General features: G+C 38.4%; 2 protein-coding genes and 1 pseudogene across 3 annotated transcripts in view; 2 read left to right on the top strand and 1 right to left on the bottom strand.

Annotated features, from left to right (window-relative positions):
• Window positions 1-6291: 6291 nt before the first annotated feature.
• LOC112648188 (GATA-type zinc finger protein 1-like) lies at window positions 6292-7930 on the bottom strand (annotated as a pseudogene).
• A 4809-nt stretch (window positions 7931-12739) lies between these two features.
• IMPACT (impact RWD domain protein) lies at window positions 12740-42215 on the top strand. 2 transcript variants are annotated; one of them, XM_025429280.3, is made up of 11 exons: window positions 12740-12898; window positions 13994-14122; window positions 15117-15169; window positions 16300-16362; window positions 26075-26160; window positions 29332-29454; window positions 32034-32086; window positions 34462-34535; window positions 37001-37091; window positions 38524-38658; window positions 39582-42215. In XM_025429280.3, the coding sequence occupies exons 1-11, from the start codon at window positions 12863-12865 to the stop codon at window positions 39648-39650; spliced, it is 912 nt and encodes a 303-aa protein (XP_025285065.1). In that variant the 5' UTR covers window positions 12740-12862; the 3' UTR covers window positions 39651-42215. The 2 variants fall into 2 exon arrangements, with proteins under 2 accessions (XP_025285065.1, XP_025285064.1); XM_025429279.3 differs by having other exon boundaries at window positions 31989-32086.
• Window positions 42216-57050: 14835 nt separating this feature from the next.
• Window positions 57051-72005, top strand: part of HRH4 (histamine receptor H4) — a 15569-nt gene continuing 614 nt past the window's right edge. Inside the window, exons 1-3 of the mRNA XM_025429691.3 lie at window positions 57051-57335; window positions 63886-64049; window positions 69706-72005. The exon at window positions 69706-72005 is cut by the window's right edge and continues 614 nt beyond it. Coding sequence (XP_025285476.1) covers window positions 57143-57335; window positions 63886-64049; window positions 69706-70536 — 1188 coding nt within the window. The 5' untranslated portion in view covers window positions 57051-57142 and the 3' untranslated portion in view covers window positions 70537-72005. The remainder of the gene's footprint in view (window positions 57336-63885; window positions 64050-69705) is intronic.

Genomic DNA, 72005 nt, shown 5'->3' with positions numbered 1-72005 from the left:
AACTAGCCTGAACTGCCTCGATTTTCTTTTTCAGGTTTATATTTCCAGATGCTCCAGCCTGTCCTCATGTTCCAACTGGTCATGGTATTGTGATATGCAGTTTGTGATTTTATCTTTTAAAATTTAGAGCCTAGAATTAAGCAAATCACGTCTGCTTCTATGAAGCTAGAGAATAGAGAAATCTTGTTAAGTTCTATTATATGGCCTTTTTCCCCCATCCTTAGTCCTTCTGATCTCTCTACTGCCCTCTGCTGGTAGTTTTTTTCTCAACTACTAGAGAACCGGAGAGAAAAGAGACATTGCAGAAAGGGGCCAGGGCAAAGAAATACAGCAAAAATGTGATGCATTTATACACAAACTCTTGGGCTCTTAAAGTTGGAGGCAATAATTTTGGAGGCAAAGTATACAACGAAAACTAACAAAGAAGATAAACCACAGTACCACTCCCAGGGATTTGGGAAGAGTAGATCAGTAAGGATTAGAATATTCGGAAAAAAAAAAAAAAGAATATTCGAGAAGACATTTGGAAGTGATGGGATGGACACTCCGCCTCCGCTTTAGATAGGAAACACCAGGAAGTGGCAATGAACACATTCTGCATAGTAACTTTGAAAGAGGCAGCAAGAAACTTAACATTTGAGAGTTTCTTTTGGGTAAGATCTTCGGGCTGGCAGTGGATTTATGAATCACCCACACATACCCATGACACAGCATAGGATTACCAATAGAAAGAAGATTGGGATAATGACACATAAAGACTTACCGAAGCAGAGAATATGTCATTCATCATGGATTAACTCATTTATTCATTAGGCAGTAAATACACATTACTTTAGTAAGTGACATGATTTTGTGAGTGAATACATGCTCTAGGCTAAGAAAGAAAAGAAACCCTGACAACACGCCTTGCTTTCAGGAATTTAATCATCTAGTCATGCAGATAAGACACTATAAAACTGGGAATCCCTGGGTGGCTCAGCAGTTTAGCACCTGCCTTTGGCCCAGGGTGTGATCCTGGAGTCTAGGGATTGAGTCCCACATTGGGCTCCCTCTGCCTGTGTCTCTGCCTCTCTGTGTGTCTTTTGTGAATAAATAAATTAAAAAAAAAATACACTATAATACTAATGAATCAGCAGGTATGCCATGAGACAGATTAAGAAGAATAAGTTAAAGTTTCGATAGAGGAGGAAAGTTCTGTTTTCCTGCCAGGGCTATCAGTGAATGCAAAGAGATGGCTTTGAAGTTAAGTCATTAAGATGGCTAGGATTTGAACCTGTGGAAACAGGTGAGGAAATGGCATGTTAAGCAAATAACATCGTCTGAGCAAAACCAAGGGGTGGCATACAAGCTAGCATAGGGCCTAGCACGTAGTAAGCCACGCTACAAGTGGGTGAGGCTAAACTAACTTGGATAAACACCTTAGCTCTGCCTAACAGTCTCCTGTTGTCCACTAGCAGCTCTGAGCTGAAGCTGGAGGGGCAGGGCAGGGAAGGACAGGTAGGTGACAAGTGGATGGTTGAAAGCTTGGAGGTGAGGCCTGGGCTAAAGATATCAACTTGTGCTCATATGTGCAGAGGCGACATAAAGCCTTGAGGCTTGCAGGATAAGGCCTAAGGAACAAAAAGAACAGAGTGAGAATAAAAGGGGCCAGGGCTGAGCTTTGTATCCTGCCCTTCCTCATATCCCTTACCCCACTGGCACCCCTGCACTCTCAACAGACGACTTCACCTCCTATGCTACCAAGGAAACCAAAGCTATTGGATGAGAATCCCTAGACCTCTTACCACTGAGGCACCAAGCTTGCTGGCACCCAACCCCCTTTCTCACATTTCCTTTTCTGTTGACATGTCTAAGGCCAGAGCCTGCACCTGTGTTCGTGGCCCCTCCTTCTCCCGCTTCAGTACCTGTGTTCCATCAACTCCCTTTCTCCTGGATCTTCACATACTCTCACATGGGGCTGCTCTAGGGCAGCATGGGGCTTCTCTAGCCTGTGCCATCTTTTGCAAACCCACCTGCCAGAGAGTAGTACCATTTCTCTTTCTTCCTTCACAGAATTAAACTATTTGACAGAGTGCTCTACACTCTCTCCATTTCCTCTTCCTCTCTACCACTTTCTGCACTCTAGCTTCTGCTTCCGCTACTCCACTGAACAGGCTCCCACTGACAACACCAAAGGTCTCCTGAGTGCAAAACCCAATGGACCCTTACTATTCCTAACATTGACCTTTGGCAGCATTTGACACCAGTGACCCTTTCCCTCCTCCTGAGAATGCTCTCTTCCCTTAGCTTCTCCAAGCTCCTCATCCTTGACCTTTCCCTTAAAAGGTCAGAAGTTCTGCCCTACACTCTCCCTCTCCTCATACCCTTCTTGGGTGAGGTCATGTGTTCCCATGGCTTGATAACCTTCTGCATGCTCACATCTCAAACCTGTAATTGGTTTCCCAACATCACTCCTGAGCTTCTGACTCATATACCAATTCATCAGACTTAGTATAGCTAAAAGAGCAATTTCTCCTTCCCTACCATCCCTGCCCTAAAGCCTGCTCCCCTCCTTAATGTTTTTTTTCCCCTCCTTAATGTTTATTCTCTTTCTCACTTCTCCCTCCATTCTCCCTTTCCCACCCTTTTCTCTCCCTACCCCCCACCACAGCCAACCCCAATCTATACTATGTAGTCCAAGGATATTTCCAAATTTTAAATCCAATCAAATAATTCTCTTGCTTGGAATTCCACCCTGCCTTTTAATGGCTTTGGGAATGTAGTCTAAGCTCCTTAGCATCATAAAGCCTTGCAATGTCCTGATTCATGTCTCAATATCACTGTGTTATTTTACACTTCAGCAATTATGAACAACTTTCAGTTCCCTGTATTGACACAACCTCTGACACTTTCAGATCTTTGCTCTTGTTCTTTTGTGCCTTCAACTCTCTTCCCCAGCTTCCTCATCCTGCTGAGGCTTATGCTTCATGCAGTATGAGCCTAGGAATCACTTCTTTCTAGTAGCCTTTCCTGACTCTTCATAACTGGATAATGTGCCCCTTCTATAGGCTTTCTGATTTACTGTGTATTCACACCCTGATATTTATCACATTGTACTACAAAGGCCTCTTTAGTTATCTCTTTCATCAGACTAGAAGTATGTTGAAGGCAGAAAATGCCTTGCTTACCAGTTTACTTCCTTTATCTAACACAGTGGCTAGCGCAAATTAGGAAATTGACAAATATTTGTTGGATCAATGAATGAACTAGACTTTAAAGATGTCTAAGATGTTTTATCCAAGGTGGAAGGCAGTACAATGACATGGAATATACATCAAATTTAGAAACAGAAAACCAGATTGATTCCTAGCCCTCTGTCATTTAATCCTGTGTCTGACCATTATCAATTTATGTCACTTTTCTCAATAGAGAGCCCACCAGATGCCAGGCACTATACTAGCTGCTGACAATGCAAGGACGAAGAAAAGCATAGTAACTGCCATCAAGAAAGCCAATTCCAAAACAGTGGGGGGGGGGGGGTAATGAGAGCATTCCAAGTAGAGGGAGTAACACGTGATGGGACTGCAGTAAGCAGTCATGTGCTTCACTGTGGGAAGGGATGGTGGCTTAGTAAGTCTGGGTGTAAGGGGCTGACCACACAGCTGGAAAGAGTCAGGATGAGGACCTGAGACTGGGGAGATAAATGGAAGTCACATCATGAAGGTCCTTTACAGTGTGTCATCGAGTTTGAGATTCATCTCAAAACCATGAAGTTAAAGCCTAAAAGGAGAGTCTCAATATTAGACGACTATTACAGAGAGAAGTCTGGTGGTGGTGAGGTGGAAAAAGGGTTGAAAGACAGTAACGTTTGAGGTGAGAATACCAGTTAGGAGCCTGTTGCTATCAAGAGATCATAGTGGCCTGAACTTTGGGAAGAATTTCGAGGATGGAGAAAAGAAGCAATTAACTGATTGAAGGGAAATTTAGGTGTCTAAATTGCATGAGACAGATGAGAGTATGAGGAATAGTAAAGATGACATGTGTTTCATATGGGCAGTTGGCATACAGAGGCGCCCTGAAACAGGCAATGCAGAAAATGGGAAGGCTTTAGAAAGAGGACTGACATGATCCAAGTGATGCTATAAGGGCAGAGTTCTGTCGGCAGCAAGGAGGACAGGTGGAGGAAGCATCTGGAGTCAGGAAGACAAGCTGAGAAGTTTCCGCTGTAGTCTGGGGTGAGATAAGAGGGTCTGAACTAAGGTGAGCAGTGGGGGTACATGGGAAGGGGGCATCACAACAGGCAGGGCTTGGCAGTTACGATGCAAACCTCTGCAGCGCCTTACACCGAGCAGAGTAGAGAAGGGCGCAGAAGGGACTGAGTGCACAAATGGACAGTCCAGAGCAATTAATCTGGGACTTGGAGCCAAGGAAAGAGCAAAACCAGGTGGGTAGAGTGATATGAACTGCGTGAAGGGCATTGTACAAAGATCATGGTTAATCAAGTTACACAGTGGTAAGAATCACTTTAGACAATCTATGTATGTTGCAGGAGATGGGAGAGAGGAAAAATTGGTTTCCCATATACATTTAGAAAAAGGAGTTAAGAGGTCTAGACTTTTGCTCCAAACACACTGTAGTTTTTTTGTTTTTGTTTGTTTTCACAAAGTAGCTTTGATGAGTTTTTAGATGGGAGTATCTCAATGGCAAGAACTGAGTCTTACTAATACTCGTATCTCCAGGTACCATAATGAACCTTCCACACAGCAGGCAGCAAAAAATACTAAGCTGGAGAACAAAACTTCATACTGTTCTCTGTATGAAACACTGCAGAGATGTTTACTATAAATTTTTATTAATTATACAGCTCTTTAAACTGTATAAGAATATAATAATAGGATATGATAGCAACATATTATAATGTAACCTATAATAAAAATAATATTTTTAATGTTTACTATGTGCCAGGCAATATCCTAAGCTCTTTACATAGATTAGATCCTTTAATTTTCATAATACTCCTATGAAATAGATACTATCATCATCATCCCCATTTATGGACAAGGAAACTGAGGCCAAGAGCAGTTAAAACACAGAGCTAAAAAAACAAAAACAAAACAAAACAAATCCCCACACAGCTAAGTCGGATCACCTGGGTGGCTCAGCGGTTGAGCATCTTCCTTTGGCTCAGGGTGTGATCCCGGGGTCCTGGGATCAAGTCCCACGTCAGGCTCCCTGCATGGAGCCTGCTTCTCCCTCTTCCTGTGTCTCTGCCTCTCTCTCTCTCTCTCTCTCTCTGTGTGTGTGTGTGTGTGTGTGTCTCATGAATAAATAAATAAAATCTTTAAAAAAAAGATTTTGGGATAAAGCAAGCAGCAAAAGATCACCTACCTGTTCACTGGGAGCTGCTCTGGCACTCAGAGCTAGATGGTGGTGCTCTATCATGGAATGTAACAACTTCATGGCACATTAACATAAGATAAGGTCACTCTGGGGGGATCCCTGGGTGGCTCAGCGGTTTCACGCCTGCCTTTGGCCCAGGGCGCGATCCTGGAGACCCGGGATCGAGTCCCGCATCGGGCTCCCGGCATGGAGCCTGCTTCTCCCTCTCCTCTGCCTGTGTCTCTGCCTCTCTCTCTCTCTCTATCATAAATAAATAAAAATAAATAAAAAAAAAAGATAAGGTCACTCTGCCATCGTGATGAGACAACAACAAAAAGACTACTTACTCTATGATCATGTCTAAGCATAGACAAAACCAAATACTCTGGGCAAACCACTACAATGACAAACAGCCCCTCTCCCAGCTACCATGAGTGAATGCTCCTTCTTTACTAACTGCAGCTTTAGCCGTACTCTGCTTCTTCTGCTTCCAAGAGAAAATTCATGAAGATACCCGATCATAGAATGACTCTCCTTTCCTTATAGCCTCCAATCCAGAGTAAATCCTACTTCCTTGAATGCAAGCCAAGGCCCTTAATAAGCCCCACTGTAGACTTTCTTACTGAGATGTCTCATGTTTTGCCAAGGTGTGCAATCTCCTGCTTGCTGGCAGGAACACCTCAAAGCCCAACTTTCTTGGATTGCAGTGTGTTCCCAGTAGTCTTTGGTTAATGGACATCAAGAGGGAGAGGGAACAATTCTTTAGTTAGGATGGTCAGGGAAGTCCTTGATGAAGAGGTGTCATTGTATCGAGAACTGAGAGATAAGGGAATAGAGTCATTTGAAAATTGGGGGAATAACATTCCCATCAGAGGAAAAAACAGATAACTTGCATTTTTAAACATTTTTAAATTTCAAGTACATCATCTTTTTTGAACACTGATTTTGGGGTAGGGGGAGCTAATTCTCATTTTCTACTTCTAATCAAGAAAAGCTTTTAGAGGAAAAGAAATCGGAGGTGTCCTGTAAAGAGGTAAGGAAGTTAAACATGGATATGGCATGCGCTAAGGCAGTGTCAACGTGCACAATGCTGAGGAAAGTTTCGCCTTGGGCTTACTCCTATTCCCACTAGGGATCTCGTTCTCTGTGAAGGGCCCAGGGACACCCCACATCTGCCACGTAACTTCTTGGGCTGGACACTTTTCCTGGACACCAGCCAGCAGCTGGAGCAGCGGGTGCCATACTTCTTGTATCTGTACCACAGGCATTGCAGAGAGGGGTCCCATCTTCGGCATCTCTCCAGAGTTGGGGTCCTCTGGGTTCTACAGGAAGCACAGCACTATGGCCCCAGGGCCTCCATGCTTCCTCAGTTGACCTCAGGGCCCCCAGCAGGGCCTGTAGAGGGAGCCTGAGCACGGCTACTGCAGGCCAAGCTATAGCTGGGTATGATCTGTAGGCTGGAATCCAGCTTTATCTGGAACTTTGAACTGGGGGTCCACGTTCTCAGCGCCCCAGTGGGGCTTTGACTGTTTCCAGGGCCTCCTCCGGGATAGGGCTGCAGGGGCTGGGGGAGCCTCCGGGGGGCCCCAAGCTGCAGCTCGGCTGGCTGATTGGGGTCAGCATGTTCTTGGCATTCCTTGCCAGAGGCAAGGGTCCCAGAGTCTCCAAGGCCTTCAGCTCTGAGCAGGGCCCCAGGGTGTGGGTGTCCCGGGCAGGGGGCTGTACCAGCCCCTCTGCTGTTTCCTGGAGGAAACGCAGGTAAGTGACCAAGTCCTGGCATGCAGGCCAGAAGGACCTGCCATTGGTTCTGGGGCATCCTGGGGTCCTTGGTGCCTGCTGAGCAGGGGAAGGCCCCCCGGGGGGCTTAGGGTCCAGACATGGCGGCGCCAGTCTATAACTCAATCCTTCCTAAGGTTTTAACAGATAATTAACAATAGAACTGGTAGCCATCCCTCCTAGAAATCTATTCATTACAAAGAGGCTTCTTGGAAAGAAAATACTCAAAAAGTCAGAGCTAGTATTTTTTAGGCCCTTCTTAATACTGGAAGAGAAATTGGTATAATCATAACCTTGAACTGCTATTACCAGGACATGGGGTTATGATGCTAAATGAAGGTAGTGCTTATTAAAGAGTGGTCTAGTAATGCTACTGCTCCAAGATTTTAGGTAGTTGGGAGTAGTAAGGAGGGATTCCTTAGTCAAATTCTTTGTGAAAAGCTGAATACTGTTGTCCTCTCTTGGAGATTTATATTGCACATTAGAATATAAAGGGCTCTGAAAAATCTAACATAAAATTATCAGATGACGTGTGTTTAGCACAGTGATGATAAACTTGATTATACACCTTCTCCCCTTGACCACGTGATACTGAAGGATTAATTTCTGTGGCATACACACTTGTACACACTGTTACTGGGAAATCAACCACCGTCCTAGGTCGTTGAAGTGGTGGCACACCTCATGAGACAGGGCTTCCTATTTCAGAAATGGGAGTGCTGACTGAATTGGTGCTGTCAGGATCCTTATGGCACAGTTCCATGGTGGATGAACTCCGGCACTGCACATTACACATTACCCTTCCATTCCCTTCAAGTCTCCTGAAGTCAGGAAATGCCTGGAACCACTATTTTTTGGTGACTGCACCACTGCCAGCTAATCTTGCCAGGTTGCAGTGTTACTTACGGTGACATCATAATATTCAAGGATTTTTCTCCCTTTCCCAATTGCTTGCTAATCTTGACTCTGTTTCCTTATTTTTTTAAAAGATTTTATTTTTTTATTCGTGAGACACACACACACACACACACACACACAGAGGTAGAGACACAGGCAGAGGGAGAAGCAGGCCCCATGCAGGGAGCCCGACATGGGACTCGATTCCAGGTCTCCAGAATCATACCCGGGGCTGAATGAAGGCAGGTGCTAAACCGCTGAGCCACCCAGGGACCCCCTCCTTGACTATTTCTTTGGCAGAACTTCTCCATATGACTTGTATTTTAACATCCAGCATGCTCATCTTCCTTTGTACCTTTATCACTTTTCTGGGCCATATTTGGTCAAACTCCGTGGCAGAACACAAATTAATGGGACACAGGACCTATAACTTAGGCATTCACTGGCCTGTAGTCTGCCACATTGGCTTTCAATAGCTGGGAGCAGAAGATAAGCAGAGAATAAGGGAGAGATTCTTATTAGTGTGCCAACATGGTTTGTGTTTTGTTTCTTAAATATTTTAAGGACATATTTCCCTAAGAAAAAATGTTCAGAAACAGAAATTACTATATGAGTCAGTTGCTATGGGCAGAATTCCGCTGTATTACAATGTATCCTAAGGCACTTTGTGTTCCTCTGGATCCTGGAGAGGCAGACCCCCCCAAAAAAGAGGTTGAATGTGCAGAGAATTTATTGGGAGAAATGCCTGTGAGAGAAAATAGGAAGGGAGCCTGAAGAGGCTCAGAGAAACATCAAACTGATACAAACCTGACCTTAAGTGAATGGGGAAATGGAAGGATGAGGAAAGTCATGTGGCACTAAGGAAAATTCAGCACGGCTTTGGGGGGAACCATGGAGCCTAAGTTCCCCATCAGAAGATTCTTGTCTCCTAAGAATGGGCCAGTTTGAGTAGCTCCACCTCATGCTTTGCTGAAAGCAGCCCATGAAAAGCACAGCCTCAGTGCAAGTGTAGTAATGGAACTTAGAGCACAGTAGCTGGGGCCTTCAGTCAAATGACTCCCCCTGCTCTCCAAGGTAGAAGAGGCCCTTTCTCATGGTTGTCACACAAGATTTTCAAAATGTACATACAAATCACCCAGGAATCTTATTAAAATATAGATTCAGTAGGTCTGGGTAGGACCTAAATTTCTGTACTTCCAGCAGGTTCTCATGCTGTTGGTCTGCAGACTTCACTGTGAGTATAAAGGTCCTAGAGAATGTTTGGAAGAGCCCTATACGAACCGTCTAAGTAAGTTTATAGAGAACCCTTTAAAGGTTAATTCCTCACCTGAAGTGGCAGCCATCTCTTATAATCAGATATATGCACTTCCAGCTTAGGGTTGTTGTTTTTTTTCCCACATTCACATAGCTCATTCTCCTCTAGTGTCAGTTTTTTTTTTAAATTTTTTCTTTTTATTTATTTATGATAGTCACAGAGAGAGGGAGAGAAAGAGAGACAGGCAGAGGGAGAAGCAGGCTCCATGCACCGGGAGCCCGACGTGGGATTCGATCCCGGGTCTCCAGGATCGCGCCCTGGGCCAAAGGCAGGCGCCAAACCGCTGTGCCACCCAGGGATCCCTCTAGTGTCAGTTTTTAATCTCATTCTGTCACACTGCTTGCAAAACCTAATGATCATTGCTATATGATCTCTATATCTATATACAAAACCTAATGAGCATTGCTATATCATCTCTATATCTATATGCATTCATGTTTGGTACCAAGGGAGGGCTTTGACCGTTTATGCCTCAATAACATCTCTTCTCCTCTCCATTTTATTCAGTTTATGTTTCTTAACCTTAAGCAAAAAAATTTCAAGCAAATTTCTCCTACCAACCAATATGGTTGAGTGCAACCATATTGCACTCAAGTCCACCCTACATAGAAGCTCTGGTACAGCCAGTCATCCCATCTCTTCTAGGTCAGAATCTTGTGGGATCTGGCCACATGCCTCTCCTCTAGGTCACTAAAGCCTTCAGCAATTATCACTCTAATACCAGGTACCTGCCCACTATTGCTAGACACATCTGTTCTCTTCCTTTACTCTAGTCACTGATGTCTTTGTATATCTTAGCTCAGTTCTATACAGTGTTTATTGTATAAAATAGCTGTTTTCACACTTTTTTTTTAAGTTATGAGATCTTTCATCAAAGAAAATGCAAATTAGCTTGGTCTCACTGGAGAAGTGGAATATAGAGAGGTTACCAGGAACATACCTTGTGTATTAAGGTGCTGAAGCATTATCATGAAAGCTTTGGGGAGCAAGTGAAGGATTTCAAGAAAAAAACAAAACAAAACAAAACATGATCACTCTCACACTGTGAATGGTTACTCTGGCAGATGTGAGGAGGATAACTTGAAGGGAGTCCAGATTCCATCTGGACTATCAGAAAGACAGGGAAGTAAGATATGAAGAACATTAAGGGATATAGGAATCAGAATCGCCAGAATTTGCTGTTTGGATACGGAAGAGTTTCTGTGATATTTGGTGAGAAAAGAGGTACTATGGAAAATAAACTGGATTTAGAGTACTTTGTTTAGAAGTTTAAGTTGTGCTGTGCCTTGTTTTCAGTTATATTTTTGTAGTTTTCAAATTTGGGCTTAAAGTCTTTGAGGGGCCACTGGGACAGAGGGTTGCTGGGTAATTGGGACTTCAGACTCATCACTGCTCTTTTCCGCCACGACCTAACTTGTTTTACATAAGCTTTCATTGAAGAAAGGATTCTATGACTTTTTAAAAAAACTATTTTATGCAACAAAAGCTGTAAGAAATATGAAGAAGTCAATAAAGGAAGAGTTAGAGCAAAGGAAGAAAGCCATTTAACAACACATGGATGTCTAGGTAGTACAGGATGCTAATTGCAGAGTTTCAGGCAATCTGGAGATGCGTGGTGGCCAAACCCCTCAGCACTTCCAGGCAAATTCCTCACCTAGTAGAGAAATATCATGATAGCCTGGCTGCACCATGGACTTTGGGGCCCAACTTGGTTGGAAGGAGGGGCTTGAAACTGCCTTACCTCCAGATGAAGAAAAACACATTGCCCAAATCAATTGGAGGAAATGTGATTAACCTCACAGAGGGCTAAAGCCCTCCAAGTCTCTTGGAACCAAAATAAATGCACATGTGCAGATTTATGGAGGCAATCAGAAAGGTACTATGTAAGGCATGTGACAAGAGTAGGTTAACAGCTATGATGTCAGAGATACGGAGTTCCTTAAATAGGCCATAATTTTTCTGCCAATATTTTCTCACCATCTGGAACAACTACTCTCCTCTTCTTCAATTAGCTAACCTTTACCTATTCTTTTGTAACCCAGTTCAAGCATTCTCCAGAACAAGAATCCCAGTAAAATTTGGATGGATAGTCTTTCTTTGTGCTAACACAACAGGACACAATTCTAGTCTATTATAATCTTGACTTACTTTTGTTGCTTTGCATCTTCACTCCTTTAAGGCAATGCATGATGTCTGAAAACACATCTCCAAAACTTGGTAGAAGTACCTAATAAATGTCTGTTGAATTAATCAATCCACAAGGCTCACTAAGATCCCCTCAAAGTAATTTGGGCGGAATTCTTTATAGGTGTTTAAACACTGCACCCTTAAATGAAATCTACGATTCCTCGGGGAATTAAAACATGCCCATGGTTAAGGAAGATAAAAGAGAGATGTAATATTCTGAGTCTTTGTGAAAAAAGTGAGGTACCAGGAGACAAAATACCTGTTGAATGAGAGATTAAGTGGCTTGATTAAGGCATCCGTACAATTCACAACGAGTGCACTGGGATGTGTGCTTTGGGGTTCGGGTGAAGAACAACTGCCGCAAACTGATTCAAATTTTCTGGATAATGGATTAACGACCCTTGTCATCGTTTTGTTTTGTACACAAGTTGGTTTCAGGCAAATGTTTGAGAAAGCTTAAAAAAAAAAAAAAAAAACAAAAACCAACCCGGGCAGCCCAGGTGGCTCAGCGGTTTAGCACCTCCTTCAGTCCAGGGCGTGATCCTGGAGACCTGGAATCGAGCCTCGCGTCGGGCTCCCTGCACGGAGCCTGCTTCTCCCTCTGCCTGAGTCTCTGCCTCTCTATCTCTCTCTCTCATGAATAAATAAAATCTTAAAAAAAAAAACAAAAAAAAAAAAAACACCAACTCAACAAACCTCAAAAGCTATCACAATAAAACAGCGAGTAGGTAAGTTTTCCCACAAGCTTTCAAAATGCAGCCTGCTCTCTTGTTCTCTTGGTTTTGGTAAATCAAACCCGTCCTTGCCCAGATTAGACAAAATCCCTTAACATACTTTTTTTTTTTTTTTTAACCCAAAACAAAGAAACCCCTGCCTTGAAATGCAAAGACGAGTCTGGGCTGCGGGCTGCGGGCTGCGGCGGAGCTCCCCCGTGGGACGTGGCGCTAAGTCCGCCTCGCCATTGCCTCCCGGGGCGACGGGGTCCCGCGGCCGCAGCGCGCGAGCTGAGGCCCCCAGCCCCGGGATTTCCGGGACACGGAGCCCAGAAGGCCCCCTGCCTCCTCCGTCGCTGGACGGCTTCCCCGGGCGGCCGCCAAGGGGCGGGAGAGCGGCGGCCGACTCGCGGGCGGGGAGCCCCGGGCGCTAGAGCCCCTCGGGCCACCTGGCCCGCACCCGGAAGCAGATGCGGAGCGCGCGGCGCGGCCCGGGGTGCGGTTCCGGGTCGCACCGCGCCGCAGCCCGCGCTTCGCTCGCCGCCGCAGCGCCCCGCCCCGCCCCCACGCTCCGGACCTGGGCTGGCGGCGGCCGCTCGGCCGCTCCCGGGGCCACATGGCTGAGGGGGACGCAGGGAGCGACCAGAGGCAGGTGAGGGCCCGGCGGGGCGCCGACCTCCAGGCTGGGCTCGGCCTCGCCTCGCCGCCCCGGGCCTCCTCCGCTGAGGGGCCCTCTGCCCGGGGCCGCCGCGGGTCTCGCCGGCAGCGTCCGGGCCGCCAGGCGCGCCGTTTGCTGCCCCGCGTTCCCTTTTCCCTGCGCCTGTTCTCCGCCCTTAGCCCCCTCGGCAGGCCTTTCCCGGGGCTTCGGCGGCTCGGCCTGCCTCCTCGGACGGTGTCCTCGTCAACCATCAGCACGCGACTGAGCAGCTCTGGGCCGGAGACCAGAAGTCCGGGTTCTGCTTTTTGCCCTGTCGCCGTCGGGTCACCTTGGACCAGCTACTTATCCCCGGATTCAGCCTTTGCAAAATGGGCAATAATAACACAGCCCCTGGAATTCCTTGAGGGCCCCCTAGATCTTACTCTTCTTGATATTGAGCCCCCCCCCCCCCCACGTGCGTGGCTCACGTGGATGCTCTTAAAGCTTTTCCTGCTGGGCTGCGAGGACAAAATGAGATGGTACCAAGTTGCATACTTTGCTTCCCATTTCTCACTGTAATTTTTCTTTTTTAACCCCGAACGAAAAGAATGATTTCTGAAATGTTTTTAGGGTTTGATTACCGAACAAAACCCCAACGAAACAACCACCCGGCCCTGTGCCCCAATCCAAAACAAACAAAAAACCGAGATAACAGTAGGAATATAGGGCTAGTATGTAGCGACGCTACTGGGGAGTGGGAGTGAGGATTACCTGCTAAGAAAAGGTGAAGCAGAGAATATGTATTTTTCTTTCTACTTGTAAATCTTGCTATAGGATATGGGAATGCATATATATTTTGGCTCAGTGGCAGCCAAAAGCACAGTGATGTGCACAGCGAGGCTGGTCACGCTCCTTGCAATGGTATCTGGCAACCACCCCTTGAGTGGAACATGGTGACCCGGTGCTAAGACCCTTTGGCGCTATTCTTTTCAGGGATCCTTCATCCAGGCTAGTAATATGGAATGCAAATACTTTATAAAGGAGGAAAGGAAAACTCAGGCTTTTAGGGCATGCACAATCATTGACTTGTCCTTCCATCAATTCTTTCAGAATGAGGAAATTGAAGCAATGGCAGCTATCTATGGCGAGGAATGGTGTGTTATTGATGACTGTGCCAAAATATTTTGTATTAGAATTAGCGACGATATAGATGACCCCAAGTGGACCCTTTGCTTGCAGGTATTTTTTTCCCCTTCTCTATAGCCGTTTTCCAGTTACAACATTGACGCTGTTTGATTGACTAATACTGTATTCCTCTTAAGTGACCAACCTGTGATTTCTAAATTTTTTTTTTTTTTTTTTTTTTTTTTTGCTGTTGGCTTTTGTTAACGATTGATTGTCTAAACATATGGGTAATTAAATCTCTGATCATTCCCAAGACACGCTTCAAATGATAGTCTTTTCAATCCCAGTTATTTTAATTAAGTATTCTTAACATACCAGTGACAGGCTTGAGTTTCACTTCCTTTCGTTGTTCTGTCCACTTAATAGGAGAGGGTCTAAACCTGAAAAGATGACGAACATTTAAGAGGAAGAATAGGTTACTAATTTAAAAGACTTCATAAAGCAGATACTTCCTTATTAACTGAGAATCAGTTGTGGTTAAGACAGATAAATGACAAGATCAGTGTGGTTTTCTGTATTAATGCTTATTCTTTGATGACTACATATACTTTCAACATAAAAGTTTCTGTCGGTCTTTGTTTTTATAATAATACTGATTTGAGAACAAATGTATATGGGTTTCTATAAAACATGAGCTATTTAATGTGTTTAACAGTACTTAATAGGATTTTGGGGAGTACTTCAGAAAAATACGAGGAACGCGCTCTAATGCCACTCTATTCATTTGGGGTTAGGGTATAATGCCCCAATTTCCAGGCCTTTTTTTCCTTCTGTCTTTCTCCTCCCCACCCTCATTTCCTAATTTTCATTGCTTGTATGCTTTCTCTGCAAATAATGTGCTCTTCCTTAAAATATAGACATCATTAACAACATATTTAATATGTAGGTATAAATATGAGGAGGGAATTCTCTCCTGAGATTGAACAAAATAGTGGTTTTGTTTTAAGTTTGGCAAGTAAGAAATTTGTCCAGTGACTAGCTTTATAAGTATTGTTATTTTGGGGCCATGATGAAGTATAAACAGATTTGTTTTTAAACTGATTTATAGGTGATGCTACCAAATGAATACCCAGGAACGGCTCCACCTATTTATCAACTGAAGTAAGCTCTACATTTATAATTTTATAAAAAGATTATACTTCAAAAAATTATTTCTCTATACTATACATTGTGTTTATATAACATACTTTCTTATCAAAATATATATAGAAATTAAGAACATCTTTTGTACTTGGTGGAGAACATTTAAATAAAAAATTAAATTATATAAAAACATTGCAGAATGTACTTAGTATAAAAGAGAATCACAGGGTTCACAGGGGTAAAATAGCTACTGAATTGTCTTTAGAGATAGGGAGGGAAATCTTTACAACCTGGTAATCTAGATTTTGTCCTAACCTAGTTCTACTGACCTAGCCATAGTTCTTGGACATGCCTCTGCCTAAAACTGCTTGCCTTCCAGAATTACCTATGGTGCTTCTGGTACTTCTCCCTGCCCATTGCTGTAAAAGACTATATTCTTAGCAGCCCAACCTTAATCTTAATGAGTCCTGACCTGTTGATCCCAAGTAATGTTTGATCCGCTTTGCCCACTTGGCTTGTTAAGCTGTATAAACTTGTGTGAACACAATTCCATTAAATCTCAGTTATTGAAATCTTTACCTACCAGTGGGATAATTTTTTGTGTTTTAAAACAGCAATAAAATTTGCTATTAATAATGGTTCTGTAATTTTTAATTATTTATTGAATAAAAAATTCAATAATTTATTGAAAATGGTATATATAATTTTAGAATGCTTGTAAACATAAATGCCCTTTTCAGGGCATTCTGTTTGTTAAAGTTGTTTTTGAGACACCATTTAGAAAAAATTAGGAACTCCTGATAGTGTAGCAAATACTAAGAATCTGGAAATTTGTATTCTGTAACTTGTTCTGCCACTTATGTAAACCTGGACAGGTTTATAATACCCTGTGAACTCACCTCTGTCTTTTAAACCATATTATAATTGAATAATATTGGGGTTGCCATCATCATGTTTTCTGGTAAGGAAAAATGAGTTACTGCCAATGAAAGCATTTTGGAACTGTATAGATTTGTAGAGTATAACTAATAATTATTTTAATGAAAGTAGACAACTTTTTAAAAGTTAAATAATTTATAATGCAATCAGTAATTTGAGATATAAGCACAATCCTTGAATAGTCTTCATTGTGTTTTATTTAATCTTAGTGCTCCTTGGCTTAAAGGGCAAGAACGTGCAGATTTATCGAATAGCCTTGAGGAAATATATATGTAAGTAACAGGTGATTTTAAAAAATCCTATTTGTGATTTTTATTGTGGGCTTTTGTTGGAACTGTGATATGTTAAGGCCTTTTCTAAACTTTTTGTTAAACTGCATTTCCATTAACAAAAAGAATGCATTTGAAGAGTCCTTGAAAGTTTGGTTATATAATTTTATGTAGACATTTGATAGGACTGCTACTTAGATATGAAAATACAATAATAATAATTCAGAACTAATAGCTATAAAAACACCAAATTGTGAAAGTAAATTCAGAGATAGTGCTCACGTTTTGATATTTTCACAGGCTATGTTGAATGAGACTGGTTATAGGAGAATCTTGTACTAGGTCATAAGAATGAGAGTCTATTGATACGCTGTATTTTTCACTCTTTCATTCAATCAACAAATACTACGTGGCAGGTACTGTACTAGGTCCTGGGTACACATAGCTAGCAGAAAAACAGAAATGGTCCCTGTTTCATGGCATTTAGAACTTACTTGTAGGAGAGAGATTACTCACTCATAACATTTTTGTAGCTCTAATTACTTCTGTAAAAAAAGATATTAATATGCAGTGCTAATTGAGTTTGAAACCGGACCTGACCTAGTGTAGGAAGTCAGGGATGGCTTGTTTGATTTGAGCTGAGTTACTAAGATGAAGATAACTCTGGTGAAAGACACAACATGTGCAGAAAGCTCTATGTCAAGGAGCTTGGCACATTTCAGGACTTAAAGCCTGGTGGTGTGAAGTGGGAAGAGAGAGAGGAGGGGAGAGAAGGGAGCATAGCAGGAAAATGATCTGGTGAGGTAAGATCATGCAGTCTGGTAGGTCATATTAAGGATTGTTGTCTTTGTCTGAGGACCCACAAGAAGCAGAGGTTTTTGTTGTGTGTGTGTGTGTGTGTTTTAAAGATTTTATTTATTTATGTGAGAGAGAGAGCAGAGCAGGGGGCAGGGAGAGAGAAGTAGGCTCCACACTGAGCTGGGAGCCCGATGTGGGACTTGATCCCAGGACCGCAGGATCATGACCTGAGCTGAGGACAGACGCTTAACTGACTGAGCCACCCAGGTGCCCCAGAACCAGAGATTTTTTTTTTTTTTTTTTTTTTTTTTTTTATGATAGGCACACAGTGAGAGAGAGAGAGAGGCAGAGACACAGGCAGAGGGAGAAGCAGGCTCCATGCACCGGGAGCCCAATGTGGGATTCGATCCCGGGTCTCCAGGATCGCGCCCTGGGCCAAAGGCAGGCGCCAAACCGCTGCGCCACCCAGGGATCCCGAACCAGAGATTTTTTAAGTGGAGTGATGCCATGATAAAATTCTTATTTTGAAAACACCTTTCTATTTCTGTGCAGAGAACCGATCAAGGGGGAGCAAAAATAGATGTGTATGGCATTGGTTAGGAAGCTAATGCAATAGTCAAGAGCAGGTGTCTGTGAGTTGGATTAATTATAGTGAGAGATTCTATTTTAGTAAAATAAATAATGTTCTATAATGTCAGTTTCACTGTAATGCAGAGACTGGTAAAGATTGTTGTATATGTCCTAAGTGGCCACCCTCTTTGGTACAGTGAGAGTACCCCTTTCCCTTTTCCAGTACATCCAGGTTTCTTTTCCTCCCAAAATATTTAATTAAAATAGGGTAAGTCTTTATGGAATTGATTCTGTTCATTCCCACCTAGGTGAAGTATGGTCTTCCTTGAGTCCCCAGTTGTACATTTGACTCTGAAAGTAATCAAGAACATATCAATAAAGGATGACCTCAGCATATAAGTATTATTTATTTCCTCAGTTAAATGTTTTCTGATAACTTTCTGTAACTTTAGTAGTCACTCAGACTTTTATGCCCACAACACATTTCTTTCTGTAATCCTTTATTTATGCTTATTTACCAATTTATCTTCCCATTTAAAGTAGAATAGGATAAATATACTGCAACTTTGTTCACCAATGTTGTTTTAATTATACATTTTATGGTCATTTTTTAGTTCTTATCTTACTTGATCTCTGGAGTTTTTACTGGTGTTGAAGTTCCTCTTTCTTGAAAATCTTCCCTTATTTGGGTTTTATCATGTTGATCATACTCATCAGTTAGATTTTTTTCCTACCTATGCACAATGTCATATACTCAGAAATGGATTCCCATTTTCCTCTTTTCTATTCAGAAACCCCGCTTTTACCAAGAGATACCCTCCCATAGAACACAGTTTACTGTTCTCCCTAACTTGTTCAGTTGAGCTATTTTAAAATTAGGAAAGATCAGAAATTGCAGTTTGTTTTATAGATACAATATGATTTATACTGTCTTGCTTATTATTATTATTTTTTAAGATTTTATTTATTTATTCATGAGAGACAGAGAGAGAGAGAGAGAGAGAGAGAGAGAAGCAGAGACAAGCAGAGACACAGGCCAAGGGAGAAGTAGGCTCCATGCAGGGAGCCCAATGTAGAACTCGATCCCAGGTCTCCAGGATACGCCCTGGGCTGAAGGCGGCACTAAACCTCTGAGCCACCTGGGCTGCCCCTGTCTTGCTTATTAAAAGTGCTTGAATAACCCCTATCCAATGGCATTAATTTCACACATATGGTCTGAATAAAAATTAACACTTTTTAAAATAAGATTTATGTTTTTGAGAGAGAGTGCGTGCACAGAGGGATAGGGAGAGGGAAAAGCAGACTCCCTCCTGAGCAGGGAGCCTGATACAGGTCCTGAGATCATGAGCTGAAGGGAGACACTTTGACCTAGTAGGCCACCCAGGCACCCCAAAAAATAAACACTCTTTTTTTAAAAAAAGTTTTGTGACCTCAATTTTTTCCCTAAATCCAGCAGGGGGCAGCAAATTAAAAATATTATTGGTCTTTGAAAATTAAAATGAGGTACATAAATATATGAGTATAGTTCTTAACTTTTATAGTTTCAATATATTCTAAATATTTTGACACTATTGAGATTTCATTAGCATAATCTTGTATGTAAAATTTGATATTTGCCTAGATAGGCAGATGAACTCAGGTAGGAAAGTAGGAAGTCAGAAAAATAACAGTTTTTCCAGTAAGCATTTATTGAATATCTCCTATATGCTGACATTCTGTTAGGAGTTTGAAAATTAAAAATAAAGATAAATGTGTACCAATACAATATAATGACATCGTTTTTAAGAGGTCTGGACCAAGTACTTAGGATTTTTTAGCAACAAACTATCTGGGCATGTGGTTGAGGTTATAAAGAAGGGTTCCATTGTGAAGACTTCGGAGCATGGTGTTTGCCAGTTAATCAAATGGGGAGAGTTCTTCTGGTAGAAGGAATTGCATGGGCAAATTATGTGGGTGTGAAGCAATCTTCAGAGTTTAGGATATAGTTGAAGATGCCAGGTATATAGATTAGGTAGGGATAAGTAGAAAGAATCTGCAAGTTGGGAAAGAAGTTTGGGCATTATTTTGTAGGCTCTAGGCATTTTGCATAAGGAGTGATGTAATCAGATTTGTATGGCAGTGTGTGCGATGGGCCCTGAAGAGTTTGAGGGAAGGGCCACCAGAGGGAGAGCAGTCTGTAACTCAGCAGGGAGATGGTGGAGGCCTTTTTATGAAAGTAACAGGAAGATGGATGATGAAGAATGACCAGCTAAATACTGAAGAATATAAACTAGGATTTGATGATTGATATAGATTAGTTGGCTTATCATACCTTATTTTTAGTGAAATATTTTATATGGATTTTTTGAATATATGAAAATAATTATGTTAATAAAACAAAAGATAAATGACAGATTTTAAAATACCTCGAACATCATACTAACTGCTGTTGTTTAAGAGAAAAGATTAACTTTTTTTTATAGTACAGATTTTTTTCCACTGCCTAAGTGGAGTGTCCCTATGAACCCTTTCAAATGCCAAAATGACACAAAGGAAAGAGTACCCCCCACTTTCTGAATGTTCAAGTTATACCACTTCACTTTTGTGAAAGACCTAAGTTTGGTATAGTAATGGCTGTTTTTGTGAAAGTGAAAATCCTCTTCAGGCTTTTTTTGGTTAGTGAAAACAGCTGGTAATATAGGTCATTTGTAAAAGTGCACTGGCATAATGCAAACTTTTGGTAAGTGGGGGAATACCTGTATCTATATTTATATCTACCTATCCCATTGTCTTTATACACTTGGGTTGCTTTCATAATTTGGCAATTGTAAATAACGCTGCTATGAACATAGGAGTACATGTATCCCTCTAAATTAGTGTTTTTGAATTTTTTGGGTAAATACCCAGTAGTGTGATTACTGGATCATAGGGTAGTTCTATTTTTAACTTTATGAGGAAATTCCATACTATTTTATTTTATTTTTTTAAAGATTTTATTTATTTATTCATGAGAGACACAGAGGGAGAGAAAGGCAGAGACACAGGCAGAGGGAGAAGCAGGCTCCATGCAGGGAGCCCGATGTAGGACTTGATCCCGGGTCTCCAGGATCAGGCCCTGGGCTGAAGGCAGCGCTAAATCGCTGAGCCACCCGGACTACCGTCCATACTGTTTTCCACAGTGGCTGCATCCATTTGCATTTCTACCAAGAGGGCAGGAGTGTTCCTTTTTCTGTATATCCTCACCAACACTTGTTTCTTGTATTCTTGATTTTAGCCATTCTGACCTGTAAGGTGATAATCTTTTTTTTTTTAAAGATTTTATTTATTGTAAGGTTGAGAATCCTTTTTTAAAAAATATTTTATTTATTTATTCATGAGAGAGAGAGAGAGAGAGAGAGAGGGGCAGAGACACAGGCCGAGGGAGAAGCAGGCTCCATGCAGGAAGCCCGATGCGGGACTCGATCCTGGGTCTCCAGGATCACGCTCTGCGCTGAAGGCGGTGCTAAGCCGCTGAGCCACCCGGGCTGCCCAAGTGATAATCTTTTTGTAGTTTTGATTTGCATTTTCCTAATGCTGAGTGCTGTTGAATGTCTTTTCATGTGTCTGGTGTTGGCCATCTGGATGTCTTCTTTGGAGAAGTACTTGTTCATGTCTTCTGCCCGTTTTTAAATTGGATTTATTTAGGGATATTGAGTTTTATAAATTCTTTATATATTTTGGATATTAACCCTTTGTCAGATATGTCATTTGCAAATATCTTCTACCGTACATAGGTTGCCTTTTAGTTTTGTTGACTGTTTCTTTTTTTTTTTTTTTTTTTATTTACTTATGATAGTCACAGAGAGAGAGAGAGAGGCAGAGACACAGGCAGAGGGAGAAGCAGGCTCCATGCACCAGGAGCCCGATATGGGATTCGATCCCGGGTCTCCAGGATCGCGCCCTGGGCCAAAGGCAGGCGCCAAACCACTGCGCCACCCAGGGATCCCTTGTTGACTGTTTCTTTTGCTATGTAGAAGCTTTTTATTTTGATGTAGTCCCAGTCATTTACTTTTGCTTTTGTTTCCCTTGCCAGGAGAATTTTTAAAATTTTAATTCCAGTGTAGTTAACATACAATATTATATTAGTTTCAGACATATAATACAGTGATTCAACACTTCCATGTATTACTCAGTGTTCATCAAGTTATGTGTACTCTTAATCCCCTTCACCTGTTTTACCCATCCGTCCATCCATCTCCTCTCTAGTAGCCATCTGTTTGTTCTCTATAGTTAAGAGACTGTTTTTTGATTCCTCTTTTATTTCCCTTTATTCATTTATTTTGTTTCTTAAATTCTACGTATAAGTGAAATCACACTAACTGGCTTCTTTTTTTTTTTTTTTTTGAAGATTGTATTTATTTATTAGAGACACAGAAAGAGATAGAGAGAGAAAGGGGCAGAGACACAGGCAGAGGGAGAAGCAGGCTCCATGCGGGGAGCCTGATGTGGGACTCAATCCCAGGTCTCCAGGATCATGCCCTGGGCTGAAGGTGGCACTAAATCGCTAAGCCACAGGGGCTGCTCTGGCTTCTTTTGATTAGCACTATACAACCTAGGTCCATCCATGTTGTTGCAAATGGCAAGATTTCATTCTTTTTTATGGTGAAATAATTTTCCGTTGTATATGTAAACCACATTTTCCTTATCCATTCACCTATTGATAGACGCTTCTGTTGCTTCCATAGTTTGGCTCTTGTAAATGATGCCACAGTAAACATAAGGGTACATATATCCTTTAATTTGAAAGGATAGTAGTGTCTTCATATCCTTTGGGTAAGTACACAGTAGTGCGATTCCTGGATTGTAGGGTAGTTTTACTTTTAATTTTTTGAGGGACCTCCATACTGTTTTGCACAGTGGCTGCATCAGTTTTCATTCTTCTTTAACAGAAGAATTTATAAGGGCTGTGATGAGGATGTTGAGGGAAGGCCAATCAGTGACCTATGTAAGCACAGTAAGTTATTTCTTTTTTTTTTCTTTTTTTTTACAGTAAGTTATTTCTTGAGTTGCAAATGTGTTTCTCTGTGGTTAGGCCAACTGTATTTGCTAACTGTTGCTTATCGGAAGTTAGGGTCCTCTACTCCCACAGAGACTGGGAGAAGGGATGCTGTCTTCCTTGATGATTACAATTCAAAAGGATGGTTCCCAGGTCCTTGAGGAAGACATTCCTAGGTTATAAAACTGATAAAAGTCTTATAAAAAGATGTCCATGTGCTCCAAAGGAGCAAAGGAAAAATTTATGATAGTAAGTTTTCTAAAGAAAATACACAAAGTGAGAGCCTAGAGTCAGGAAGTTCTACCAATCTGAAGTTTAGCAAAGCTGAGATTAGGCTGTCTTGGTCAGGCTTCTGAATCAGTTTTTGAAATAATGTGACGTTTTCAAATCCTTTTGATTTCTCATCTGTAAAATGATGATGATAGAATAATATTGTGAGGATTAAATGTTATAATCCATGTAATAATGTACATTAACACCATTTAATAGCAACTCCTGTTTTTGTTATTAAAAGAATCATCTCATCCAATTTTTTCATTTTGAAAATGAGATGATGGAAACTCAGATTGAATGATTTTGTCTAGGTTCATACAACATAGTAGTATATTTTAGTAAGTAGCTTTATCCTTAAATCAACAAATATAAATATTAGAAAATTAGAGATACAAAAATTAGAGCCACAAGTAAAGGTAGAGTCACAAATAACTTAGCTTTGTTTTGTTCTGGATTGGATAATAGTCATTTAAGTATAGTTACGAAATATCTCTTCTAAAATCAATTTTTAATCCAAGTTGGTCTTCCATTCAATTTGGAACAAATTTGGTCCTAGACATTTTCTATTTAGCTACTTACTGTAATTTAATTTCATAAATAAGAGTGTAGAATCTCTATAATGAGTCATTTTTAAATTTTGTGCCATAGTCCTTAGGATTCAGCAGACTTCCTCCAGGACCCATTGTGGGTAGGGTATGAGATAGATAGGCACAGGAAGGAGGACTCTCCGCTTTTGTCTGTTTTAGTTTGTTCCTCATTCTGTAAGAGATTTCATTACAGCAATGGCAAAAGTCTGAAAACCACCAAATCCTAGAGTGAACAGTTAAAAGCTGAGAACAAAGAAAAAAACACAGTTTCTTCCTATAAGAGAAAACACAAATGCAGCAGTAATAACAACAACAAATAAAACACCGCCCCCCCCCCCCCCCCCCCGCCCAACTCATTGGTGATAGAATTTGGGGCTCCAAGGGAAAGAGTAATTTTCATTTTCTTCAGGAAACCTTTAACATCCACTACAACTTCTTTACACTGGATTTCAGTAAGTCTTGTTAAATGCTCGAGAAGAAGGAAGCGTTTCAGTAATTGATGTTGGGCAGAAATGCTGTTGTACATTTTTCTGCAGGAAGCCATGGACCAGTGGAGAGGAGATTTGGAGTTTAGGTTTAATTTCTTCTTTATTATTTGGAAAAGTTATTTATTACTTGTGAAAATTCTTCCATGGTGTTTTCACGGCTCCCCCCACCTCCCCAACAACAAATCTGAATGTGAATGTGTATTCACCAAGGGATAATTTGCCTGCCTCAAAGTGTGGCTTGAGGATTAAGTGAGCTAACAAAGTGTTTTCTACTTGTCTTCTGTATAGTAAGTGTTTGCACTAGATAAACACTAGATACTAGTATTACTATTTTTGGTGATGGTGATGGGCAGAAGTCAATAGAATGAGATTAGGAAATGGAGAAAACGACATACAAAAACATAAATTTGAAACAATAAATTTTAAAGGATAATGATCACAAACACTGAGATGAGGGACCTAGTTTTCTCATTGACTATTATATCCTTAGGGCTGGTGTGGAGATGAGGCCCTTGAAGTTATATTGAATGAATTAAGATTCTCTTGAAAAGAAACTGCTTCTATAAAGTAACATGAGATGCTTTAAGTCTCTATTTTATAGATGAGGAAGCAGACTCAGAGTTCAACGGCTTACTTTCCGGTCACAGCTGCTTGATAGGAGAGTAGAATGCAGTGGGCAAGTTGAACTTTGGAGTAAGTCTGCATCCACATCTGGCTCTGGGCTTCTAAACACTTAAACAAGTTAATTGATCTCTCTAGGTCTAGTTTTTTCTCACTTGTAAAATGGGGAAATAATACTTACTTCATTAGGTAATTATGAGCATTAATTGTGTTGACACATATGATGAACTTTAGGCTTTGTATATACTCAGTATGTTTTACTTTTCCTTCTATACCTCTAAATCTTATTGAGAAGAAAGGTTAGAAGTGAAAATTGTTTAAAAGAAATTCAACCAACATTCTCAGATTTTTAAAACCTTTTTAAGTTGACTTTTCCTCTCTCTAAGAATCTTAGGTAACTAGATCCCATGGGGGATTGTTTAGCCTAAGGAGTTATGGGTGAGATGGGCAGAATTTGAGGCTACATAATTATTTGAGAACAATATTGTTTTTTTCTGTATGCTTGTTTTGAAAGTTTCCTTTGGTGGGTACTGATGAGTAGCATGATGAGAGATAGTGGTTTCAAGGGGAACTTTCAGAGGAAGGAGGTAAGGTGTTGTTATGAAGTAGTATGGTGGTTGCTTTAAACACACATAACGGACACTTAGCTAAAATTAGTGTCATTCCCCAAAGAGTTGAAAGGCACCTGGGGCCTTTATTTTATTGCTGTTGTCATCATTTAACATAACTCCATGTACGTGAACCACGACATGTTCTTTTTCTCAATGAACCTTAGGGATGGATTTATCTGAACTAGACATTATTTGGAACCAAAATGAATCAATTTGGGCAACAGAATATTTTGTTAAAAACAAAATGTGAATAAAACGTTGTTAATCATCTTTTAAGTCTTTTCAGTTTGTTCTCTGAGGGAGTTCCTCCAATGCTTTGCATTCTTCTTTGTGGAAATAATTATACCAATTGATAAATGTGCCATATAACTGGTTTGAAATTGTTCAAAGAGTTAAAGAAAATAATCAATATTGCAACTATATATGCTGACAGAAACTAAATCACATTTATACCCATGTACTTCATCCAGTTCAAGTTCAGAAGTTTTCTTTCCCTTCTTTGGTTACAGCTTATTTTAAGTAAGCAATGTTAAATTTGGAGCCAGGTGGAATTTTTAATGTTGTTGATGTGAACAATCTATATAAAATACTCATCCAACAAATGTTAGTAAATCTGTTTTTATAAATTCTTTTTTTAAAAAGACATGGCTAAATTGCATATAATTTCTTAGATTGTAAATATGTCTTTATTTTCTTGAATTTGAGAAGGAATTTTTTTTTAAATAACAAATTTTTCCCCTGAATTTTGTTTAGACAGAATATTGGTGAAAGCATTCTTTATCTATGGGTGGAGAAAATAAGAGATGTTCTAATACAAAAATCTCAGATGACAGAACCAGGTAGGATTGAAAAATATTACTAATGTTCTTTTAACTTGATAGTAACTAAATTTCCATGTAGATATTCTAAATAAAATTTTTAATGAAAATATATTCTGTTTTATGGTTTATATGTGATATTTTACAAGTTTCTCTGGAAAGTTCACTTATTCATGTAATTATGGTTATTTCTTTCTATATGGTTTTAGCCTCTGGTTTTTGCGTCATACCCTTACAGAAGTAGATTTTATGATTAAAGAACTTGGGTCTAAAGTTCTACTTTCTTTGGCTATTAAGGTAACATGAACCGTGTAACATTCTTCATGAATTATTGGAGTGCATAAATTAGACATTAGCTTCAAATGAGTGAAGTGTTTATAGAAAAAGAACTTTGGAACATACACTGAAGTGATATGTAGGATATAAAAATTTACTTTGAAAATGTAGTTTTAAATTGAGATGTAATTGACATACCATAATTATTCATCCTTTAAAAATGTTTAATTCAGTTATTTTTAGTATATTCCAAAGCTGTACACCACTACTACTATCTAATTTCAAGATATTTGAAAATCAATATTTTGCCCTATTATTCTTTTATTGAATCATTATATGACAATGTGGAAATTTCTAATATTTCATTGTTACCTCTAATGGAATTATTTTCAGTCTGGGAAAGAGATTTTTTAAAAACAAACTATTTAGGACTCCCTTAGCAAAATCAGTATACATTTAAAGTTGATAGTAGGATATACTTTTTCGGAGCACTTTACTATTTTACTATAGAAGCAGTTTTTTTACTGCTTCCATTAATATCTGAGAGATAAATGGTATGAAGGTGTTCTGTCCATGTGTCAATCTTTTTTGAAGTATTTTCCTTAACTTTCATGATCCATGTTCTGATTTGGTAGCATTTCAGAACATCAGTTGGAAAAGTGGTCTCAAAACAATTGATTTTTGCCAATCTACCATTCTGGAGTGTAGGATAATTGCAAAAATGTCATGTATACCAGTAGAAATTTAGGACTCCAAAAAATTTGGGATCACTCAACTCTCAGGAAATTTTTTAAATTATAGATCTTAAAAATGACATTTTTCCCTTTTCCATCTATTATCCACAATATACTTTATCCACTCTTCAAATCTTAAAGAGTTATTGATTTTTGTTGTACAATTTATAATTTTTACTTTTTAGAAATTTCACTTGGAATTTTTCTTATTAGATCTGTTTTTGTAGACTTCATACTAAAATGGAAGGATTTGTGGTTCTGAAAAACTAATACAGCTACAAGCTAGTGATGAAGATATCTCATGAGAATTTTCCATTCCAGGACACCCACTGGATACCTAATTTATTTTCATTTTACTGTTAATCTTCAGTACAAATTTATTACTTCATTGTTATTTTTCTACTATAGAAATATTAAATTTTAAAGTGATTAAATACAACTATTTACAATTTTTAAAAAATTCTAAACTGATTTTAGACTTACAGAAAAGTTGCAAAAATAGTACAAAGAACTCTTTTATAGCCCTCCTTTGCTTCCCTTAGTAACACCTTACATAACCACAGTATAATTACCAAGAATAGGAAACTAACATTGGTATAATATTAACCAAACTAAAGAGCTTATTTGACTTTCACTTATTTTTCCACTAATGTCCTTTCTGCTTTTATAGGATGCTGTCCAGGATTCTACATTGCATTTTGCTGTTATTTCTCCTTACTCTCTTCTAGTCTATAAATAGTTTCTCAGTCTTTCCTTGACTTTTATGACTTCTTATGACCTGACACTTGGGAAGAGTACTGATTATTTTGTGGAATATCCCTCAGTTTGGGTCTATCCATTGTTTTCTCGCAACTGCAGTGGGATTAGGCATTTTGGCAAGAATACCACAAAAATGGTATTGTGTCCTTACAGTGCATATATTAAGGAACTTGTGGTATCAATATGCTTTATTATTAGTGATGTTTACCTTGATTCTTTGGTTAAGGTGGTATCTCCCACACGTCTCCAGTGTAAAGTTACAGTACTAATCAGGGCTCTCCAGAGAATCGAAAGGGTGTGTGTGTGTGTGTGTGTGTGTGTGTGTGTATTTATAAAGACAGAGAAGGAGAGATACATACAAAAAAAGGGAGGGAGAGGTTAGGAAGAGAAGGAGAGAGAGATTGATTTATTTTAAGGAATTGGCTCATGAGTTTGTAGAGGCTGGCTGGCAAATCCAAAATCAGCAAGATAGTTTGGCAGGCTGGAGAGCAGGGAAGAATTAATGCTGCAGCTCCTGTCTGAAGGCTGGCTCCCTGCTGGCTCCCTACTGGCTCCCTACTGGCTCCCTACTCCCTGCAGAGTAGTATAACTGCTCTGGAGCAGTTGGTCCTTCTATTGAGACCTTAACTGGATGAGGCTCTCTCACATTGTGGAGGGCAGTCTGCTCTACTCAAAGTTAACTGATTTGAATGTGAATTTTACCCAAGAAATACCTTTCCAGAAACATTTAGAATAGTGTTTGACCAAATAAATATCTGGGTACTATGGGCTAGCTAAGTTGACATATAAAATTAACCATGATAGTTATTATCTTTCCTTTTGTGGTTGATAAGGACATGGAGGGAGATAAATTGAGGCTATACTATAATATCCTAGTCCTTAAAGCGTCACACACTAATTTTAGTGTCCATTAGTATGTCTTGTCAGCAATGTTTATTACTGTGGTGTTTGCCTAATGATTCACATTTTCTTCTTCTTCATTGAATTGGAATTCTTTTGTGAGGAAGAGTTGTCTCTTCTTTATTTTTTGCTTATTTATTTATATCAGTATGAACTCATGTATATTATTTTATTCCATGGAGTAAAATTCCATACTATCATTATTTTGTTGCTCAAAATTATTCTAGGTTTTGCCTTTAGGAGCTCTTTCAGGTAACTCCTGTGTTTTGTTTTTTTTTTTTATAAGCTCACCTCTCCTTTTTTTTTTTTTTTTTTTTGAAACATTTCTTTACTCTCTGGAATCATAAGGAGTTCCAGGCTCATCTTTTCTTTTCCTTGCTCCAACCTTGGAATCAACTACTTCTCATAAAAGTCCTGGTTCCTTCTATTGAAGAATGGTGTTTAGAGACCAAGACCAACAAGTTTTTAAGTGGAATTCCTTATTCTCCTCAGAGTTCACTGATAATATCTCATATACAAATAGGCCCCAATGTAAAGAAGAAAACTGAAGAGGAAGATGTAGACTGTGAAGATGATCTTATTTTAGCGTGTCAACCAGAAATTCCTGCGAAAGCATTGGATTTTGGTATCACTGAAAATCGAACAGGTATAATGTTACTAATTAATCTCTTTTGAAGATAGTGAGATAGCAGTATTATGTATTAATTTTGAAATGATATAGAAATGTAGTAAACTCTCACATGTTAAGAAATAGTTATTAGTTTGCAGAGAATTGAGTTATTTTTTTCATGCCTGCTGGCCATTTTGGTGTTTGGCCATGTTTGGTCTGTCAGAACAGTGAGGAAAAAATAGCAATTTCTTCACGCCTCACCTTTTTTTTCTTTTTGGATGACTTTTTAGAGTTTTGAATTAATGATGGGAGAAACTGAAACTAAGAATATATGTGTTAATGTTTTCAATTCACATCCTGTTTTTATATTTTATATTTGTATTTTGAAATCCTCAGCTGTCTCTTGATATCTCAGAGTTAAATTTTTGTCCGTGCTCACAAATATAAATATAAATATAATGATTGAAAATACAACCACTGAATTAAACCTAGTAAAATGCCTTTAAGATTTTAGTTTTTGCTGGGGCACCTGTGTGGCTCAGTTGGTTAACCATCTGCCTTTATTTATTTATTTATATTTTATTTATTTATTCATGAGAGACACAGAGAGAGGCAGAGACATAGGCAGAGGGAGAAGTAGGCTCCCGGACCCCAGGATCATGCTCTGGGCCAAAGACAGATGCTCAACCACTGAGCCACCCAGGTGTCCCAAGCACCTGCCTTTAGATTAAGTTAAATTAAATTAACTATATTTAAAAAAAGATTTCAATTTTTGCTTAAGCAAATGTGTTCTATAATCTAGTAGTTCTCAGCTTGTGAATAGATTGATGTGATAAATCAGCTCTATGTTGCGATCAGAAAGTATCTTCCATTTTAGTATCTTAAAATTTTGAATAGTAGTGTCCATTTTCTCAAGTCTTTTACAAAACCATGATATACCAGAAAGAACATTCATTCTTTTTGAAGGTAAAGAGTTTCCTATGTATTATATAATAGCTTTTTATTTTAATTAATTCATTTTTTATTTTTTTAAAGATGTTACTTATTTATTTGAGAGAGAGAGTACATGAACAGGGGTAGGGGTAGGGGAAGAAACAGACTCCCCATGGAGCAGGGAGCTCAATGCAGGGCTCGATCCCAGTACCCTGAGATGGTGACCTGAGCTGAAGGCAGATAATTAACAGACTGAGCCACCCAAGCACCCTATCTGTCTGTCTGTCTATCTATCTATCTATCATTTATTTTTTAAGAATTTTAATTTAATTAATTTATTTAAGAGAGAGCATGCGCATGTGAGCAGGGGGAAGGGCAGAGGAGAGGGATGCGGGAGTTTATCTCAGAACCGTGAGGTCATGACCTGAGCCCATCAGACACTTAACTGGCTAAGCTACCCAGGCCCCCTGACACTGTAGTCTTTAAGCAGTACTATGAAGTTTTAAAGTTCTTGCATAATATTTCAGGACTAGTACAAGGGGATACATAGGAAGAGAAAGAGTGAGCAAGAAGACCCAGGACCCCCACCTCTGCTTCAGTCTCACATTTTATTCCTTTATATATTTGTGGATTTGGCATGTGATTTCTTTTGGGAAACAGGATCCACTATTAAAAGAAAAAGAGTGAATATCATAGTCACAATCAATAGTATCTGATTCCTATTGACCTCAGTACTGCCCTAGTACAGTGGTCAGTTCATTCAAGAAGAGGAAACTCTTAGGAGAAAGGCAAAAGTCCTGCATAATCCTGGTTTCTTGTCCTAATCCTGCCATAAACCAGTGAAGTAAGTTTTGACAATTTGTTTAAAGCTGTCCAGAAATATTTTTATATCTGTTAGTTGAAATAGTTCATTAATTGTAAGGCAAGCTGACTTGGTAAGATTCAACAGATCGGTGAATAGAAGTAGGAAACAATTTTAATTCTTTATTCTGAATAACTTTAGATCCTAAATGGAGCAGATGTAGCAGCCAGATGTTTGCTAAGTTTCTCAACAGAGAGAAGAGTAAATTAGTGTCTTAAACTTGTTTAAGAGGCAAAGTAACTCGAAATCATGATACTCCTTGGAATACCAATTTGGTATATCATTAGTATATTCAATCCTATGAAGTAGGAACAGTTTTATTTAGAAGAAGATACTACCTTTCAGCTATACAAAATAAAGTCTTAGGTTTCCCACCCTAGAAGTCCATCAACAGAATGGATAAATAAATTGTGGTATATTAGCAGCTGACAATCTTTTTGGTCTCAGGATCTTTTATACTCTTCAAATTTAGTTATTGTACAGTTTATACTACTGTAACAGCTCAGGGTTTCAGTCCCAACCTACTACTGGGTGACCTTGGCAGGTGAAAATCCTTTCTAAATCAAGTAGTTTAATCTTATTTACAGTCTGTTTGGAAACTTTTTGCTTAAAATTATAATTTAATTTTAATAGACAACTACTAATGGCTGTTTGGGTTGATTTGTCATATAATTGATGTCTCTTTCCCACCCTCCACCCACACCATCGTCAATTTTTCAGTGTTCAAATGTATGAATTTTAAAGATAAAAGTAATATAATTCTTTAAATTTATAGAAATAGAAGAATTACCTCCGATTGATCATGGCATTCCTATTACAGACCGAAGAAGTACTTTTCAGGCGCACTTGGCTCCAGTAGTTTGCCCCAAACAGGTAGTTATTATGTCCAGCTCACTTTGATGTTGGTTTACCAAAGTAATTCAAGTAAATGGTTTTACAATAATATCCTTATGTTGTGTTTAATTTTCACGTGAGATGAAAATATTTGCTTATTTTCCTACCCCCAAATTACTATGAATTGTGGAAGATTTGTTTTGTTTCTATTTGTCAACTGCTTTCAAAATTGTGTCTAAATTCTAATTAGGGCTTAATACCGTAATGGATTTACACACAAGAAATATCATTGGGTAGAAAATTATGCTGCTTAATAGCTTGTTAAAAAGAATTATTTGTCCTATTGTGTGGGAATTCTGCAAAACCAAGTGGGTTCCATTGATGCCCAGGAAGGGGACAGTGGACAGACTGGCTGACCTTCCCGACCTGAATTCTTTTTTCTTTATGCCTCCTGACCTTAGGTGACCTGGCTCCTACCCAAGGATATCAAATGGGAGACTTTTCAGTCACAAACTGTAGTAACCTATAAAGTTAAATTAACAAAAAAGTCTCGTTAATTTAGCATAGGTTTTAATCATTAGTCTCTTCCCTTTAGTCTCTGCAGCTCCTCTACTCTAAGCTCTCTTGAAGCCCTGACCTACAGAGATACAGACAGTTCTTTGTACCAGGCTGACCTTTTACTCTCTTCTGGTCTCTAGAAGAGGAAATTATTCTCTGCATCGACTTGTGGTCAACATAACAGCTTTTGGTGTAGGCTTCTGGCTCTTTCAGCAACCCTATTTTGTCCTGGGGTGTTGCCCATAATTTTGTTGCCAAGGTCCTCATTAGACATTCTGTTCTGAATCTGATCATCCTGGATCCTCTTTCTTTTTCTGATTATAGTCACTTGGACTTAGAGGATCATAACTTGTGAGAGCTAAAATTAATCTTACAGGTCATTGTGTACTTTACTGAGTAGGAATCTGAGAATCTGAAAGATTAAAAAATGATAAACACAAGATTGCATAGTTTCTGATTCAAATTGCTCTCCATGGCTATAGCTCAGTCTTCCCTACATCCAGGATTTCTTCCTTACCCTCTGCCAGTTACCTTTCTGAAAGTCTGGCCGTGTGTCACCGTCCCCCAGCCCCCAGTCTTTGCTTATTTCCAATGTCTACCAAAAAAACCCTAAACTCATTATATGAGGCCTTTTGGACCCTTGCTTTATCATTCCTGATACATTGTCTTTTGTCTTCTCATTCATACTCTAAATAGTTGGTATATAAAACTCTTGGTCACTTCCAGAACCTTTCTCTTTTATGTCCCTGGTAGGGTTACCAGATAAAATACAAGATACCTAATTAAATTGGAATTTCAAATAAACATTATTGTATGGGACATACTAATAATAAAAAAAAAATTGTGATTTATTTTTTTGAAATTTACCTAACTGAGCATCCTTTATGTTTTATTTGCTAAATCTGATAGATTTGCACATGAAGTTTCCTCTGAATGGAATGGCTTCTGCCACCCTTTTCTCCCCTTTTGATGCAAAAGAGATCACTACTGGTCTTTCAGGAGCTGGTTATGTTACCACTCCTATAAACCTTATAGGACTCCCAGAGAGTTTTGGTCTTACATTTGGAACATACCATTATTTTGTATCTGTCACAAAGGATACATAAATGTAGTAAATTTTCAGAGCTCGTTTTAAAAAATGGTCATATTTACATTTAAAATTCTTAACGTGGAGAAAAAAATTTCGTATATAAGTACCTTATTTTTTTAAAAAAGATTTTATTTATTTATTCATGAGAGACACACAGAGAGAGGCAGAGAAGAGACATAGGCAGAGGGAGAAGCAGGCTCCATGCAGGGAGCCCAATGTGGGACTCTATCCTAGGACTCCAGGATCACGCCCTGAGCCGAAGGCAGAGGCCCAACCCCTGAGCCCCCCAGGCATCCCATATAAGTACCTTAGACATGGTTAGTGCTCAAATACTTGTTCATATTTGGTGCTCAAAAACACTAGGTCTGGAGGCCAGCCTGACCACTCTCCATCAGCACTTCAGCTCTAGCTAGCTATAAGCCCCAGTAAAGCCTTGCCTGTGGCTTTGAAAGAGAAAAAAAAATATTTTTTTTACTCATTACTTACTTACTTTTTTTACTTTTATTACTTATTTACTCTTATTTGGTATAATATTTTTATACCAAATATTTTTATACTAATATTTTTATACTAAATAAGAGTACCAGTTTCTGCCCCTAAAATGAGGAGAAAACTTTGGAAATGGCTTTTTCAGAGTGTAGTAGATTCTTTAAATTACTATTTCAGAATAACAGTATTTATATCAATATGTTTTAAGATATTTTTCTAGCGTTTATTTATAGAACAAAGTATACATTAGTTTATTTATATTACTGCTGTTTTTAAGGTGAAAATGGTTCTTGCCAAATTGTATGAGAATAAGAAAATAGCTAGTGCCACCCACAACATCTATGCATACCGGTGAGTGATCACAATTTTAGGAATGTTCCATTTGTAAAAAATGGGGGAAAATGATGCATGATTTTTAGAGACCAACTATAATGTGGGTTCTTTTTTCCTTTATAAAACTAATGATCATATGTAGAATATTTGGAAGTGCAGAAAATAATAAAAGAGAATTGCTGGGGAAATCAGCCATTTTCTGCCATTAAATGTAACTGATAATAATTTGATATATTTTCATAATAAAGTGATACATTTTTTTTCTGTCTTCTATGCAGCGTTTATTTTTTCAATGCGCTACCCTAGTATCCCATTTCTTCCATGTTGTTAAAATTGCTTTATAAATAGTAGTGTAATGGTTGTGTAATGTTTCCTTGAGGCTCTCTACCATTTATTTAACCATTTACTTTTTGGTCAGTTTTTCATATTTTTCACTGTAGTGTAAAAATCATTCTATGAACACCTTTTGTATTCAGTTTAGATTACTAACTCAGAATAGGTTCTGGTTACTTCACATTCTTTTTTGAAATGAAATGAGGGTGTAATTTAAAAAGAAGAAAGAATAGATTCCTAGAAATAGAATTACCAAGAAGTTTGAACGTTTTTGAAGCTCTGGATACATACTGCCAAATTTTTTCTAGAGTTTTTCTTTTAAACCAATTTATGCTCCCATTAGCCATGAATTAAGTGTGCTGCTTTTACTATATGCCTTTTAGTTTTGAATACTAAGGTTTTATACAAATCTTTGGTTGTGCAGCTGTATCTTCAACAATTGATGGCTATGATGTTGATCTTAAGTTATTGTAAAGTTAGATAATATGCCAGATATTCTATTTCAGGCCCCAGATTTTTGGATTTTTAAGTACCCATGAGTATTTTTATAGTATTGCTTATTAATAGGTGATCAGTTGTCACCTCTCACAAATTTCAGCATAACTACATGTAGTTATGTAGCCCCTCCACTTCACTCCTTTATAGTTGACACTTGGGAATGAAAGAGCTGAGTTTGTCAGAATTGTGTGTCACTTAAGACTAAACAGGCACAAAGTGGAGGCTTGAAGGACCTCACTGGAAGTAAAATAAAGGACTTTTATTTGTTGCGTGGACTTTGTGTTGTGTATTTGAATGCTTAGGATCCTTTTAAGGTTGCTTCCTGCTTCTGGGGCTGTGTTCCTGCTCTGGAGTTATGGAGCACTCTTCAGCCTGCTGGCACACACAGCTGTGGGATACTGCATCATTGTCTACCCAGAAAAAGTGAAAATGTCCATGATGTTTCACTTTTTAAAAACCTAACAGTACTGATTTATGACTCAGACTTTCTTCATTGGTTCCATAGAATTATAGTCCTAATATAAACCAACTGCTGACTCCTTTTTGCCTTAAATTTGCCATATAAAATGTTGCTTAATAGTACTTTGTTTTCTTGGAATGAGGTCAACTCTAAATAATAACAGAGCCTCATCATAGCAGTTGAAGCAGTAAATATTTATTGAGTGAATGAATGGAAAGTTGGATTGAAGGATGAATGAGTCAATGAATATGATTGCTGTGATAAATATGAATATATAATAAATACATTAATGTGATTGCTATAATTGACTTAGGCTTGTAGATATGGTAGAACCTGGCTTGAGAGCCACAGCTGGAAAGATATTTTTCATGCGTTTGCCTCATCCTACATGGTGTCATTTGTAGGAGCCTAAGAAATCTAGATGACGTACTTTAACTGGCACTGTTTTCTTTTTATATTACACACTTAATTACCATGCTTATTCTGCTACAGTGTAGCCCTATGTTATTATTCCAAATGCTAACTTTTCTAGATAATTTGAATAGGTAAAAATACCATGATTTATTTCTGATACAACCAACCAACCAGGGGAAAAGTTATAGAGAAAATAAATCTTATAATTCTTAGAATAGGGAGAATAGAGAAAGGTTTGATGGCTAGAATAAGATATGAGGAAAGTATAAAATGTTCATTTATGTTGCTTTTATCACCTCCATTTTTTTAATGTACTTTTTGTCTCTTTTACTAGCTCTAAGGTTCTTTGAAGAAAGGAGTAAGCCACTTATTTCTTGTATATCATTTCAAGGTGCCTACTAGGTATAAGGTTTCTCTATACAGTAAATTCTCAAGCAATGTTTCTCAGTGACTACCGTCTATAACCTTATAGCTTTTCAAAGTTAAATGAAGTGTCAGATATATAATAGTAGCATTTCTGATTTAAAGGAGGCATCCTTGATTCCTGCCTTTCCCAAATACAGACAATGAATCATACCGGATAATGAATCATCAGTGGAAATATGTCTAATGTATATAGTTCAAGAAGAAATTTTTTTTTAAGAAATATGCTGATTTTGGACGTAAATTGATTGCAATAAGCATGAAGGTGTAACTCTTAGTGCAATATTTTCGGCTTTTATTTTTATTTATTTATTTTTTGGCTTTTAAAGTGTAACACTGTTCTATGTATTTCTAGAATATATTGTGAGGATAAACAGACCTTCTTACAGGACTGTGAGGATGATGGGGAGACAGCAGCTGGTGGGCGTCTTCTCCATCTCATGGAGGTAAGTATAAGTTAAACCCTGTTAGTCCTGTTTTCTGAGCCATAAAATTTTTCAGTGAAACAGAGCACCATATAAGAATAAGTAAATCAGTTAGGCTATATAACATGAAATAGATTTGTGTTAATTAGTAGTTAATTTTTAAACACTGATTGAGAAAGACTTAACCACGATATGGGGCAGAAAGCACAGGGTTAATAACAAGCACTGTGCTTTGAAGCTCTGTCAGTCATAGATGATAGATTATCTTCAGCTCTGGAAAAGCATCTCCTTTTTGTTTTTTGACAAGGTCCTCTCTGTTTCCTCTGTTCTGTGTCTGTGCACCTCCTGTTAGTTGGGTGTTATTGGACCATCTGGACAGACCCAATTGTTGCTTTTTAAAATTAAGTTGTCCATCTCATCACCTTATGTTCTGAGACATTTTCTTGCTTGTCTTCCAAGGTTTCCATTGAATTAAAAACATTTTTTTAGCAATCATGTATTTAAGTTTTAAGAATTCTTTCCTCTTGGGCACTTGGCTGGCTCAGTCAGAAAAGCCTGCAAGTCTTGATGTTAGGGTCATGGGTTCAAGCCCCATGTTGGATGTAGAGATTACTTAAATAAATAAACTTAAAAAAAAAAAGAAAAAAAGAGTTTGTCTCTATTTTTCCTTTTTTATAATATACTGTTTTGACTTTATGGATGTAATATCTTCTAAAATTTCTCAGAGTATGCTAATTAGATGTTCTCTCCCTTAAATTTTTCCTGGTTCATTTTAGTTTGTTTACCTTGTCCTTTCTCTTTCATGCTGCTGGATTTTCTTCATCTGTATGGTGGTGATTGATTGTCCATTAATTTTAAGAATGGATTTTTTTTTTCCTAAGATAGCTGTTATAGTTTCTTCTGTTACTGTATGTGGAGGTTTGTTTTCTAACCAGGCCGTTCCCTTGATAGGAAGGAACTCTGTGTGGTCAAGCTCTTAGAGTGGTGGGCTTCATGTTAAAGCAGCATTTGACAGATATCAGACTGAGGAAGACCTTGCTGATAGGCACCAGCAATTACTCATGCTGCCCCAGTTCTTTCCAGTGGTTTGTTCAGAAATAGGTTTTAGTTGTTGTTTGGCCTAGGGGCAAAAGGTTGCTTAAACTGAGCTATTTGGGTTGAATTAATGAAGAATTAGAACCCTACTTGCATGATCTCCCCTTTACTCTATCTGGTTGCTACAAAATGTGGGATTCAAAGACACTGTGAAGCAGTGTTTAATTTCTAAATTCACTTCTCATTCTAACATTTTATCACTGGAATGTTAGAAGTTTCATTCTGCTCACTCATGTGGTTCTGCCATTAAAGTCACAGAGAAATGTCATGTGCAGTTTTGTATATGAGTTATTTCATTCTTTAAAACTTGAAGTTATACATGTCTGTGTGTATCTAATTGTGCTTCTGAAAATAACAGATTTTGAATGTGAGAAATGTCATGGTGGTAGTATCACGCTGGTATGGAGGAATCCTACTAGGACCAGATCGCTTTAAACATATCAACAACTGTGCCAGAAATATACTAGTGGAGAGGAACTACACAAATTCACCGGTGAGTCCTTACTGAGATTATATAGAGATATTCTCACTGCTGCCTATGAGGAAAAAAAAAGAAAAAGAAAACCCAGGAATGAGTCAGAATGTTTGAGGGGTGCCTGAGTGGCTTAGTCTGTTAAGCATCTGCCTTTGGCTCAGGTCATGATCCCAGAATCCTGGGACCAAGCCCCACGTTGGGCTCCCTGCTCAGCAGGAAGCTTGCTTCTCCCTCTCCCTCTGCCCCTTCCCAATGCTTGTGTTCTTTCTCTCTCTCTAATAAATGAATAAAATCTTAAAAATGTTTGTGGTACATTAGAAAAATCTTTGAACTCGAAATTGTAGACTTAGTTTCTAATCACAACAATCTGACTGGCCAGTTAGTTATGTGACCTTGGGCAGATCACTTCATCTCTTTGAGCCTTAATTTCATAGATTCATACAGAGTTTTATAAAAACCTTAAAGACCAGTTAATTTTTACTCCCTAAAATTGAGGCCAGGAAAGGTTGTGTAGCTCATGCCACAGTCAACTAGATATTTTTTAAATGTGTATAAAATTCTAACATTCTCTGTTAGTGTCAGACACCTTCCCTCTCCCCTGGCATTAGGGTGCCTGCCTTTATACTTTGAATTCTTTTTTGTTTCATATTTTATAAGCATGTTTATTTTATTTAAAGTTTGCTACCTTCCTTTAGAAAGTGGGAATAGATTAAATAATACCGAAATTATTCAAGCATAAGTCTATTAGATAAATTATGTTGATTATTTTGGAAATGTTAAAATAGACTGTAAATGAAAGTGCCATGTAAAACAGAAAGATGATACATATAGAGGTAATTATGCTTTCATTCTTATACATATTATATGGTTAGACTAAAGGTTCCTAAGCCAGTATCTTCACATAAATGCAGAGACACTACATTGATTTATATCTTTTTTAGGAGGAATCATCTAAGGCTTTGGGAAAGAACAAAAAAGTAAGAAAAGACAAGAAGAGGAGTGAACATTAATACCTAAAATTGTATGCCAGGTTAAATTCCCTATCATTGTTCACAAATTCCACAGTCATCAAGGAATATTGTTCAGAGAAGATCCTGGACTGTTCAAGTCAGCCAACCATTGTGGACACCAGCATTATATTTTCTTCTTTGGTTATATCATCTGCCAAAAATAGAGAACTTCTGATACATTCATATGTATTTCAGGCTGATTCAGAAGAATTAATTTGAACTTAATTGCCACTTCATCTAATATGGGGATGGTAACAGTTGCCCAGGGCAGTACCTGAATTAACTGTCCATTTCAGTACGTGTCAAGTGCCTTTGTTAGGTGGGGAAGAAAGGTCTTGAGAGAAGTATAAATACCTGATACCTTGTCATTGGGATTCTTATTATGTTAAATGAATATTGCCTTTTACTGCTCTTTATGGCTTATTGGAATAGGAACTCATTGCAGATTGATCTTGGAGAGTTTCTTCTTGTGATTTTGGTTCACAGTAAGTCACCTTTCATTTTATAGTGTTCATTATTGAGTAATGATTAAGCAAAAATCAAGGAGTATCCATCTGCAGTTACATGCTGAAGTAATAATTTATCTGCCATATTTGTTAGCATAAGTGTTATGCTCCAGTTTCTGTTGCAAATTGGTGATTGTGAAATTTCAAAATGTGATTTTCTAGCCTCTACTTTTTTGTTTAATTCTTGTAAAGCAGTAGATATGGAGTGTCAGTAGTCTTCTCCTACCTGTGAAATATGTTAGTGTAATATTTTGTTTTTGGTTGGTTTTGTTTTTGTTTTTGTTTTTTTTTAACATCCTGGAAATCCCTTTCTTGTGATATTCATTGAAGAATTAGGACGACACTAGAAGCTCTGCTGCAGTTCACAAGTGTTTATGGAAGGGGATAGAGGTGGGAAAACCCCACTGGTATGGGGCCAGAGCACATCATCAGATAGTTATGTAAGTGTGATGCAGTATCTCATCTGCATTCCAGCTATCTTTCTCAACTCCGTGACTTTGTGGAGAAAAGGAACAAATGTTTTGGTTGGAAAAACAAAGTCCCTCTTTTTTTCTATTCTTACCAGATCTTCCTTTACATCAGTGTTTTATGTTCCTTCTTTCATCTGTAATATATGCCCTTACTTCTAGGCATCTAGATTATACACTTATCTTTGAAATACAACAGTAAGTTATAAACTGTTCCCCTTTAGACATGATTGCAAACTGTTATTGAAAGTTATTAATTATTTGCAGATTTGCCTAAGATTCTCTTCCAAAAGGAGGGAACAGAAGTTCAGAGGCAACTTGGAATGGTGCTTGCATCATGGAAAGCATCACAGAAGAGTGGACACAGATACTCTTTTCTGTTCCCTTGATGTCTTGCCTTTAAAAGACCCAACATCCTTATTTGGTGTTTTTAATAAAAACCTAGTAAATGGCTTTACACTAGAATGGATTCTGAGAAATAAAATCCAAGTCCTATTTGTTGTAAATATGTCTAATGTTGCCAATGATCAGGAGTCCTCAGAGGATATGTGAAGTGTATGTATTTACACACATAAATACTTAGATATATATATATAAATAAAAAACACTTACCTCAGATTCCATGAAAAGTTAAGTATGTCCTATGGTATTACCTGTTAAATGAGAAATTGAAGACCATCAATTAACATTAAAGTAATTTCACAATTTTGGCATGTCTAACTTTGTAAAAGAAGATATAAAACAGGAAGTATTTGGTGCTGCAGGAAAATTGAGTTAATTTTTCTACAACACCAAATTTGAATTTCTTTCTTGCTGTTTCATCTCATAGTTATTTAGGTCTTTATAAAAAACATTTATAACCGTGATCTCATTTTCCCTTATTTAAAAAAATCTTATTTTCGCTTTTTTCTACAAAATGATTAGCCACATTTTCCTGACTGAAGAAAACCTAATCTCCTTTGCCCAGAATCAGTTCGCTAGTAGGGAAAGATCCCAGAGTATCCAATTCTGGAATCTGAGTTGTTTACACTCAACCATTATGGACCCCAACTAATGAAAGCATCTTTTTCTCTATTTAAAATTTCTCTCTATTAGAGGGCTTTCAGATTCTCCAAACAATAATTTTCTATAGCCAGATCTATGCTGTGGCATATTTTATAGTATATTGTATTAGTTAAAAATATTCTTCATATGCCAGTATGTAAGAGCAAGTAGCATCTACTTTTTAAGTGGGAAAAGCAGTATGATTTGGAGGTATATATCATGAAACAGACTATTTGAAAGAAAAGAATTGTATCAAGCTAATCATACCCAAGAAAGAATACATGAAACGATACTGTTTGGAGGACAGGTGAAATTTACTGGGAAAATTGTATAATCACTTCTAATTCTACTATCTAGAGATAACCATTATTAACATTTGCTATGTACATCCTTCTATTTTTTTCCTATGCATGATTTTGTATATATGGCTATTTTTCTTTCCATAAAATGGTATTAAACTGTATATACTGTTTTGTATCCTGCATATTTCATATAGAAGTATATTGTTAACATTTTCCCATGTCAATAAATATTCTTCTATGGCTTAATTTCTTGTGGCTATATAGTATTCTATCTTTTGGGTATATCATAATATACTAGCTAGTCCCCACGTGTTTCCAGTTTTTAAGGCTTTTCAAATTTTTTGCTAAACCATAAAAAACTCATTTTGTGCAGATTTTTTGGTATTTATCTCTGATTATTTTCTTAGGAAAAATCCCTAGAAATGGATCCTGGTCAAACATTTATACATTCTAATAGCTTGATTGGTTTAGGCAAATTGATCTCTAGAAAAGGTTATACCTCTGTTAGCATTGCGTTAGAAGATATTTAGGATACAAAAGATGTGGGAAAGTAGGGATTCATCAGAAAAAACTACCAATATCTTTTTTTTTTGAAATAATTATAGATTCACTAGAAATTATAAAAATACTCTGCTTTTCCTGCTTATAACATCCTACATAACTATAGTATATTTATCAAAACCAAGAAATACATTCTGCATGCAAGTTCTTTGTCAGGTATGTAATTTGTAAATAATCTTTTGCAAATAATATTTTGTTACTTGTCTTTTCATTCTCTTTTTTCTGTCTCTCGTCTTTTCAGTATCTTGACAGTGTTTTTCACAGAGTAAAAGTGTTTAATTTTGATGAGATATAATTCACCTTTTTCTTGTTATCATGTTTTTGGTATTATGTCTAAAGACTGCCTTCCCCCAGGTCATAAAGATTTACTTCTGTTCCCTTTTTAAAGTTTTAGAGTTTTTTTGTTTAGATATGTTATGCATTTTTAGTTAACTTTTGTATAAGATATAAGCTTTAATTTGCAGTTCTTTTTCTGCATATGGATATCTGATTATAGAAATGACTGATTTTTTTAAATTGAACTTCTTACTGATGAACTTTCACAAAATACACAGATAACCGGGACTTAAGTTGGAAAAAAGGACACCACCAGCACCACAGACTTCCTTTGTGTCTTACCCTACATTAGCTGCTCTCTCCCTCTGCCAAGTAACCACCTCCCTGACTTCTGACACCAGAGATTAATTGGGTCTGTTTTGACTTATACATAAGTGGAAACACACTGTCCTTGCTTGGACTCCTTTTGTTCCAATATTTTGTGAGATTCATCTGGATTGCTGTATGTAGCAGTTCTTTTATTCTTCGCACTGCATAATATTCCATTGAATGAACATGGCAATTTATCAGTTCTATTTATGGATATTTGAGTTTCCAGTCTGAGGATGTTATAATCAGTGCTGTTATAAATATTCTTATACATGGTTTTTAGTCAACATATGTACACATTTCTAAAGCATACATACCTAGCATATATACATACAGCTTTGCCGAGTCAGGACATATGTATATGTGGAGCTTTAGAGTACACTGCCCCAAGGTGTGCTGGTACATTTTTAACAACTGACTCTGAACTGATTGTTCATTAATAACATGTGCTAGTTCCAGTGGCGTGAATACATCTGCTCTATCCAATTCCAAGCTACCAGTGTAAAATAAACCACCTGGTTAGCTGGCAAACTTTGTGAAAACCTAACAATCACTTTTTTGTGAGCTCCAGCACACTTTGCTCACACTGCCAAACAGTTTTCCAAAAAGCAGTTAAACCAATTTACACTCCTACCCATAGTGAACAAAATTCTAGTTGCTGCAGATCAACATTTGGTATTACCTGACTTTCAATCCAGTTATGCTGTGTGGTGTGTAGTGGTTTCTCTTTGTGGTCTTAATCTGCATTCCCCTGAAGACTAATGAAATTGAACACCTTTGGTTACTACATTTTATATTTGAAGTGACTGAGAAATCTTATAATGACACATTTCCTTCCCTTCCAGGAATGGAAATATTGGGGCTTGTTATCAACTTGGTTCAAATACAGAGAAATAAGTTTATAGTTTTGCATATCTGAGCACCTAGTCTGTAAATTTCAGTATTCCATCACTGCCCCCACTGGTATATTCTCTGTGAATTTATCAGGAAACTTAATATTTTTTTGCTCTTAGTTTCCTAATTTGTAAAAATGTGGATTATGATTCCTCCCTGTCTGGGATAGTATGGGGATTAAATGAGATGCTTTTCACAGTACTTATATGTAATAAGCATCTAAGAAAGCCATTAGATAAGTATTCTCTTTCCTCACTGTTTAGGAGATAGCTGTCATCTTACTTAAGATAGGCTGTTGCTGAGGATTTTAAGAGTAGTTAGGAAGTTCTTACGTTCCCTTAGAGAAGCAATGTAGTATAGCACCTTTGAGATGGCTCTCAGGAGCCTGTCATGTTTGAATCCTGTCTACGTTTTGCTAGCCTTGCAAGTTTGAACAAGTTATATAATTTCTCTGCATCCAGTTTTCAAAAGTTTATAAAAGGCTTAATCAAGCCATAGACTGGTACAGTTAGGGAGATGCAATAGGAAATGTTCAGTCTAGCCAAGGAGTACAGACCAAAGGCTGACAAACTTTTTCAGTAGATAGCCAAATACTGTTATGCTTTGTGAGCCACATCTGTATAACTGTTCTATTTCACCATAATGTGAAAGCTGTCAGAGACAATATGCACACTAATAATGGCCTGGGTGTATTCTAATAAAACTGAATATTTAAATTTGAGTTTCATATAATATTCATGTGACATGAAATGTTTTGCTCTTGATTTTTTTCAATGTGTAAACATGTATAAAGGAAAACACTTTTCCTGTGTGTCTCCTCTACTTTCAAAACAATGCATAGAATATTTCACTTCTAACACTAGATGTGTAGGTTTTCCACACATCGAGTAACCCAGCAACACTAGTTTGGGTGTCCTACAACTCAGTTCTAACACTCTCTAACTAGAAATAGCATCAGATCCCACAGGTTAAAGTTCCATCTCATTAGACTGACCTCGCCCCAACTTCATATGCTGGGTCCATGTTGTTACCTGTGCTTCTAGTCAACCTGGTATAACTTGGAGATTCCCAAGATCCCCTCTTCTGGTTGGATTAATTTGCTAGAGTGGCTCACAAAATTCAGGGAAACATTCTACTTACTCAATTATGGGTTTATTAAATATATAACTCAGAGACATCCTGATGGAAGAGATGCATAGGGCAAAGTAAGGAGAAAGGGGCACAGAACTTCCATGCTTTCTATGAAGCATTCACCCTCCTTGTATGTCCATGTTTACCGACCTGGAAGCTCTCCCAGCTGTGTTTTTGGGCTTTTATGGAGGCTTCGTTTCATAGGCACGATTAATTAAATCATTGGCCACTGGCAATCGATTCAACCTCCAGCCAGCCCACTCCTCTCCCCAGAGGTTGACAGTAGAACTAAAAATGACACATTTTAATCAGACATTTGGTTTCCCTGGAAACCAGCGTACCCCACCTCCACACCCACTCCCTGGGACTTTCCAAAAGTCACATCATTGCTTAAACTCAGGTGTGGTTGAAAGGGGCTTCTTACCATTTTGGGTCTGGAGCTATTTTAAGAACCAAGGACAAAAGACCAGATGTTATAACAAAGATACTCTTATCACTTAGGAAATTCCTAGGGGTCTAGGACTTCTAGGCCATAATTAGGGGTAAAGACCAAATAAATATTTCTAATTATAAATCACAGTATCACAACATTTAAAAACCATTCTTAGGGGCAGCCCCGGTGGCTCAGTGGTTTAGCGCTGCCTTCGGCCCACAGTGTGATCCGGGATTGAGTCCCACGTTGGGCTCCCTACATGGAGAGCTTGCTTATCCCTCTGCCTCTTTCTCTGTGTCTTTCATGAATAAATAAATAAAATCTTGAAAAAGAAATTCTTAGCTCAGGGGCCAAACTATGGTCTGTGAGCCATTGTTTGCCAACCCCCTGGTGTAGGAAAAGAAATGAAGGCAAATCAAAACTTGTAACACTTATAGATGGATTTTAGTTTCTGAACCTAGGGAAGAGTTTTCTGTTTTGTTTTATTTTTTGTTTTTCCATTAGCCCTGGTTTTGAGTTATATACTGTTTAGGGGTACGACAAAGTTAATTCATTTATTAGGACTCAAAAAATGGGGGCTGCCCCAGTAGCCCGACATATGTCATAAATCTAAACAGCTCCATCTTCGCTTACAGGAATTGTATCTCATGGAAATCCAATTTATATCAATCACAATCATCCAACTCAGTTTTAGCTAGCTTACACTATCCTTAAAAGTAGGACCTGCTAGTTGTATAAGGAATCTCGGACTGCCTAGCCAATTATGCCCTGTTTATGCTCACCTCTCCTATTGTTCTATAAAACTCCCTCTTGCCCAAAATCCCTTGGGAAGAATGCTCTACTTGCTTGTGAGGAACTGTAATCCCCTAATCTATAGATTGTTTTTCCCTTAAATAAAGAACATCAAACTTGCTACCAAATTGTATTATTGTCCTCTGACAGGCAAGACATAAATCACAGCTCTGTGTTTGTAATTAAGGAGCATTAGATTTGCAAGTCAGGGTTAGATTTAAATTTTGAATCCATGCCCTGGACATGGAAGCCATTTTCTCAACTCAACTTCTTTGAGCTTTATTTTTCTCATCTGTAAAATGGGGCTAATAATCCTTCCTCACAGGGCTTTTGGAGGGTTGGATGAAATGAGATCATGTGTGAAATGTTACCAGTCTAAAGTTTCACATAGTGGGAGAAGATGAAGGTCAACATGTAAAAGAAATGAAATCAAATTGTAAAAGAAATGAAGTCAAATTGGTCTGAAATCAATAAAATAGTGATGCTGAATATGCCACCCTAAAATCTGCCTCTTCCGCATAAGGATTATTTTGAGTGATTGTTTCAAGAAACTGCAGACACAAAAATTCTGAAAACTGAGTAAAAGTTACATTTTTGTAATGGAAACCTACATTTATAGGGAAATTTACATTAGAAAGGGGGCCTGTACCAGGAAAAGAGCTATTACCAGGTACAACTTTTTCACCTGAGAGTCTTATCTGCAAGGCAGGACAACCTTTGCTTACCAATCATTTCCTCCTCTCATCTTCCCGTAAATTACCTCCTCTCCACCACCAGCACCCCCCTCCCCCCGCCCTGCCCCTGCAACCAACATCTTTCTTTTGTCTTTAGCTGGAGATGGTATTTAAAGTAGTGGCTTGGACCATCTCAGGAATTTTACTTATTTTTTCCCAGGTATCTCCCACATACATGAGGCATACACGTTAATAAACTTCTGCTTGTTTTTCTTTTGTTAATCTGTTTTTTATTACAGGGAGTCTAAACTATGAACTCAGAAGAGTAGAGGGAAAGTCATTTTTTCTCCCTTACAATACAAAAGGATGTCAAAAGAAAAGCCAAGTGAGAGATGATGGTGACCTGAATGGAGCTATTGATGGTAGGGAAGAGTGGACGTGGATGGATTTAAGATATATTTAGGAGGCGAAACTGAGAGAACTTGGTGACTGGATATAAAGGCTGAGGGAAAGAGAAGAGTTAAGATTGACATTCAAGCACTGGGCCGGGCTATTGGATAGACAATGGTGCCATTTGCATCTAACGTGGTTTACTAATTGAGAAGCCATTTTATTGCCACTTAGACGCCTTCGACCCCTGCCTGCATTGCTGTTGCTCTTCCATCTATCTCATTCATTACATGATGCACTTCAGGTCCCAGCCTGGATGTGATGTTTTTGTTTTGGCTGGCCTAGATGCATTAGATTGGACAAAAGAGAAGCCAGACATCAGAGAAATTGGATTTCCTGAGAAAAGAACCCATAGAAACTTCCTAGAAAAAAAAAAAAAAAAAAAGGGAAGTGAGCAAATAAGCATTATGAGATGATCTCAAGTCAACCTGGAGATGCTCTGGAGCCCAGAAGGAAAGTCAGTCAGGAAACCAGCAGTGAAATAGAAGAAGGAAGAAAGTTGGCTTGTGTACAGCTGTGGTTCTTAGCTAGTGGGAAGTATAGAAGGGTGTGGATCGGAAGTCTCAAAAGCATTTTTCTCTTTTCAAAAAGAGATACCACCAGAGGGTCAAGTACAGGAGTAGAGCCTGAAGTAAAGGGGTAATTTGGAATTAAAATTGAAAGAGATATTGTCAAAAGAGGGATGTAGACAGGATTGAACAATTTGTCAGAAGACTGTAGAATATATAAAAGAAAAATGCCTATAGGCTTAAAAAAATTAGAAAACTAAGTAGTATAAAGTTGGCATCAGTGTTGACTCTTTGGGGAAACTTTTTCTTCTTTTAAGCTCACTATTTCTTTTTCAATTTTTTCTTTTATCTATGTCTGATTCTAGTGATAAAAATGCTTAAAAACTAATAAGAATCAATGGATCTGACACCAAAAGCACAGGCAAGGAAAGTAAAAATAGATAAATCAGACTCCTTTAAAGTAAAAAATTTCTGTGCATCAAACAACTTATGGAATGTGAGAAAATATTTGCAAATCATATATCTGGTGAAGGAACTGATATCCAGAATATAGAGAACTCCTAAAATTCAACAACCAAAAACAAAACAAAACAACACAAAAAAACAAACAAAAAACCCCCAAAAAACAATTTAAAATTGGTCAAAGTACTTGAATAGATATTTATCCATAGACTATATACAAATGGCACATGAACAGATCCCAATATCATTAATCTTTAGGGAAATGCAAATTAAAACCATAATGAGAAATCAAATGGCACATGAACAGATCCCAATGTCATTAATCTTTAGGGAAATGCAAATTAAAACCATAATGAGAAATCATTAACACCCATTAAGATGACTACTATGAAAAAAACCCCAAAGTAACAAGTGTTGGCAAGAGTGTGGAGATATTGGAACTCCTGTGCACTGCTGGTAGGAATGTAAAATGGTATAGCCCCTAGGGAAGACAGTATGGTGATTCCTCAAAAAGTTAAACATAGAGTTACCATGTGATAACAGCAATTCCAATTCTGGGTATATACTGCAAGGAATTGAAAGCAGGATCTTGAGATATTTGTACATCTATGTTTATAGCAGCATTATTCACAAAAGCCAAAAGGTAGAAGCAACTCAAGTGTCCATCAACAGTTAAATAGGTACACAAAATGTGTTACATATATTATTCAATGGTATATTATTTATCCTTAGAAAGGAAGGCAGTTCTGACACCTACTACAAAATGGATCGACCTTGAAGATATTATGCTAGGTGAGATAAGCCAGTGAGATAAAGAACAAGTACTCTATGATTCTACTTATATGAGGTATGTAGATTTGTTGAATTCATAGAGACAGAAAGTGGAATGATGGTTGCCAGGGGCTGAGAAGGAGGGAAAATGGGAAATTGTTGGTAATGAGTATAGTTTCAGTTTTGCAAGATGAAGAGTTCTGGAGATTGGTTGTATAACAACGTGAATATACTTAACACTACTGAATGGCACACTTAAAAATGGTTTAGACAGTAAATCTTAGGTTACGTGTCTTTTCCTACAATTAAAAAAAAAAAAAAAAAGACCCTATATGGTGTAGGGTAGCCTTGGCTTTGTTCTAACTATCATGAGGTGATGTGGCAGGCAGGAAGAAAAGCTCCAGAAGGAGAAGCTGATGGTAAAGGCAAAGGCCTTTGTCCAAAGGCATTGGATGGGTTCTGTCCAGTATGAGAAGAAAAAAAAAAAAATCCCCAACTGAAATAAATGATATTTGCATTGGTGGAAGGACCTACCCGTTATTAGTTCATTGTTTTACTATAAATTTATCGAGAACTTTTGCTTAGAGCTGGAGTGCCAGAGGACTAGAGAAAGAATTTTGTGAGATAAAAAAGAAGTAATTGAAAGAGATATCGTCAAAAGAGGGATGTAGACAGGATGAGTTAGTCAGGTAGGATCTTGTAGATGATAAGATCTTAATAAGAGCAGAGTGAAACAACTAAAGCATTTTAAGAGGAAAAGTGACACAATCAGATTTGTGTTTTAAGAAGTGAACTCCAGTTGCTTGGCAGAAAATAGATTGAAAATGAACAAGAGTGGATAATGAGAAGCATTTAAAAGCCTGATGCCATAATAAAGACTTAGTGGTAGTTTGGATTAGGATAATGAGAATGGAGATGAAGTTATGTAGATGAATTTGAAAGACATTTAGGAAGCAAATTTAGAATCTGCTGATAGATTAGATAACAGAAAGAACTATAGGCACAGATGCATATTCTGATATTCTTGTAAATATACCTGTTAAAATTTCTTTGTTTATTTTCTGGGGGTTTCATTGGTATTTCTATTCCTAGGCTTTTGTGAGTTACCTGTGATACACTTGTTTGCCGTCACTTAACACAGGGATGAAAAACATGTGCCATTGTTTCCAAAACTGGAATATAACAGAACTTCATTGGCATATGCCAATTTTTTTGGCGTATACCAATTATTAAAAATTATTTTTAACTTTAATTTTGTTTCATGTGGCTTATTAGTTTGCAAATTAGTTACATATTCTAACCAGGATGAAAAAATAACTGGAGAGAGCAAAGGTTTTGTTTTGATTTTTAACAATTTGAATCTTCTTTTGGTTTTTATTATAAGGGATTGGAAAAATTAAATTTGGCTTTGCTAATATGATTGTATAGTGCCTACCTATTGATGCTGGAATCTATGACTCATTGTTGAAACTACTGAGTGAAGTCATAAAACTGGGTTTACATTATATATTTACAGTTAATCCAAGCCCACTTTCAAATAACACTGTACTATTTCATATACCCATAAGTAGTATGAGTATGCTATAATAACAAAATTATCCTAATTCCTCCCTTCTATCCCTTATGTCATTGCTGTCATTCATTTCATTTACATATAAGCAAATATAAGCATATAAATGATATTTACATAAATATACATAATCAAATATATCATTAGTATTATTTTAAACTATGATCTGTGAGATCAACTAAGAACTAGAAAAATAAAAGTTTTTATTTACTTTCATCTATTCCTTCTTCATTGCTTTTCCTTAGCTTACGTAGATCCAAGTTTCTGACTTACAGTATTTTTTTTTCTCCCCAAAAAACCTTTTAACATTTCTTGCAAGGCAGGTCTACTGGCAACAAATTCCTGCAATTTTTGTTTTCCTGAGAAAATCTATTTCTCCTTCACTTTTGAAGGATAATTTTGCAGGATACTGGATTCTAGATTGGTGGATTTTTCTCTCAACATTTATAATAATTCACTGTACTCTCATCTTGCTGGCATAGTTTCTGAGAAGTTGGATGTAATTCTTGTCTTTGTTCTTTTATGGGCAGGATGTTTTTCTCCAAGGAAATTCTATCAGGACTTTATCTTTCATTTTGTGTAAGTAAGTTTGAAATAATATGCTTATGTGTGGTTCTTTTGGGTATTTATCCAGCTAGATGTTCTCTAAGGTTCCTGAATCTATGGTTTAGTGTCTGATGTTTTGGGAAATTCTCAGTCATTGATATTTCAGATATTTCTTCTGTTCCTTTCTCTCTTTCTTCACCTTCTGATATTCTCGTTATGCATATGTTACACCACTTGTAGTCATCCAAGTCCTTGGATGTTCTTTTCTTTCTTTCAGTCCTTGTTCTTTTTGCTTTTGGGTTTCCAGAATTCTATTTACATGCCCTTTAGCTCAGAGATTCTTTTTTCAACTATATCCTGTTTACTAATAGTCCCATCAAAGGCATTCTTCATTTTTGTTACAGTGTGTTTTATCTCTAACATTAATTTCTTATTCTTAGGATTTCTGCCTCTCAGCTTATATTGCCCATTTGTTCTTTTCTTTCTTTCTCTTTTTTAAAAACCGAAGCATAATTGACATATAACATCATGTTAGTTTCAGGTATACAAGAATGATTTGAGATTTGTATATATTGCAAAATGATCACCACATAAAGTCTGATTAATATTTATTACCACATGTAGTTACATAAATTTTTTTTCTTGTGATGATAACTTTAAAGATTTACTCTCTTAGTAATTTTCAAATATTATTAACTATAGTCACCATGCTGTACATTACATCCCCATGACTTACATAACTGGAAGATAATTTTTGACCCCTTTCACCCATTTTGGCTACACTCCCCTTACTAACAACACTCCTCCTCTGGTGCCACCTATCTGTTCTCTGATCTATGAGCTCAGTTGTTTTAATTTTTAGATTCCAATACGTGTGAGATCATATAATATTTGTCTTTCTGTGTCTGATTTATTTCACTTAACATAATGGTCCATCCATGGTGTCACAAATGATAAGATTTCATTCTTTTTATGGATGAATGATATTCCATTTTAAGTATGTGTGTAAAGGATATACATTTTTCCTTCCTTTCTTTCTTTTTTAATGCTCCACATTTTCTTTCTCATTTATCCATCAATGGACACCTAGATTGTTTCCATATCTTGGCTATTGTAAATAATGCTGCAGTGAACAGAGAGGTGCATATATCTTTTCAAGTTAGTGTTTGCTCATCTGTTCTTGCATGCTGCCTATGTTCTCCATTAGAGATATTCATATTCATTGTATTTGTTCATCATAGTTGTTTTAAATTCCCAGTCTGATAATTCCAACATCCCTGCCATGCATGTTTGGTTCTGATGCTTGCTCCAACTCTTCAAATTTTTTTTTGCCTTTTGGTATGCCTTGTAATTTTTTTTTTCTTGATAGCCAGATATGATGTACTAGGTAAAAAGAACTGCTGTAAATAGGCCTTTGGTGGTGTGGTGAATGAATTATCAGGAGAAGGGAACCATTCTATAGTCTATGATTATGTCTCAGTCTTTTTTTGTTGTTTTTTTAAAGATTTTATTTATTTATTCATGAGAGACACAGAGAGCGAGAGAGAGGCAGAGACACAGGGAGAGGGAGAAGCAGGCTCCATGCAGGGAGCCTGATGTGGGACTCCATCCTGGGTCTCCATGATCACACCCTGGGCTGAAGGTGGTGCTAGACTGCTGAGCCACCTGGGCTGCCCCGATGTCTCAGTCTTTTAGTGAGCCCATGCTTCTGGACTGTGAACTGCACAAATATTTCTTACTCTCTTCCCTTAGGTGGGACAAGATGGCTAGAGTGGGGTGGAGTTGGGTGTTCCCCTAAATCTGTTAGACACTGATTTAACCCTAGCACGTTAGGCTATAGTTAACTAGTTTCCGCAGAGGGCGGGCCTCATTAAGAACAAGAGTGCTCTGGAGTATTTCAAAATGTTTCTTTTTCCCTCTCCCTACTGGAAGTGTGAGGGGATTTTTCTGATATTTACCTTAGGAGCTTGGTCAAGCTTTTGGAAATAAATCTCACCAAATTGTGGGGCCCTCCCTATGACTGCATCCCCTTGGAATTTTAAACTCTGAGTTGTCTGCACTGGTCCTCTAGCAACTCATCAATTACAGTTCAGGTTTTCTTACCCTGGCACCAGTTCCTTAGTGTTTTCTGTTTTCAGACTTCTTGCTCTGATAACTCATAACTCTGTGTATTTGCTTGTCTGTCTTTCCAATCTTGAGGACAGCAGTTTGTCCTGTGCCCCTCCCTCTCTTATGGATCCAAGATTTTTCAGTTTATTCAGCTTTTTTACTTATTAGGGTAGAGTGATGCATTCCAAGCTTCTTGTATATGGAACCAGAAGTTCTAAGACCATGTTTGTTTATGTTATCTAACTTGTTTAAATACAATCATAATGACCAGATTTTAAACAAAATTCTATACTTAAGACTGAAAAATCATGCTGTTCATCTCTGTCATCTGCCAACTATGCTTTTTAAAAATTTTTTTATAAGAACTTAAGTGAATCTACATTGTTTGAATGCTAAAATGTGATTTCATATTGATCTTAAATGCTGTTGAGTATTCTTTTTAATATTGGCTTTGTTAATGATTTTATGTCTTAAATTTAAGTGATTTTATATCTTAAACCTTAAATTTCTATATCACAAGCTTGAAATATACTTTATTTGATCTTTAAGATAGAAAGATACTGTTAAACTGAATAGAAAATAAAGAAGGATATGGGACTGGCGTAACTGACATGAAGATCAATGAACTAGAGTTGAGAATAAAGAAATAAACCCATATGTTTATGATCAGGTGATTTTTTACAAGGATTCCAAAGCAATTCAATGGGTAAAAAGTAGCCTTTCCAAACAAATTGTGCCAACTTGATATCCACATGGGAAACAATGAGGTTGCACCCTTACCTCATATGCATATGAAAATTAGCTCAAATGTATCAAAGACCTAAATATAAGAGCTAAAACTATAAAATTTATCAAAGAAAACATAACAGTAAATCTTCATGACCTGGATTAGGTAGTGGTTTCTTAGATGTGACACCAAAAGCATAAGCAATTAAAAAAATAAATTGGAATTCATCAAAATTAAAAACTGTGCTTCAAAGGACATTATTAAGAAAGTAAAAACAATACACAGAATAGGAGTAAATATTTGCAAATCGTATCTGATAAGAGTCTAGTATATAAAATATATATAAAGAAGTCTTAAAACTCAGCAACAAACAACCCAATTGAAAATGCAGAATAGCTTCATGAAGAAAAGAGCCTGGTCCTTCTACTTCCTCTTTCTCCCTAAATGTAAAACCTGCTAGAAAGCCTCTGCAGTGTGATGGTGTTAGTCTCTTGTTTATTAAAAGAGATGGGACCTGTTGGGGACCTGGATGCGGAGTTCTGCTGGTACGGTTAAGTCTCTTGCTGTGTTCCTCATGACATTAGCAAGATGAATCTTTAATTCATCATTCAGTTGCCTTATATGTACATATCTTCACAGTCACTAGATGAGGTCAGGTGATATTTATTTCTATTCTTAGTTATATAAGCATATAATTAATAGATTAAGTTAAAGGCTCTAAATAATGCCAAAAGGCCTTGAATCACTGGTTACAGTCCACTAAGGTAAGTTATTTAAATTCATTATTTAATAGCAAATTGCTAATGGATACATAAAAGCCTCTAGATGTTTAACAATCTTGATTAAAAGGGCTTAATCATGACTTTTTGAATGTTAAAGTCTATGATTATAAAACAGTCTTTGTGAATAGGTTCTACTGAATGGTGAGCTTACCAATGAAGATTACTGATAACAGACAGTTGATAGATCTAATTTTTTAATTGAGAGAGAGAGAGTGAGTGAGAGACATCATGGGGAAGGGGCAGAGCGAGAGGGAGGGAGAGTCCCATGTGGACTCTGTGCTAAGCATGGAGCCCAATGTGGGGCTTGATGCAGAGCTTGACTTCATGTCCCTAAGTTTATGACCTGAACAGAAACCAAGAGTCGGTCACTTAATGGACTGAGCCACCAAGGTGCCTCAGGATTTATTCTTTTATATTTATTTTTATTTACAAAACTTACATTTTTAAAGTATCATAAATGCTTAAAAAAGAACAGTTAGGTATACATCAGGAGTGATAGAAAAGGAAATGATCTGCCACATAAGTTACAGCGATTTGACACCAGTAAATTTAAATAAATTCAAATAGAGTACCTAAAATGGAATTCTGAGCTACATATCTACCAAGTCTGTGGTTGAGTTGGCTCAACACAAGGCAAGAGAATGAAATGTAGCGCAATATGATTTGTCATTATTATTTTCCCCAAATGTTACCTACCTGACAGTCCACTTCTATGAAGGCAATTCCCCACAACCTAAGGCACAAGGCAAGATTTCTAAGTCTGTTAGATTGCTTTCTCTTCCCACATGAAATTACAAAAAATAGAATTAAGAATTCTGGAATTAAGAAATTACATTAAACTAGTGCTGCATTGCTTTTTTAACAGAAAGGCCTTCTAAGTTGACTAGGCATAAAAACTGGCTAGTTTTGAAAGGGACTTTGTAATTGTGGAAGAACGTACAAATTCCTAATACCTCTTGTTAGTGAATTAATAGTGAGTGAAATGTAAAGAAGAATAAAGATTAAGGAGAGTGACAAATGGGAAAAATAATTCAGATTTTTTTAAAGACCTTATTTATTCATAGAGACAGAGATTGAGAGAGAGAGAGAGAGAGAGAGAGACAGGCAGAGGGAGAAGCGGGCTCCATGCAGGGAGCCCGACGTGGGACTTGATCCCGAGTTTCCAGGATCATGCCCCGGGCTGCAGGCCGTGCTAAACCGCTGCGCCACTGGGGCTGCCCCTCATTCAGATTTTTAAAAAAGGTCATGATCATTAATTTTCATGCCATGAATGAAAAATAATAAAATCAACCTTAAGTCAAATCTCTCTATGTAATATGTATTTTATTTTTATCAGCTACATTTTTAAGAAATTACAAGAACCATCTTACACACAAGACTTCCAGGTTTGTGCAGTTAAAAAATATGTATTACATAGCAGCTGTGCAGCAGAGTCCTATCTGGTACTCCCTGACTCTGCACTTCATCTCCCCATTGCAAGTAATCTGCTGGGGGCTCCTCCTGGATGTCCCCTCTCTGCTCTGTGCCCTGGAAACTCACAAAAGACAGTAAGCAGGGGCAGCTGCACAGCTGATCTCATTTTCTCCCCCCCTTTTCTCAGGGATCACTGTCCTTCATTGCCTAATGTCCGGTGCTCTGACAACCATTGTTTCATATATTCTGCTCAGTTTTTTGGTTCTGTCAGATGGGATGGTGAATTCAGCCCCCGGTATCCCATCATGATCAGAAAAGAATCTTTAACTAGATCTATACCAGTTCAAAAAATAAGTCTCATTGGAGCCCAATTTCTTATCTATTTACTGAATCGATTATATTTCACATATATTATGTAATATTGCTCTATTAAGGGGAGGTAGTTAAATCACATTCAAATGTTTACACTAAAACATTTCACTATCTTTTGGAAACTACTTTTTCAGTGTCAGTTAAAGGGAAACTGTTATCACAAGATTGCTTTATCAAGAATCAGGAAGTACAATGAGATCAGCATTAGATCTTGAAAAATATTGTTATGAGTAGGAGACTATATATATTAGGTACCCGATTGGAAAACATACTTGCCAGAATTGTCTTCCTGGATTAATTTGCTCTATTGAGCTTCTTCATCATTTGATGTGATGTCAGCTACTAATGGAACAATTACTTTACCACTAAGTACTCGCATTACTCTAGCATTTTTAATGAGCTTACTAGCTTTTGCTATAATGCTAGGAAATGCTGTGGTTATTCTAGCTTTTGTGGTGGACAAAAAGCTTAGACATCGAAGTAACTACTTTTTCCTTAATTTGGCCATTGCTGACTTCTTCGTTGGTAAGTTTCATGTCTTTATTTCAGATAATCTTTTCCAATTATAACTTCTTTCTAAAACCTTTAAATTAGCTTTTTTTCTTTTTAAAGATTTTATTTATTTATTCATGAGAGACACAGTCAGAGAGAGAGGCAGAGACACAGGCAAAGGGAGAAGCAAGCTCCATGTAGGGAGCCTGATGTGGCACTTGATCCCAGGTCTCCAGGACCAAACCCTGGGCTGAAGGTGGCACTAAACCACTGAGCCACCCGGGCTGCCCTAAATTAGCTTTAAAAAAAAAAATAAGCTTCTGTTATTTCAAGGGACTGTTTAGAATTGGGGATGTTAAAATAAAAAAGTTTAAGGATTAAAATTCTGAGGAAACTATATGCCACTTTAGGGGAATAGTATGTATGTGTAAATCAGGTTTGTAGGAGAATTTTCCTTGACAAAATTTATTTTCTTTTTATAGAATAAAAATAAGTCCAGAATAGTTCTAAAATTGCTTTAGTCTAAGATTTATTTGTTTCTGGAGCTATTTTCCTTGTATATTTAGGTTTATAAGTATATGTAGAAATGTCAGCTGATAGTATTGCTTTATAGGAGCTTCTAGTATAATTTAACTTGTTGTGTCTATAGCTACATAAATGCTTTCATTTATTTTACAGTGAAAAAAACCCCTCATAAAATGCTTACTTCGTTGCCTGGAACATAGGGTTACTCAACAAATGTTAGTCCTCTTTTGATTTCTCTACAGATAGATGACAACTCAAAGCAAGATCACAAATGATAGTAGATTACCTACCATGTGTAAGGACTGTTAAGTACTCAAGTATGATTAGAAAATGACATATACAGAAGACTAAGTTAATTTCTTTCTTTGGTAAGGTTTCAATGTAGGAGAGTGGATAAGAGAAGCTCACAAGTGACTGCAACAGTATAGAGTATGATACGAGAACCACAGGGACCCACCAAGTGCTATGGGCACTCAGAGGAGGGAGAAAGCACATCTGGTTAGTGGGTAGAAGCATCTGAAATGAACTTCAGAGGATGGGTAGAATTTCCATAGGCAGAGATGGAGAGGAGTATTCTAAGAATCAGCAAAGACATGCTGGTAGAAAATCATCGTGTCCATCTTCCTAAGTGTGAGCTCCAGACAGGCTGTGTGGGATCAATAGGGGATGAAGCTGGAGTAGTTGGAATCTATATAATGAAGGCCCTTGAATACTAGTGTGTCTGGACTGGAGGTTTTTCAACAGAAAATGTGAAGATCTGGATTTTTAAAGCAGAAGAGTGATCGGATGGATTGAGGCTTTACCTTGGGAGGCATTAGCAGAGATGTGGCAGGTGGCAGAAGCCAGAGCAGGTGGCGGCTTGGCTTCGGAAACATTCCTGCAGCAATCTAGGCACAAGTCATATGATGAGGTTCTGAGCGACTGCGGGGAGTGTAGAAAGGAAGTTGGGGAGGCAGAGCTGCAAGGGTGGGGTTGGGCAGGAGATAAAGATTAAGTTCTAGGAACAAGAAAAGTATGGCATGATTTATAGGAATAGGGGGCATTAGGGAGGGCAGCTAATGCTTCTGATATTGTACTGATAAACGTCCTGGAGAAAACTTCTAGCTTTGAGAGATGGATGTGGAGTCACAGCATAGAAGGATCACAGATGAAGATGGTGAACCACATAGAAGTATTGAAAAAAAGCAAAAATCTCCCCTTTCCTCTCCTCAATTCTGCCCCTTCAGGTAACCCACATTAACAACTTGAGGTAGATCCTTCCATATCATTTTCTATAATCACAGACACATGTATAACTATATGATTATATTTAATGTGAAGAGAATATTCGCTATAAATATACTTCTCCCTCTTTGCCTTCTTCACAGAATTGTACAGCTTTTAGATAATACCTAACACTTCAAGTTGATTATGTATTTTGACTAACTCAAATGGAGTGGCAGTAGGGAGGGATCGGGTAAAACTATACCCAACCACAAGAGCCTGAGGCCTGAAGCTTTTGAACAAAGATGGTACTAGATAAGCACAGAGGGTTTCCTGGTATGGCCCAATGGAAGCATCAGGGCAGCCCCACCAGCATGCGCTTGCACACCAAGGGAAATATCCCTGCTGGTGTAGTTATTCAACACTCCTGAGGGTCTCCCTCCATTGGCAGGTGGATGGGAAAAGGAATGGCTTTGCAGCTGATGACAGCAGACACAAGCCAGAATCTTTGTTAATCTGCCAGTCTCCTCCTTGATCTTTCCCTTTCCCCCTACCAGCTTCATCCAGAAGCCCACTTATTTAATAGTATTTGCCATGATGGTATAAGAAATTAGGACAGCCTCTGAGAACTTTCTGTAACAAGATTGGAGTTTGAGAGTTTGGTGTTGGGGCTGTTCTTTGTCCTTAGTCATGCTTAGCAGTGGGCTTTTTGGCTCTGAGCCTATAGGCTCATGATGGTGGTGCTGGGCCAGGGGAGAACTCAGGAGAACTTTCCTGTAGTTGTAAGGCAGAAATTCTTAGTTCTTTTGGTCAAGAGACCTTGATCTCCAGAACCACGTGGTGACAGCCTGGAGTATTGCATGTGCTAGGTATTGTGGGCTTTGGCCGAATGCCCTCTTCTCACAGGTTTCAGAACTAGCCTCTAATCGAAAATCTAAATTTGGGGCACTTGAGTAACTTTCCAGGCTGAATGTAATGTTTAGCAAAGACTTATTGAGAAGAAATTCCAGTACCAGCTACATTGATATAAATATATCTCATCTGCACACTCTTCCAGAAAAAAAAAATACTATCTCTATAAGCAGATATCTATAAAATTGGTATCACATGACTATGTTTCCATCTATGGGTTCCTTCTTCACATCTACACGTGTGTGGGCACCTAGGGCCTACATGACCATGTGACAGATGGCCAGGCAGGATCTGCAAGGACAGAGATGGTTGGGGCCAACAGAATCTGAACCGTATTTTAAGAGGTCAGAGTTTATCTTTAGTCCCTTCATGCCTCAGTTCAGGACTCTTCTCTGTTGGTTAGCTTGGGCTGCTACAACCAAATGCCTGTCTGAGTGATTTAACAGCAATCGACTTTCTCATGTTCTGGAGGCTGAGAAGTCCCAGAACAAAGTGCCAGCAGATTTGGTTCCTGGTGAGGGCTCTCTTCCTGATTTGCAGGCAGCTGCCTTCTCGATATGTTCTCATGTGGCCTTACCTTTGAGTGTGCATGGAGAGAGCGAGCAAGTAAGCTCTCTGGTGTTTCTTCTTATAAGGATACAAATGCTGTTGGATTAGGGCTCCATCCTTAAGACTCCTTTAACTTTACCTCCTTGTAGGCCCTATCTCCAAATGCAGCCACCCTGAGGGGTAGGGCTTCAACATGTGAATTTTGGGGGGACACAAACATTCAGTCCATAATACTCTCTATGCACTCACCATTGTCCACACATTCCCCTATTGACCCAAAGAATTCACTGGGGTTTTTAGCTCCCCCCAACTTTTGATTGTCATTTTCTCATGGAAATTGTAGCTTCTTACCTGGTTTTGGAAAGAAGGGACAATGCCAGATAGTGGCAATTTTCAAGCAATTTGGACTTCCCCATGCTCATTATCCAATGCTGGCTTATTTTGAAGTAGGCACTCTCTGAGGTACTGGGGGTATAACAGTGAAAATAGGGACAAAAACTCCCTGTCCTCATGGTGCTTCTATTTCTACTGGGCTGCTGCTGGTGGTGAGACATATAATAAATATAAATAAGTGAATAGGGATCCCTGGGTGGCGCAGCGGTTTGGCGCCTGCCTTTGGCCCAGGGCGCAATCCTGGGGACCCAGGATTGAATCCCACGTCGGGCTCTCGGTGCATGGAGCCTGCTTCTCTCTCTGCCTGTGTCTCTGCCTCTCTCTCTCTCCCTCTGTTACTATCATAAATAAATAAATTAAAAAAAAATAAGTGAATAAAATTATATAGCATTTTAGAGGGTGGTCATTGTTAGTGAGAAAAACAGCAGGGAAGAGGGAGAGAAAGGGTGCTGGAGACGGAGTTTGCCATTTAAATGCCAGGGGTGGGGCTCACTGGTTAGGACACATCAGAGTGAATAAGAAGGAGCTCTAAAGGAAGAGCATTTCTTGCTGGGGCAAGTGCAAGGATCTGAGGGGTGAGTGTGCAGTGTATCTGAGGCAGGAGGATCTGGAGTGGAGGGAGTGAGGGGCAGAGGGAGTAGCAGGAGGTTAGACGGAAAGGCGGGGAGCAGGCTGGGGTGAGCAAATGGCCTGAGGTTTCACAGGGCTTTTCTTCTCATCCTTCTTTTTTCTGCTCTGTTCTCCTTCTTCCTTCACTTCCTTGTTTTTATTTCTTCACTGCCTTCTCTTAATATAGTTTGTTTTCCCTCACTTCCCACCCCCTAACCCACTTAAACTGTCATGCTAAAGGTACATTGCTGTTTTCAAGAAACTGACTCTTAGTTTTGCTTATCAAGTCAATCTGACTCAGAAGCATGATTCCAGAGTGGCAGTTATAGACACACTTCGGAGTGGGCATATCCTAGAAATAGCAATGATTCAGTTTTTGAAACTGCTTTGGAATTAGCCACAAACATTGCCATCACTCAACAAGACGGAGGATCTAAGCATGACATTTGTGCCAAAATATTATGTAGAACATGAGGTGACAGCAGGGTTTTATTAAAGCCAGAGGATTGGCTATTTGAAACTGCTGTCTCAAGCAGCTCCTGAAGTTTTGAACACACCCAAACACACCCTTCCTCTTTCATCTAATTCAGAAAATGTGTGGACAAGATTACTGAACTCACACCCTCCCTTTAACATTGAAAGAGACAGTGTGTCTGTAATGCAAATGATTATTGGCCATTGTACTTTTTGTCATTCTGTGGAGGAAATAAGCATGTGTGTGTGGAAAATACTCATCTTGGGAATATTGGAAGCCACAACTCTGGACCAAAATAGGATACATATCTCTGTTTTGAAGATACTTTGATTTATCTCAGGTGATTTATCTTAGGTACTTTGATTTATCTCATTTACCTATTTTATACCATAGGTGTGTGTATGCATGCATGCACACACCCCTTTGAGATGGAAGGCCCCATAAATAAGATTGGTTATCATTAAAAATATAATCAAGGCATGAAACAAGCAGGCAAATTGAACTACATATAAGAACTGACCACAAAACTCTTCCATCTCGATGATGCTTTGTCTCTCATCTTTGTATGTGAACTTAGGTATAGAAAACTAAATTCTGCATTCCCTTTCACTGGTGCTGAAACCACACCATTATATCCTCATGTCATCTGGTTTTGGGAGAATGCAGGGTTTCCTTCATCCTTCTCCTTTCTTTTGCCTTTACTATTGTTCATCACCGGTTAATTTGATTTTCAAATGAAAATAGGACATCTTGTCAAGTGCCTGATAAAATATGAAGTTTCTCACTGAGCTTCCTTCCTCTTGATAGATTATATTCTTAGTGAGTGGTGTCACTTGTCTGAAATGTCATCACAATGAAAAATTCCAACAAAGCTAAAGGAAAGGGAGCCCAGTTTAGTCATTTTTCATAATTAAGCAATTTTTGTGCAGAGCTGAACCACTTACATATTTGTTCACTCAGTGAAGTGCAGTGGTTAAAGTTGGGAGTTCTGAAATCACACTGCTTGGCTTCAAAGCCAATCTTCTGTTTACTAGTGGAGTGGACCTTGGGCAATTCTGTCTTCATCTTGAGCTATAAGTTCTTTATCAGCAACATCACCATGGTTTCTACCTCAGACAGTTTCTATGAACATTAAATGAGATGATATATGCAGCAGACATAGCATGATGTCTGGCATATGGTAACTGCACAATACATATCAACTACTACTAACTTATTTAAGTTAAATGTATCAGCCATTGGTCAGCTCTCAGTGTTGTGAAAAACGCAAAGATCAATTTACAACTGAGGTCCCATCTCTCAGGAGAAATACATGAAAAGATGACAGAGATCCAAAATAGAATGTATTTGTACATGAGAGAGGGAGCGAAGAGCAAAGTGTCAGCACAGTGCAGGTGACAGAGGGGTAACTTCTGGCAAGGAAGTTCTGAGAAAGATGACAAGTCATTTTTGTGAACTGAATGAAGAATGAGATGGAAGTAAATAGACTTTTCAGTAGAAGAGAGGAAGATATTCTAGGAAGAAAGAGTGCTGTTGCCAAAGGACATGTGAAACTGTGGGCTGTGTTTGGGGGAAGGCTGGCCCATTCTGTCTGGGTTGGATCATGAACATAAAGATGACTTGTGCTGTATATGGCTGGAGATGCAGATTGAGACCTGAGCTTAATTTGGAAAGTAATAAAGAAACGTATGATATTTATAACAGCCATTGCAAAAATAGTATTTAAGAAAGAAAATAGTATATAAGGAATGTGTAGATAATCAGTCTTGAGTTTGTTAATGAAACACCATGAATTTCTAAATTATAATCAAGACAGTTTTAGTCAGTTCAGGTATGTCATTGTGTTGTATGCCTATGCCTCTTTGTATTCATTGATACATGCTTTTTTTTTTTTTTGCCTTATTTTTCCTTGTACAGGTATGATCTCCATTCCTTTGTACATCCCTCACACTCTGTTTGATTGGGACTTTGGAAATAAACTCTGTGCATTTTGGCTCATTGCCGACTATCTTTTGTGTACAACATCGGTGTATAACATTGTTCTCATCAGCTATGATCGATACCAGTCAGTCTCGAATGCTGTAAGTGAAAACATTAATTTACCTTCTTTAGAAGATTATGTACTTACACATTTAGGGTCCAAAAGGAAAACCTTTTTGCGTGTAATTTTTTTGTTTAGTTGGCAAACCTTTGAGGATCCTGATTATCCTTCTGTTATTTGGCACTAAGTTTTCATTGGTCCTTAGAGAACAATTTCTGTGTATGATTTGGCTAAGTTATTCACTCCTCTATATACCACTCAAGTGGAAAGACATAAAAAAAAGAATCCAAGGCAAGTTTTCAGAAGTGGTAGACTGAGTCCACAGTAGATTGGATATACATGAGAGTCACAGTAGGCTTATCAGTTCCATTCCTTACACAAACTAAGACATGAAGATTTTCTTCAGGTGGAACCTGGTGGGCAAGCAGAAAGATGCCCAGACTTTTTTTTTTTTTTAAGATTTTATTTGCTCATTCATGAGAGACACACAGAGAGAGGTAGAGACACAGGCAGAGGGATAAGCAGGGTCCCTGTGAGGAGCACCATGTGGGACTTGATCCCGGGACCCTGGGATCACAACCTGAGCCAAAGGCAGATGCGCAACCACTGAGCCACCCAGGCATTCCGATGCCCAGACTTTTGAATGTCGTGAGAAAATAGCCAAAGGAAAAAAGAATATACAGAGAAGCTATAGGTCAGATAGTGGGACCAGCCTGGAAGATCAAGTCCCAAAGCCTGTGTAGGATCCATGCCAAGAAAGTCTGAAATGACGTAAGATTTGGAATAGCAAATGCTAAATTTATTAGCAATAGAACAAGGGGAAATACAAGGCAGATGCAAGTAAAGACAGAGGGTGACAGGAGTATAGCAATACAGAGCAGTAATCTGAAGTCTTTGAGATCTAGATAGGAAACCTCCTTCACTCCCCTCAAATCTTTAGGGGATACTACTGTGTGATTTTGCTAAGTGCTGGGATAAGTCTCCACTTTTGAGGAGCACAACAGGCTAATGTGGAGAAAGATCTAAAAACAGATGGGTTCGGTAGAGTAGACTAAGTGCCATGTTGGAAGTATTGGGAGGACAGTGACAGCTCTGACTTGGGAGGGCTGCACAGCTTGGAGCAGACAAGGGTATATTGCGTAAGGCAAGGATCAACTGCAGTAACAAAGATGAGGCTCAAACAAGATTGAAATTTCTTTTTCTTTCACAGAACATTCCAGGAAAGCCTCTGCTCAGAAAATCATCTAGGAACCTAAGCTAACAGGGTGGCTCTGCACCTTCTAGGGCAGGGGTCAGCAAACTTTTGTTATAAAGGAACCTACGGTCTCTGTTGCAACTGCTCAAATCTACCATTATGGCACAAAAAGAGCCATACATAATATGTTAAAAAAAAATAAAAGGGAATGATTCATTCATTGTGTTCCAATGAAAATTGATCTAAACAGGTGGTGGACCACATTTGTTTCATAGACACTAGTTCACTGATCCCTGCTCTAGGTCATTATTCTGCTCTTGACCATTATTCTCCATGGTCAAAGTCAGGTTGCTGTCATTCCAGGTTCTAGAAAGGATGAGCAAAGGGCAGAAGTCCAGGGTAAGGGATTTTCTTTTAACCAAGTGGTGCAGAATCATACAATCATTTCCACTCACATTTTATTGGTGACATTTAGTCATATGGTCTCACATCTCATTACAAGAAAAGCTGGGAAATGTGGTCTCTAGCTGAGCTGCCATATTGTCAGGAAGAAGAGGAGAATGAATGTGTCGGTCCAGACACTTGGCATCAGGTACTTCATGGCCCACTGCAATTTGTAGCACACAAACTCTGGAGAGAGTACAGATTAGCTTGGATGAGCAATTCAGATGCCTCTAAGCTCATGGTTTTCCAATTGCAGGTTGTGATCCACATGGTTTTCCATTGCAGGCTGTTGAGTTATGAAGTCAGTTCATGGATTGTGGCAGCTTTTTTTTTTTTTTTTTTAAAGAAAAAATAGAGAAAAAAACCCATTGTAAAACAGAACTAAAAAATAGAGTATAAAATATCAGAGTGTCTTTTACATAATAAATGTAGGTATTATTTTATGAGTACTTCTGTCTGTGCACTTAGTTATGATACAAAATGTATTTCTTTTTTTAAAAAATTTTTATTTATTTATGATAGTCACAGAGAGAGAGAGAGAGAGAGAGGGGGGCAGAGACATAGGCAGAGGGAGAAGAAGGCTCCATGCACCGGGAGCCCGATGTGGGATTCGATCCCGGGTCTCCAGGATCGTGCCCTGGGCCAAAGGCCCGCGCCAAACCGCTGTGCCACCCAGGGATCCCTATTTCTTAAAAAATAAAATAATATAATGTATTTCTTAGTTTGAGTCCATCAGAATGTTCAAAAGTGCTTTAATTCATAATATTTCCGATTTATACTTAAACATTTCCCTTTTTTTCTGAGTTAATATTTCTTTTTAGTCTTCACTGGATGTTCCTAGTTAATGTTCACTAGGACATCCCTTTGCTGGATGTTCAAGCTCTTGAGTCTATCTTGGGTTTGTGCAAAGGCAAGGGACACTTTGTATAGTTAGGACAAGTGTTAGAAGTCACAGAGACATGAAGACTGAGGTATAGAGAGAAAATGAGTGGGTTTGTTTCCTAGTCTTGCCTTAAGGAATTCCCGTGGCCATGTAGGTTCTAATTTGATGAGGCCTGGGTCAGCCAGATCTAAGATCTTTAGTACATAGCACAGAGTCAAATGTGTAACAAGAGCTCCACATACCAGTGTGTGGATGTTTGCAAGGGATACACAGGTAGCTCTTGTATCTCTGTTGGCTAATAGTTCAAATATAGCCATGTGAGCCAGGAAGCCCTCAAAGACCACTGGAGCTCATAGGAAGTAGTTATGGGGAAGCTGAGTTCTTGTTGTAGTTCAAAGTGGAGGAGACAATATGGGAAGGCAGGTTGTGGGCTAGGCCTGAGAAGTGGAAATCTGACAATAATTCAGAAAAGGAAGGCCCAGTGCAGATGGCAGTGCATGACTACAGTGCTCAGACACATTTTCTGGAGGGGCAGATTTCTGTGTGGCTGAAACAAGAGTGGATGCAGGAAAGTAGAACAGTGTAGTTGGAAGGAGTGGGGATTAAAATGCGTGTAGAATTAAGATGGTAAGTGGAGAGTATTTATTTATTTACTTATTTTTTACCTGAAGATGAAGAAGGAAGCTTAACAGTAAAATCAAGACCATGAAAATATTGTTGCTGGGGGCTGGCTAGTTTCCTAGGACTGCTGTAATCAAGTATTGTACACTGGATGGCTTAAGACCATAGACATTTATTATCTGGAATACATTTAATGTTTGGAGACCTGAAGTCCAAAATCAAAGTGTAGGCAGGGCAATGCTCTCTCTGCTGCTGGTTCCATGCCTTTCTCTTAGCTTCTAATATTACCAGCCATCTTGGCATTCCTTGGCGGTCCTTGGCTCGTATGTGTCACTCCAGTCTCTGCTTCCATTGATACAGTGTTCTCCCTGTGTGTCTGTGCCTTTCTTATAAGGACACTAGTCATATTCGATTAGGGCTCACCCTAATTAAATATGACCTCATCTTAACTTGATTATATCTGCAAAGAGGTCATACACACAGGTACCAGGTCTTAGGACTCCAATGTATCTCTTTGGAGGACACATTTCAACCTGCAACAGGTGCTTAGAATGGCTCTGCAATCTCATCTCATTATTAACACCAGCAAGTTCTGGGGGCTGCTCTGCCTTATAAAAGAAACTTGATTGACCGAATGTTTGGATATCTTATTGGGGTGGGTAGGGAAGCAGGATAAGAGGCAATATCCTGAACAATGAACATATTCTGTCATGGGTGAGGACTGGGCCATTGATTGATATCAGGAAGGCCACTCCAACTGGCTTGGGCCTGGATTCAAGCAATGCTTGAGCTATCTATCAAAAATGCTACCCAGAGATGAAGAGATGGGCATTGTCCTTTCAATTCCCTTGGATGTCCATTATCCCATTTGACCTTATGCATAATAGAAAAGAGATCACTTTCCAGCATATTGCATCACATCATTACAAAGGCTGAACAGAGCAATTAAAAAACTAAATGCAGTTTTATGACCATCTGGGTATTGTTACCATCTTCATAATCATTAGATTTAGTGCAAGAGATATATTAATTAGTGGCATGAGAATCAGAAGGTAAAAAAGTGTATTGCATATGGGAACTTGTGGTCAGCACCATATGCATTTTAGCTTAGCCTCAGAAATATCAGTAATTTGAAAAAAAAAAAAACCACTTCCCTGCAGTTTTTAAAAATAACTTTTCTTTCTTCTTCTTCTTCTTCTTCTTCTTCTTTTTTTTTTTTAAGTCTGCTTCTTCTTACCTCCAGCCAATTGGTGAGCCCTTCCCAGCCTGCACAATCCATCAAAGAAAGACAGTGCTGGGCATTGTTGTACCTTTTTAATAGAAATGAGAAAACACACCATAGCATGAAATTTAGAGACTTGTAGAGAAAATAATACATAAGCAACAGTGGAAAGAGAGGCATGTTTCAGTTTCATGGGGGAAATCATTTCCTTTCCCTTGAGTGAGGAAATCAGAGAAATATAGAACATATGAGCTGGAAGGAACTTACTGATCTAAAAAAAAGCTTAGGAAGGTTGTTCCAGGTCCCCTTAAAAAAATTCTTGGTTAATGTGTTTATGTGACCTTTCAGATTTCTTATAGAAAATATTTTTAAAGATTTCAGGATCTATCAAAGATCATGGGCCCTGAGAACTGAGAGCAATCCTTACTCATAGAACCTCATTTTCCCTTATAGTAGTTAGTCTTTATGACCAAGCAGACCTAGAGCATTCTTCATCCTTTAAAAAAGACTGTGGTCCTTGCCACAGCCATGTCTCTCCTAGTGGCTGGCCACCACAGCTTTGGCACCATTTTTGTCAAGTGGAAATGTTTATAGAAAGAAATGATTTGGTAATGCTCAGTAACATTCTATTATTTCTCCATAGCAGCTTTAGACTTTGTGTGTGTGTGTGTGGGTGTTCATCTCCTTGGGAGTGATGTAAGAATTCTCTTTTTGACACCACCTTGAAGTCTCTGGATAAACTACAGAGTAGATTCTTCCTAAATATCAGAATCAAAAAAGCCAGTGGCATTCAAACTTGTTTGACTGTGACCACAGAGGGAAACCATTTGATAGGGGGTTCAGTGCATGTGTTTCTCTCTCTCTATGTATATCTACATTCCCAAAGCAAAAGTTTCATCAAACAATACAAACTCATCTAATTGTGAAGCATTCTGACATTGACTGCTCTACTTCATTAAAAGAAAAATTCTGATCATGATCCAGCTGGCAGATTGAGAAACATTGTGAAAAGGGGCACCCAGTTTCAGTTGTTCCACCATTCAGATTAGTATCTGTAGAGTAGGAAACATTGCATTCTTATTTTAGATATTGATCTTAACATTTTCTAGAGGGCCAGAGGTTTAATAGATTCCTTCTGGTAGGTCGCTAAGAAAGTCTGCACCTTGGACCAAGCTCTACTGAACCCTCTGTCTTGGCCCATATCATGTTATCCAGGGCTAGGTAACTTCCCTACCTCTTGCATAGCACTGAAACTTCTGAGCGCCTATGATATGCCTTATGCAACCAACATATGTTCATTATATTGAAACAATTTATTTGGTCTCTTTTAGGTTTCTTACAGAGCTCAACACACTGGGATCTTGAAGATTGTGTCTCTGATGGTGGCAGTCTGGGTGCTGGCCTTCTTAGTGCATGGGCCAATCATTCTAGTTTCAGAGTCTTGGAAGAATTCCAGTTTCGGAGTCGTGGAGGAGAAGGATTGTGAACCTGGATTCTTTACCAGGTGGTACGTCCTTGCCATCTCGTCATTCTTTGAATTCCTTGTCCCAGTCTTCTCGGTGGCCTATTTCAACATGTACATATACTGGAGCCTGTGGAAGCGTGGCAATCTCAGTCGGTGGCAAAGCCAGCCCACACTCACTTCTGTCTCTTCCAGTAACTGTGGATCCTTACTTAGGGGTGGACTGTTTTCAAGAACATCTCTTTCTGAACAGAAGGAAACAGCACCATCTGTTCCTTTGAAAAGACATGAAAGAAAGAGCAATCTTTTGCTTTCTTTAAGAGCCCAGATGAATAGCAGTATAATTACTTCCAAAATGGCTTCCCTCACCCATTCTGATTCCCTGTGTCTTCACCAAAGGGAACATATTGAACTGCTTAGAGCCAGGAAATTAGCCAAGTCACTGGCCATTCTCCTAGGTGTTTTTGCCGTTTGCTGGGCTCCCTATTCTTTGTTCACCATCATTCGCTCAATTTACCCACTAGAACAGCGTCCTCAAATAGTTGGGTATGAAATCACGTTTTGGCTTCAATGGCTCAATTCCTTTGTCAATCCTTTTTTGTATCCATTGTGTCACAAGCATTTCCAGAAGGCTTTCTTGAAAATATTTCATATGAAAAAGCCATCCATACCATCACAGAATCGGTCAGTGTCCTCTTAAAGATAATTTTATCATTGACAAAAATTTTAGTCTTAATCTCACCTACATGAATTTGATCTGGCTTTCATTTTCATTTCTTCCCTTTCTATGCTACCAGGAAAGTCCATAAAATTGTAACACTTGAAAGTTTTTTAAAAAATTGGAGCCTGGAAGTCAAGGGAAAATTATTCCGGTGAATAATAATAGTACAATTAGAAATAGATGACAATGTTTTTGTAAACTCCTAGCCACAAATGCACTGTACTTTTCTGACTCATTGCCTCTTCCTTAGCTTTAAGATCTTTTTTTTTTAAAGATTTTTTATTTATTTATTCATGAGACACACACACACACACACACAGAGGCAGAGACAGAGACAGAGACAGAGACAGAGACAGAGACAGAGGGAGAAGCAGGCTCCATGCAGGGAGCCTGATGTGGGACTTGATCCCGAAACTCCAGGATCACGCCCTGGGCCAAAAGCAGACAATAAACTGCTGAGCCACCCAGGGATTCCCCAGCTTTTAGATCTCGATACAGCATTCATTGTGAAAGTTAAGAGTTCTTGTTTTCTTTCAACAATCAGTGTTTGCTATAGTCTCCAGTGAATTTCACTTTTTATTTTATAATGATGAAAACTTGTCAAGTTTTTAAATAATTTTTTCCTAAAGTATACAAGAGGAAAAGGGGCTCTATTGCTTTCTCGCTGAAGGTGGACAACTCTATTATGATCAGTGGGCAGACGTGTTGGGGCTTGAGTTGTCAGAAGCAGGGAGTGAGGCTGTGCCCAGACGGAAAAGTGGAAGGTATATGTACTTCTGGACTCTATTCCTGATCCCAGAAAAGAAGGAAATGTGGGGTGGGAAGGGCAGGTAACTGCAGCTCTCAAAGGTCCTCAGTGCAGTTATTTGGGAGGCTCAGTGATTACTGGTTGAGAGAGTAAGGGGCAGACAAGATTACCATCTGGTTGAAAGGACAGCTTTCCTTTTTTTTCCTTCCTGCCCTCTTCTTCCAACTTCCATGTTGGCTAAAACCTCTGTGAGAAAATATGGAAGAAAAAGAAAGGCTAAGAGATAACAAAAAAGATCATGTGATTAAACCTGAGGTACCTGGTATAACATTCACAGAACTACTGGATGTCAGTAATTATTAATAAAATATACCTTCTGTATTTATTTGATGTCTTTAGTATATGTGCAGAGCTCAAGTGGTTCCTTTATATGCAGTTTGTGTTGATTATATTCTGCCGATGAGTCACATTTTCTTAGTCTGGTGACATTTCATTCTTTTTGTCATTATTAATTTTTCTTCTTCTTCCCCTCCTCCACTTGCTTCCCCTCCTTCTTGTGTTCTTGCCTGCTTTGTCATAACATTGCATTTGGATTTCATGGTTAATTTCATCTCTCACATAAGGTTTTATTAGTGTTTCTTTTGTAAGTTCTCAAAATTCCTATATGGTTTAGTCATTTTCATATTTTTTGGACCTTTGA

This window comes from Canis lupus, chromosome 7 (genome assembly GCF_003254725.2).
Source record: "Canis lupus dingo isolate Sandy chromosome 7, ASM325472v2, whole genome shotgun sequence".
Classification (NCBI taxonomy): domain Eukaryota; kingdom Metazoa; phylum Chordata; class Mammalia; order Carnivora; family Canidae; genus Canis; species Canis lupus.
Note: the sequence above shows the minus strand (reverse complement) of the source record. Positions and strands in the feature narration are given on the sequence as shown.

What these genes read in the sequence shown, in the direction of transcription:
- IMPACT (XM_025429279.3), top strand. Translation starts at nt 12,863, where the DNA reads ATGGCTGAGGGGGACGCAGGGAGCGACCAGAGGCAG. An exon ending in TATCACTGAAAATCGAACAG is followed by an intron (nt 29,455 to 31,988) that starts GTATAATGTTAC and finishes TTAAATTTATAG; the next exon opens with AAATAGAAGAATTACCTCCG. An exon ending in GGAACTACACAAATTCACCG is followed by an intron (nt 38,659 to 39,581) that starts GTGAGTCCTTAC and finishes TATCTTTTTTAG; the next exon opens with GAGGAATCATCTAAGGCTTT.